This window comes from Microtus oregoni, unplaced genomic scaffold (assembly GCF_018167655.1).
Source record: "Microtus oregoni isolate MIOR12 unplaced genomic scaffold, Mior012 000033F_ref0000390, whole genome shotgun sequence".
In the NCBI taxonomy this organism is placed as follows: domain Eukaryota; kingdom Metazoa; phylum Chordata; class Mammalia; order Rodentia; family Cricetidae; genus Microtus; species Microtus oregoni.
Genome location: NW_024543092.1, coordinates 22,673,656 through 22,742,223, shown reverse-complemented (window position 1 = coordinate 22,742,223; position 68,568 = coordinate 22,673,656). Strand labels below are relative to the sequence as shown.

Sequence of the window (68,568 nt, the reverse complement as noted above, 5' to 3'; positions counted from 1 at the left end):
TATGAAGCAAAATTTGATTCTTAAAATGGAAACCCCTAAGAACAACAAGAACAACAACAACAAAAAAAAAAAAACAAGGTTTCTACTTCTGGGCTGCTTGGAACTAAGATGTGGGTGGGTTGCCATGTTTCGTAGTAGGATATTTCACTAGGAAAACCAAAACTAAAACCAAACAAAACATACAAGAAATCTTAGGCTGTTTTCGGTTTCCATCTTGTTAATGATTACACAGTATTGCTATTGTGAATCCAAATAAGCAATGGCATAATGGTAGGGATAGCTGATGTTTAAAAGAATGGAAAGAACCAAACTGGGCAAGTGAGACGGCTCAGCTGGAAAGGCACCCTCTGCCGAGCCCAACACACTCGAGTTTGAGCTCTAGAACCCCCGTGGTGGAAGGAGAGAACTGGCTTCCGGAGCTGTCCTCTGACCTTCACATGCAGTCCGTGCTACATGTGAACCCACACATACATGCACCCACACACACTTGCACACACACATACATGCACCCACACACATGCACACACACATACATGCACACACATACATGCACACATGCATGCACACACATGCACACACATACATGCACACATACACGCACACACGCATGCACACACATACACGCACACACACATACATGCACCTGCATACACGCACACACATACATGCACCCACATACATGTACACACATACACGCACACACATACATGCACCCACATACATGCACATGCACACATGCACACACACATACATGCACCCACATACATGCACACACATACATGTATACACACATATGTGAACACACATGCATGCACACATAAAAAGAAATAAATAAATGTGAAAGATGATTTAATTAAAAATAACAATAAGGTAAGCTAATAGAGGAATTTTAAATTAATTAAAAACCCCAGTGATAATGAGCAACTCAGGGCCATAGGCAGCCTGAGGACAAGATCATCTAAGTACAATCGTCCCTTAAAAAAAGGCAGGACCTCTTAGAGAAGCCTGATCTTTGGGGGCAGCGGAGGAAACAGCACAGGAATGCCACAGGCTGTCACCTGAGAGCGAAGAGGCTCAACACACTGCGGGTTAAGACAGAACCTGGGAAGCTAATCTCATGCGGTGCTTATAGGCAGAATGGACTGCTTTGTTTGGTTTAGCACAAAGAATAACTGTGCAGGGCGGTGGTGGTGGTGCACGCCTTTAATTCCAACACTCGGGAGGCAGAGGCAGGTGGATCGCTGTGAGTTCCAGACCAGCCTGATCTACAGAGTGAGTTTCAGGATATTCAGGGCTACACAGAGTAACGCTGTCACAACAAAACAACAATAACAACAAAAGAATAACCGTGATAGATAGAAAGATCCATATGTGTTAAAGTATATGAACATACAATAGAAAGGCAGGAAGGAAGGAGGGAAGGAAGGAGGGGGAGGAAAGAAGAAAAAGAAAGAAAGGAAAGAGGAAAATTCTCATTGATCGCTGTGGGGCATCCACAGGAATAGCTCTGAATTCCAAAACTGTGAGCTGAGTGAGGATGTCTCCTTCTCTGTGTCAGCCACACCTCAGGTTAGTCAAGTAACCCAAAGGCCCCATCAGCATTCCACCAAAAGAAGCTACCAGGCACATAGGCCCCGTGGGATACAGCAAGACACTAGCACACCTCCATGGAGCCTTGAAGTCTGGCGTCGCTCTGCCTTTTCTGCTGTTGTTTGGGGCTGTAGTTTCACAATTCACGACACTTTCACTTTGTCATTTGCAACATGAACCTTTTAGCCTCCCGTTCCACAGCCATGACCATGCGCGTGGTTACTCCAAGCTCATTCTGTCAAGGGACGCTGGTACTTTGGAATTCAGTGTGTAGCATCCACAGCCAGGCTCAAGGAGGCCTTCCTGCCACTAGGCTAGTCTTATCTAACCCTGCGTAGGAGACAGAGATGGGAGACGGTCCTGTAGGTTTCTGTGTTAAAGAAAACTCGCCGTTACACTCACAGTGACATCTGAAATCACACTTAGGATGAGAGCCTCTCTCATCTTGGTTCTTCTTTTTTTTTTTAATGGGCTTTTCTGCTTCCCTTTAATGTCTTGCAAGCATTTGGCCACAGATTAATGAGGGGATTCTGTTTTGTCTAAATGGCACCCTGCACCATCTTCAAAATATAACTAGTCATTAAAGTAATTTTCCCTGGTCCCTGGGGCAGACTCTGTTTGAGAAAGCTGGTTAAACCACAGAAAAGTCTCCCTGGACCAGATCAAGGTGGCGACACACAGCTGGTCTCTACTAATTTAAAGTCAACATGATCCCATCATAACTGACTTTCATCAGTGCTTGGCAGAGGCGGAGGCCACTTGATGTATTGTTAATATTAACCTTCTTATGTTTGTCAAGACAGACTTCAAAAAGATGTGTAGGGGGTGGAGAGAGTGTGAAAGTGGTTGCCGGGGAAGAGAGAGATGGCTACGCCACATCACCACCCACAGACTACAGTCTAAAACCACTCCAAGATGCAGTCAGCCACGCATACAGGCTCTGACACTGGAAACCACTGGATCGTTGGTTGTCTCTACTGTAACATCAACCTCTACCTAAACCTCTGCTGGTAACACAGTCATCCCTCGCTTCTCCTGTCTGCTTGCCGGAACACCTTGTGTGGTTCCTATTCTCCAGACTCGGTCTCTCCAAACACCTGCAGTGCCAGGCTGACACAGGACAGAGCTGTCTCATGAGCATGCCTGTCACCACTGTCATGTGACTTGGGGAAGTGTGTGACATATATGGGCTTGCTCGTTTATTGCTTCATTCTTCCTCCAGCCACTCAATCCAAGACATTCTGTCCACAGATATACAACCATAAATGCTAAGGGAAAGAAATAGAGCAGCTGCTGGCTGGCTGGGCCCCCTCACTGAGGCAGAAATTGGTGACACTTGGTGTGTGTCAAAGTAGACACAGCTAAGCAGTGTGTGCCAGGACCAGCCCTGAGTCCCAAGGCACAGATGGTATTTCTTCACAGCCTTCACAGCATAGTAGGTCCAGCAAGCACGGTTTTGGTTTTGTTTTTAGAGACAGAGTTTCTCTTTAGCTTTGGATCCTGTCCTGGAACTCACTCTGTAGACCAGGCTGGCCTTGAACTCACAGAGATCGGCCTGCCACTCTCCCAAGTGCATGGATTAAAGGCATGCACCACCACTGCCTGGTGCCCGCAAGCATTTTAAAGCAGTGTTCTAACACTTATAAGTAGCCAAAGGTTCATGGCCTTTACCATCACCTGGAACATCTAACACCTAGCAACAGCTAACTTAGTGTCTGTGACAGCGGTTCTTAAACTACTTGGTTTCAGGCTCCTTTTGTAGTCTTTTAAGTTTTTGTTAATTGATTTTATTGAGCTATACATTTTTCTCTGATCCTCTCCCTTTCTCTCCCCTCCCCTACAACCCTCTCCCATGGTCCCCATGTTCCCAATTTACTCAGGGGATCTTGTCTTTTGCTACTTTCCATGTAGATTAGATCCATGTATGTCTCTCTTAGGGTCCTCATTGTTGTCTAGATTCTCTGGGATTGTGAATTGTAGGCTGATTTTCTTCGCTTTATGTCTAAAAACAACTTATGAGTGAATATAGATGATATTTGTTTTTCTGGGTCTGGGTTACCTCACTCAATATGATGTTTTCTAGATCCATCTATTTGCCTGCAAATTTCAAGATGTCATTTTTTTTCTGCTGTGTAGTACTCCATTGTGTAAATGTACCACATTTTCCTTATCCATTCTTCAGTTGAAGGGCACTTAGGTTGTTTCCAGGTTCTGGCTATGACAAATAATGTGCTCATAGTTGAGCACATGTCCTTGTGATATGATTGAACATCCTTTGGGTGTATACCCTTGTTGGAGGAGGCCGCTTGTTGGTTCCCAGCTGCTCAAACCCTGAAATAATCACACAGAAACTGTATTATTTAAATCACTGCTTGCCCCATTAGCTCTAGCTTCTTATTGGCTAGCTTTTACCTATCTCCATTAATCTGTGCATCACCACAAGGTTGTGGCCTACCAGGAAAGTTTCAGCATGTCTATCTTCGGCAGTGGCTCCATGGCGTCCCGACTCCTCCTCCTTTCTCCCAGGATTCATTTTAGTTTTCCCCACCTAGGGCTGTTCCCCCATAACTCTGCTATAGGCCCAAAGCAGTTCCTTTATTTATCAATGGTAATCACAGCATACAGAGGGAAATCCTACATCAATACCAAAAGTGGTATTGCTGCATCTTGAGAAAGGTTGTTTCCTAATTTTCTGAGAAATCGCCATACTGATATCCAAAGGGGATGTATTAATTTGCACTCCCACCAGCAATGCAGGAGTGTTCCCTTTACCCGACAACCTCTCCAGCATAAGTTTTCATCAGTGTTTTTTATCTTGGCCATTCTTACAGGTGCAAGATAAAATCTCAGAGTTGTTTTGATTTACATTTCTCTGATGGCTAAGGATGTTGAGCATTTCCTTAAGTGTCTTTCATCCATTTTAAATTCCTCTGCTGAGAGTTCTCTGTTCAGATCTGTACTCCATTTTTTGGGGGGGTTATTTGTTCTTTTGATGACCAATTTCTTGAGTTCTTTGTATATTTTGGAGATCATCCCTCTGTCTGATGTTGGGTTGGTGAAGATCTTTTCCCATTCTGTAGGCTGCCATTTTGTCTTGTTGACCATGTCCTTTGCTTTACAGAAGCTTTTCAGTTTCAGGAGGTCCCATTTATTAATTGTTTCTCTCAGTGTCTGTGATACTGGGGTTATATTTAGGAAGAGATCTCCTGTGCCAATGTGTTCAAGTATACTTCCCACTTTCTCTTCTATGAGGTTCAGTGTGGCTGGCTTTATGTTGAGGTCTTTGATCCATCTGGACTTGAGTTTTATGCATGGTGATAGATATGGATCTATTTTCATTCTTCTTCATGTCAATATCCAGTTATGCCAGTACCATTTGTTGAATACGATTTCTTTTTTCCATTTTATATTTTTTACTTCTTTGTCAAAAATCAGGTCATTGTAGGTATGTGGATTAATATCTGGGTCTTTTATTCAGTTCCATTGGTCCTCCTGTCTGTTCTTATGCCAATACCAGGCTCTTTTCAGTACAGTAGCTCTGAAGTAAAGTTTGAATCAGGGATTGTGATGCCTCCAGAAGTTCTTTTATTTTACAAGATTGTTTTGGCTCTCCTGGGTTTTTTGCTTTTCCATATGAAGTTGAGTACTGTTCTTTCGAGGTCTGTGAAGAATTTTGCTGGAATTTTGATGGGCATTTCATTGAATCTGTGAATTGCTTTTGCTAAGATTGCCATTTTTACTATGTTAATCCTACCTACCCAAGAGCATGGGAGATCTTTCCACTTTCTGATCTCTTCAATTTCTTTTTTCAAAGATTTAAAGTTCTTGTCATACAGGTCTTCCACTTGTTTGGGTAGAGTTACTCTGAGATATTTTATGCTATTTGTGGCTATGTCTTTTAAGTTTTTTGAGGACCCCCAAAAAATTGTGTTCCCAGTCTTTGTATTTAAGGGTGCCTATGTTAATGGTGCCCAGGGTTTGGAGCACATGTTCCCAGGTTCCTAATGTCTTATTCAAGCCCAAAGTAAAGTTTCAAGCAAATTCAAGATTGCAAAGTCACAAGAACATGCCATTCAAAGCAAAAAGTTCAGAAAAGAAATACCCATCACAGTTATGTGAAATAAATAAAAAAGTATTAATTAAATAAAATTTTAAGACTTGAAAGAAGGAAAGACATAGGCTGTCAAGAGAGACAACAAGCAGCTGGAGCAGTTGTCTCAGCAGTTAAGAGCACAGGCTGTCTTTCCTAGAGAACCTGCTCACAGCTGTCTGTATCTCCAGTCCCAGGGAATCTGGCACCCTAACACAGACATACATGCAGGCAAGACACCAATGCACGTACCAATAAGTAAATCATTTTGAAAGAGTGACAACAGGCCACATGAGTGGGGGTATGATGGACTCTGATTATTTTGAGGGCCTGTGTTTTATAGGGTTCAAGAGAGGGACTTTCGGTTGCTAAGAAGCATACGGTTCTCTAATTTGACTGACAGACTTGCATGACTTAAGCCTTAGCTTCCTGTGCATTTCCACAAGCATCTGATTTTAATTATATACGTGTCTAATCACACATATGCGTAAGATGATAAGGACCGAATTCTCTCTAGAAATTCACTTAGAGACCAGATTGCTTTATAGCACATACACCCAAACCAGTTCAGACTAGATCAGTTCCCCACCCTGCCTACCTTTGTACTCGACATAACTGGAGAATGGTTGTATAAAATTGATGGCCATGAAGAGGAGGGGAAATGTTCTCTGTTGTTTGGAGTGGAGTAGGTACAGCTTGCCTCCGGTGGGGGTCAGGGGCTGCTAATCGTTGCTAGATGTATTATTAGGAAAAGGGCATTGCATAGCCCAGGCCAATTAGAAACCCAGGTTGCTAAGCTATTCCGTATTTGTCCACATCTACATTATTACAAATTAAAACTGAGGACATTTTTAAAACACTAATTAAAAATAGCTGCAATAAACCATTAAATTGCTTGAGGGAGTCAGCTCACTCTGTCCACCATGTAAGTCCTGGGGCTGAAACTCAGGTTGTCTGCCTCGGTGGCCAGTGCCTTTACCCACCAACCCTCTGACATCTTTTCAGACACTGTGTTAGTTGCTTCTCATTGCTGTTGCTCCGAACAACAGACCTGAAGAAAGATGTTTATTTGAGCTCACAATTCTAGAGAGTTCCAAGCCTGTTGGAGTGGGGAAGGCTTGGGGGAGCAGTTTAATTCATTCTGGCAGCAGGACAGTATGGGGGTGGCTACCCACACCATGGCAGGCAGGGAAACAGAACGTAGCTGGAGGTAGCAGCTGATGGTGACTTTCATAGTTTCTGCATTAAGCAACATAACAACAACAAAATCGAGCATCAAAGCACTTGTCAGCCGTTGATATAAATAGCAGGCAGGTGGGTCACAGGAAAGCGGGAAGTCTCTACCATAGACCTCATGTTGTCTGAGGACACACTAAGCCTTTGGGATTTGCCTGCTAGTTGCAAGGATGGAGCTGAGGCAAAACATAGGGGTGGGCAATTGACTGGATATTAGTGGACTAAAGGTGGCCCAAGATAACTTATCTCTGCACCAGCAAACTCCAAAAACTGATGTGGGATTCCCCTCTGTATGCTGTGGATATGTTTTATTACCATTGATTAATAAAGAAGCTACTTTGGGCCTATGTCAGGGCAGAATAAAGCCAGGCAGGAAATCTGGAGAGAGAGAGAGAGAGACAGAGAGAGAGAGAGAGAGAGAGACAGAGAGACAGAGACAGAGAGACAGAGACAGAGAGAGAGACAGAGAGACAGAGAGAGACAGAGAGAGAGAGAGAGAGAGAGAGAGAGAGAGAGAGAGAGGGAGTAGGTGGAGTCAGAGAGATGTCATGTAGCTGCCAAAGGAGAAAGACACCAGAGAACTTTACCAGTACACCATGGGCCTCGTGGCAAAACATAGATTTATAGAAATGGGTTAATTTGAGATATAAGAGTTAGCTAGAAATATGCATTAGCTAATTGGCCAAGCAGTGTTATAATTAATATAGCTTCTGTATAATTATTTCAGGTCTGGGAAGCTGGGAAATGAACAAGCAGTCTCCATCTACAAAAATCACAGAAGTTTTGCCTGACAGTCAGTCTTGTAAAATTTCCCCTAAGAAGTACCCCTGCCCATTCTCACCTCACCATAGAATCTTTAACACATAGGTGGCTCAGCTTTCATTTTTCTGGGACCTTCAGTTCACAGCACATAACTTTCTTTATCCATAAATATATGAAAGTTTTAAGAGTGGTCATATATTTTAATTTTTTTCTAAATGTTTTTATTTTATTACCTTATGTATATGAGTGCTTTGCCTGCATATATGTTTGCATACCATGTACATGCTGAAAAAGAGCATTGGATCTCCTGGGACTAGAGGTACGAATGGTTGTGAGCCACCATGTGGGTGCTGGGGATTGAACTTGAGTCCTCTGCAAGAGCAACAAGGGTTCTCAGCCGCCAAGTCAACTCCCCAGCCCAACTCTTTTTATCCACAAATATGAAAGTTACAGGAGTGGTTAGATTTAACCACTGGGGGCTGGAGAGGGTAGCTCAGTGGTTAAGAACACTGGCTGCTCTTGCAGAGGATCCAGGTTTGGTTCCCAGTACCCAGATAGTGGTTCTCAACCATCTGTAACACCAGGTCCAAGGATCTGACGCCCTCTTCTGGCCACTGCCAGCACTGCCATTGATTGGTAGTACACATACATACTGGAAGGCAAGCCATCAGACACATAAAAATAGATAAATCTTAAGACACATAAAATCCATTTCAGGGTAATTGGTTGACCTTTGTGTCTTACAAACACCTTTATTTCCATTCTGGGGAGCCTTCTTAAGGGTTTCAGGATAATTTCCTATTCAAGATCAAGGTTTCTTCTGTTTTCTCCAAAGAATCCTGCTCATGAGATCATGAGATTTGGCTCTTGATTGATCAGTGATTCTCAACCTTCCAACAGCTGTGACCCTTTACTACAGTTCCTCAGGTTGTGGTGACCCACCCCAACCATAAAATGACTTTTTGTTGCTACTTTATAACTGTAATTTTGCTACTGTTATGGATCATAATAGAAACACCTGTGCTTTCCAATGGTCTCAGCTAACCCCTATAAAAGAGTTGTTCAAGCCCAGGGGTCAAGACCCAGCAGTTGAGAACCACTGTTCTAAATTTTAAGAGTAATTGTATTTGTTATCACTGTATCCTTTCTTTCTCCAACTTAAATTTATTCAACTTTGTAACCCATCAATCTACGGAAACAGTAGCCATTTATGTTCTATGTATAGCACAGACATTTGACTGAGGAACATAGCTCAGTGTTGCCCATATGTGTAGTTTTTAGATCTTATTTATTATTATTGGTGTGGGGAGTAGGGGGATGCAAGAGGTCATCAAAGGTCAACTCTGCTGTCTGATGTGGGAGTGTCATATATCAATCTGTTGATTTCATTGGTTAAGTAATAAACAAACTGCTTGGGTTCATAGCTTAGAACATAGGTGGGTGGAGTAAACAGAACAGAATGCTGGGAGGAAGAGGAAGTGAGCTAAGACTCGACAGCTCTGCTGTCTGGAGCAGAGACACAATGCTGCCTGCTCCCGGGCAGACACACGCGATGAAGCTCCGACCCAGGATGGACATAGGCTAGAATCTTCCCGGAAAGCGCACCTAGGGGTGCAACACAGATGATTAGAAATGGGCTAAATTAATATGTGAGAATTAGCCTAGAAGAGGCTAGAGAGAAATGGGCCAAGCAGTGATTAAATGAATACAGTTTATGTGTTGTTATTTTGGGCATAAGCTAGCCAGGCAGCCGGGGTGCTGGGGACGCAGCCCCACTGCCCCTATTTACTACAGCTGTCAGGTCTCCTCTTGCTCCTTTATGTCACTAACCTGCACATCAAGCCCTGACAAGCCCTCTCACCAGTTCCTACTTTAACATCTGCCAGAGGTTTACATTCAGGAAATCCTGTCCTTCTCAAGCTGTGGAACATTTTCTCCCAGTCCCAAGCATGTCCCCGAGCATGCCCCCTCCCCTTCTCCATTAACTCCTGTCCCATCTCACAGAGCACCAATGCTCTGACTCCCAACAAATGAGTTTTGCCCATTCTTGAAAAAAATCACAGAAATGAAACCAAAAGTGTGCCTATTTTTCTGTCTGGCATCTCTTGCTCAGCACTGTGTTTGTGAAATTCAACTGTGTCTTACATGTCTGTTGTTGATTCCTTTTTTATCAATGACTACTATTCCATTGTAAAAATATCATCGTGGTTTATTTCTTCTCTGCATTTGGGTAGTTTCCATTATTGGCTATAATAAATAAAATCACTATACACATTCATGTATAATTCTTTTTCTTTCCAGTAAGTATTCAGGAGCATGATGAGAACACAGAAAAAGCATTGCCCAATGTGGCTGAATCTACAATGCGAATCCAGATGTTCCCCAGCTGTGGCTTCTGCGTGGACTGGCCTAGCTCTGTCACCTCTGTGTTTCAACATGCTGCCTAGAAGGCACTTCCTTAGATGTGCTTACAATGTAAACAAGTGGAATTTAAGTGTTTTTAAGCCCCTAACACATATGGATTTTTGTAGACAGAAGTTTCTGTCCTGCCTGGTCCCGTAGCCACTTAGTCCCAAATAAACACACAGAGGCTTATAGTAAACTGTTTGGCCTATTGTTCAGGCTTATTACTAACTACCTCTTACAACTTAAATTAACCCATAATTCTTATCTGTTTAGCCATGTAGCTTGGTACCTTTTCTCAATAAGGCATTCTCATCTTGCTTCCCCTGTTTCTGGATAATGACTGTGTCTCTGCCTTTCCTCTTCCCAGAATTCTCCTAGTCTGGTCGCCCCACCTGTACTTCCTGCCTGGGACTGGCCAGTCAGTGTCTTATGAAACCAATATGAGTGCCAGACCTTTACAATGTACAGGAGCATTCTCCCACAGCAGAATTTTGCCATGGCTGAGGAGACTAGGGGGAGACAGGCTCCAGACAGCTGTATGTACTCCTAACTACTGAGTCATCTCTCTAGTCCCTTTGTCTGCTTCTTTTATACTTAACTACTTTTTCAGTTAATGGTGCATTGTCGAGAGAGATTTTGCTTTAAGAATACTGAAGGCCAGAGCCTGCCCCCTTCCCAAAGTTCATCATTGCCAACTTGACTCCAGCCACAGAGAAGCCACCGTAAAGACCGATGCAGTGGTCTTCCCTCAAGCCCTCCCTGTCCTGCAACCCTGGCAGCTCAAGTTCATTTCCTCCACTGCGCAGGTTCACTTCTTGGGTTTTGGTTTCCCTTCCCTGTAGCTTTGTTTGGAAGCCACAGTAGTGTGGTGTGTCTAAAGTCAAAGAGAGTTGCTTTTTGTGCCTTGCCGGGTTTTGTTCTTATTTTCATTTTTTAAGCCCCCTTTAACTGGAGGAGTAGACGCTTGACAGCTTTCCCAGACAACCTTTACAGATATGTACCTGTACAGTCCTCCCACTCCTCCACAGCAGTTACCTGGAGGGGAAAAAACTATCCTGACTTGTATGACAGTTGTTTATCTCTTTGTAGTTTTCTTATACAAATTGACATTCTCAAACATTGTAATTTCACTGTTTTTTTTTAAAGTCTTTTAAGCCTGTTTTAGATTGTAGCTCTCCATACCTCTTCTCCTTACCTTGAGACTTCCCAAAGTTTTCTGTAGCCAAGGCTTCCTTCCTCACATTTCCCCAGTGGAGACTGGAATGTTATTCCTCTGCATCTCGTATGCATTTGTAGCTAGCCAGAGACTTAAGGTGTAGGTTTGGTTTCTGTGATTCCGTTACATTGTAGGTTAGTCTCTCCATCCTCAACATGAACATGTGTCATGTGTATTTATGTACACGTGTGTTGTCATGATTTTTAGTGTTTAATGACCACTCCCTGAGTGGTTAAAATAGTAATATTTTAATTTTGTGGGTTCCTTAAAGAGACTATTTTATTATTGTGTGTGTGTGTGTGTGTGCACATGGCTGCAGGTGCCCATGGAGGTCGTTTCCTCTGGAACGAAGTCACAAGAGGTTGTGTCCCACTCATCATGGGTGCTGGGGACCAAACTTGGGTCTTGTGCAAGAAGAGCATGTGCTCTTACCCACATCTCTCCAGCTCCATCCAACACCTCCTTTTGAGAACGAGTCCTATTGCATAGCTCAAGATAGTCTAGTCTACAACTCACCATGTAACCCAGGCTGGCCTCAAATCCATAATCCTCCTGCCTCAGCCTCATGAGAAACTAAGATTATAGGTGTGTGTAGCCACATGGCTTGTCACTATCTGTCAAAATATTTTTTCTAGGAATTGAAATTTCTCCTGGTTTTCTATTTGAAGACTCAGTATTATAATTTGAGTGAGGAAGGCGTAAGTTTCTAGATTCTCTCCTCACTTTGTTTCTATCTTTGTCTGTCTCTCTCTCCCCTCCACCCTGCTGTCCCCATGTCTGTCTGCTGTCTGTCTCTCTCTCCCCACCACCCTGCTGTCCCCATGTCTGTCTGTCTCTCTCTCCCCTCCCCACCACCCTGCTGTCCCCCATGTCTGTCTGTCTCTCCCCTCCCCACCACCCTGCTCTCCCCCCATGTCAGTCTTCTGTCTGTCTGTCTGTCTCTGTCTCCCCTCCCCACCACCCTGCTGTCCCCATGTCTGTCTGCTGTCTGTCTGTCTCTATCTCCTCTCCCCACCACCCTGCTGTCCCCATGTCTGTCTGCTGTCTGTCTGTCTGTCTCTCCCCTCCACACCATCCTGCTGTCCCCATGTCTGTCTGCTATCTGTCTGTCTCTATCTCCCCTCCCCACCACCCTGTTGTTCCATGTCTGTCTGCTGTCTGTCTGTCTCTTTGTACAGGGACTAAACTTAGAATTTGTGCAATGCTAGGAAAACACTCTTAGCTGTGACCCCAGATCTTTTTACTTATTTTGAGGCAGGGCCTTACTAACTTTCCCAGACATTCCCAGACAGGCTTTGAACCCCTCTGTCTCCCACACTGGTCTTGATCTTCCAATCCTCCTACCTAACCGTTCTAAGCAGCTGGGACCGGACTGTGACACTGGGTCCAAAATCAGTTCTCTTTATTCTCATTTTTTTTAATTAAGAGCTAATTCATTTTTTTTTAATTTTTAAGAATTCTAACATTTTGGTTGTGTGTGTGTGTGCATGTAACATGTTCATGTTGGGAGGGTGTGGGGTATGGAGGCCAGAGGTCAATGTTGGGTGCTTTTCTCCACCTTATTTTTTAAGATTTATTTATTTATTGGTTTATGTTTCTGAGTGTTTTGACTGCATGTATATCTGTGTATTACCCATGTATCTGATTCCTCCAAAGGTCAGAAGAGGGCATCAGATCACCTGGGACTGAAGTTATAGATGGTTGTGCTGGGAGTCAAACCTGGGTCCTCTTAACAGAGTTTTCTTAACCACTGAGTCATCTCCCCAGCTCCCACCTTTTGAGACAGAGTTTCTTACTGAACCTGGAGCTAAGCAGTTGCCTAAACTGTCTGACCAAGCAACTATCTATGGTGTCTCAGATCTGGCTCCCCATCTCGCCCCGGTGCTGGGAGTACTGACACCTACCACCCCTATACTCAGGATTGTAAGGCAAACACTTAATTTACAGGAGCCATCTCCCCAGGCCCCACCCCTCCCCACACACAATTTTTGGAATGAATTTACATAGATTTTTAAAAAACTACCACTGACAGGTGACTGGGGGCCTATGTCAGATTTCCAGTGCATGCTTAGCGTGAGACTTCAAAGGCCTCAGTTCCAGCCCCAGTTTGAGAAAAAAAAAACTTTAAAAATTTAAAAATGAATAACATCAAGACCCACTTAATAAGTTCATCTTAGTACTACGTCTTAGAACCCGGCCAGATCCTAAGCAATAATTAATACACTCAAGCGATGGGTTAAAATGGTGGCCACAACACTCAGAAGGCGATGGGTTAACATGGTGGCCACAACACTCAGAAGTAGTTTCTAAAGCTGCGAGTCTTCATCCACTGCAACGCTAAGAACGTGCCTTCCCAGGCCTGAACGTGCCAGGCATTGCTCTGTTACCATGGTGACAACTTTTGAACCAATCAATTTAGCATAGACATGCACTTAGCAACAAGGTAATTACGTTTATAAAAAGAGCTAGGCAGTGTGAAGTGAGATGCAGAAGTAAATAACGAAACACTCAAAAGCCTTTTCTTATTGTTCACATTTAAGCTGGTAGGGGCTGGAGCTATATAGTTGGGTGGCAGAGGGCTTACCTAATAGGTGGGAGGCCCTAGTTCTATGCACAGCACAGGGGGAAAAAATCTAACTTAAGGGCGGATGTGGACTTAACTGGTAACACTGGCTGCACACCTCTGCATAGGAGGGTCGTTTTCCCTCTACCCATGTCAGTGTCTGGGCAAGAGGTTAGGAGAAAAACAAGCAGAAACACACCCCCATGCGCCACGTGGTGCCCAGAGGCACTAGGGGGAGGGTGACAGGGAGAAGTCAGTGATGGCACCTTTGACAAAAGCTCTGGTTCTAGGGCAGGACACATGGGCAGGTGCACACCCAAGATCTGTGGCGGGAGGGTCTGGCAAGTACCTCCCAGGCTGCATTGGGTCTGGTAGGTAACTGGCTTTCCCTTGCTGGGTACGGGGAGAAGTAGATAAGGAGATGCCTTTGTAAAAGCACATCCTGCTGGAAGGCAGACAGGCAGAAGGCAGGGCGCGTATTAAAAATACATACCTGCTTCTACTAAATTGCCTCCAGCTCAGAATAGTTCTGATGCCAAAGTGGGTCTTGCAGGGGGGGGTGGCACTTGAGGGGATCAGAAGGTGTGGCACACTCCAGTTACCACATCTTTGAACAGGTAATAATAATAAAAAAAAGAAAAAGAAAAAGAAAAAAAGCCCTCTTCTTGCTCTGCTGCACACTGCCCCCTGGTGGTTATGGGTATGAAACTGTCTTGGGATGGCCCACTTTCATTCCACATTTCCTTTATTCAGCTTTTATTTCCCCTAACTTATTATTATTATTTTATTTAATCAAATTACTACTGTGGCTTAAAGGTTCCCAATAAGTTCATGTGTTAAGAAGTGAACCTCAGGATCCCTCAGTAAGAGGCTAGGCTGAGGGACTAAGAGGAGGGGCCCTGTGCTGCATTAGTGGCTTTAGGAGAACAAAGGTCTGGGCTAGCACACTTGCTGTCAGTGCCTCACCAGAGGTCAGAGCCTGGACAAACGCGAGCTAAATAAATCCCGTTCTTTATGAATTACTCAGATGAAGCCACAGAAGACAAAGTCGGATAACTACATCCCATAACACTGGAAGAAAGGAAGATATCACGGCAAGAGCAGGGACCCAGATAAGCTTGCAGTTAATCTTGGCTGTGCACGAGGGGCAAACCACTCATCTTTCCTGGGTTTTAGGTCTTCTCTGGGCACGAAGCTAGCAAGAAAACAAAAAGCAAGCAACTTACTCACAGCATCCAAGGTATTTCCAAAGAGAGTGAGATGGGGCTGTGTGCTCAAACCGAATAATTCTAAATAGTCTAGTGTATCTGTTTCAGACATTGAATGATGGAGGAAGGTCATTGGCTAATAAAGGAACTGCCCTGGCCCATTTTATTGGTTAGAGGATAGGTGGGAGGAGTAAACAGAACAGAACGCTGGGAGGAAGAGGAAGTGAGCTCAGAGACTACACAGCTCTCTCGGGAGCAGACGCCTGAGAGAGACACCATGCCCCGCTCCCGGGATGAAGCTCCAACCCAGGATGAACTAGGCTGGAATCTCCCCGGTAAGCGCACCTTGGGGTGCTACATACAGATGATTAGAGGTGGGCTAAATTAATATGTGAGAATTAGCCTAGAAGAGAATGGGCCAGGCAGTGTTTGGAGGAATACAGTGTCCATGTAATTATTTCGGGGCATAAGCTAGCCGCCGAGCAGGCAGCCGGGGTGCTGGGGACGCAGCCCCGCTGCCCTTACTACTTCATATGGCGCCCACGTGGACAACTGCTTCCACATAAAGCCTGAGACAGCTTGGGAAGTAATTATAGAACAAAATGAAAGCATTGTGCCTGGTTTCTTGATAGCAGCAATTTCTCGGTTCTACTCTGCTTGCTAGAGGCAAGCAAGCGCCTCATCTAAGAGAGGCTTCCTGACTCAGCTTTAGCTGCAAAACCCTGCAGCTCATTAAGAGGTCCTGCCACGAAACACTTAAATGGTGTTGACGAAAAGCTGAACGCATGCTTTTCGATTTTCAGCCGTAGCAGGAAAAAAGCTGCGCCGTTTAAAAATGCCGGCTTTCTGGGCCATCCTGCCAGGGCAAACTCTGACTGTTTGAGGCAGGAGGGCCGGCTACCAAGAGAGGACTTGAGTGTTGTCTGTTGTAGCTCACTTGCTGGCAGGGACCTTGAAATGCCATACAGTTGTTGCAGTAAACATGGCTACAGCCTGTATATTTGCCATGAGGCTGGAAAGCTAAGAAATGGACTGGATCTAGCTAGCAAAGCCACGCCTTTAATCCTACTGATATTGCTTGGTAAATTAAAGACTCGTGTGGTCAGAAAAAGAGAGATATACAGTAAAGAGAGATTCAAAGACAAAAAAAATTTCTAAATGGTTTAAAGTGTGTTAAAAATATATACAGACTAAAAGTTGAAGTTCTTAAAGTAAAAAACAAAAAAAGGAAGAGAGTTGTTGTGTGTGGTAGCACACGCCTTTAATCCCAGTGCCTAGAAGGCAGAGACAAACAGTTCTCTGTGAGTTCAAGGTGTCTTAGCATACACCTTTAATCCCAATGCCTGGGAGGCAGAGACAGGCGGATCTCTGAGAGTTCAAAGACAGACTGGTCTACAGAGTTACTTCAGGTCAAAGATACAGAGAACCTGTCTCAAAAAGCAAAGAGTTAAAAGTAAAAATAAACAAAATAGAGGTTAAAACAAAGCTGCACAAAGATGGAAAATACACAGAGAATTTTGATACTGTATGCTATTATGCTCTCTTTGAATTGTTTGAATGCTGAGGAAAGAGCAAAAGCTACTAAAAGATATTTATTTATAAATGCTGCTGAGCTAATCCAACATAGATATTTTGATGTCTTGAATTTGAAATTTGGACCTAAGGACATGATGCTTTGGAAAGGAGTTTCTTATTTTGTTTTCACAGAGGATGAGACGCTGTTCATTTCTTCTATTACGATTTGGTATGATGGACCACGCCCTCCTGAAGGGTTGGTGTGAACGCCTTCAAAAAATTGCTTCGCTCAACTGCCAACTGAGATGAAGCTAACACACAGGTTATACCGTGAAAGACCTAATTAACGACGCCCCCATTCAGCAGGAAGCAGTTTGGAGAGAAAAAAACTACGCCCATGTTCCCAAATATGGTTTATAAACATTCTTTTACATTTAAAGGGGGATATGATATGGGTATGAATAATTTGTATTAGTATAGATTTTGCTTTATTGATGATAGAGATTTAAGGTCAATTTTGTTATATGTATAAGTGTTTCTGATTTTGATTAAGGTATTGTGATTGTGTAGTTCATTTAAATGTGTACTGTATAATTAAGAAATATAGGTTGTTAATGGATAATCATCGATAATAGTCAAGTTTGTAGTCATGTTAGTTAAGATTTTCTAGATGTACATAGATATATTTTAGATAGACATTCTTCATGTCTTTCAAAGATTACAGAATAGGACATTTAATGTTTTAATAACTGAGGACTTTTCATGACAATGAGACACTCTGCTCCTGGCAGCACCAATCTACTTCAAGAGGAAGATGGGCATCGAAGAGGCTCGTTATGGAGTTTTGATAGCCATTTGGGCAAGAAACTGCTCTTGCTTGGACTATTACATAAACTGGACACAGAGAACCCGCAGAGAGAGGACTACTGAACTTGCCTAAGGTGAGATGATCTTTCGGGGTTCCTGATTCATTTTGAAAGAGTCTGCGAGACATTCTGCAGGACACAACAGATAGTGACTGAACTGACTTTGAATTTTCCTGCTTTATGGAAATGTCTGCTGGATACCATGGGCCTGAAGGCTGAAGATGGATGCCCCAACGGTACAAAAGAACTTTGGGTGACTGTCCAGGCAGCGAGATGTCTTTGTCATTTCTAGAGTTTGAAGTTTCTTAGTTCTTTACTTAGGTAATATATCTTTCTGGAGTCTTTGATGGAGTTAAGAATAGTTAGTTATAGTTATAGTTTTCCTTAGTTATGATAAAGATTATTGTAACTTTTACTTGATAACTGTTTTGTTATATGTAATTTTGCTATGTTAAAGCCTTTTTTTTTTTTGTTTAAACCGAAAAAGGGGAAATGATGGAGGAAGGTCATTGGCTAATAAAGGAACTGCCCTGGCCCATTTTATTGGTTAGAGGATAGGTGGGAGGAGTAAACAGAACAGAACGCTGGGAGGAAGAGGAAGTGAGCTCAGAGACTACACAGCTCTCTCGGGAGCAGATGCCTGAGAGAGACACCATGCCCCGCTCCCGGGATGAAGCTCCGACCCAGGATGGACTAGGCTGGAATCTCCCTGGTAAGCACACCTTGGGGTGCTACATACAGATGATTAGAGGTGGGCTAAATTAATATGTGAGAATTAGCCTAGAAGAGAATGGGCCAGGCAGTGTTTGGAGGAATACAGTGTCCATGTAATTATTTCGGGGCATAAGCTAGCCGGGCAGGCGGCCGGGGTGTTGGGGACGCAGTCCCGCCGCTGCCCTTACTACTTCAATTGAATGCTACTTACCAAAAACTGTGGAGGCCCAAATATGTGAGCCTATTTCCACCTTATCTGAAGGTCAGAGAGTTTCAGCTTGTTCAAAGCTGTTGACAAGAAACTTGGCTACACACCCTGACCCAGGGTGTAGTTACTTGGTCTTATTGACATTAGGATGGCCCATATCAGTAGATCTGCTCCACCCTGACCAATGGTCAGGATATTCAAGTGTACTTCTGCTCCTTCTTTTGAAGTAGGAGGTTTGACCTTGGGAGTGGCTGCCGTCAGAATACTTGGTCTAGGGTGGGTTCACTGCCTAAACAACAGAATGCTAATGACTTGATATCTAAGTATTGAAGCAAATAACTGTCCTAGCTGTCCTTTGCAGTGTGTTAAAGCAGTCTTGTATCTCCTCCCACCCTCCCCGCTGTATTGGAATATAAAAGTGTATGAAAAATTAAATGTGGGCGGATTCAGAATTCACTGGAACTCCCTCCTGGTACTATGCCATGTTTTGTTAATAATAATTGTTTCTGTTAATAATTGTTTGTTTTTGTTAAGATTAATATGTTTCTGAAATAATAATTTCATTCATGTCTTGTTCTCTTTACTATTTTTCTAATCTCTGTGCCCCTACCCTGGTAAGTGTTATTTTTGTTGAAGCTGGTCTCTGACCAATGACAAAATGCACATCCATATGCATACACAGAGATGCTGGACTCTATTCCCATCTGCAAATGAGAAACTGAGTGTTGTGGGGTTCCGTTAGCTGTGGATACCATTAGTTAATTTAAAAAAACTGTATTAGGCCTGAGCAAGGCAGAACTTAGGTAGGTGAGGAAAACTAAACTGAATGCTGGGAGAAAGAAGGCGGAGTCAGGAGAAGCCATGGAGCCCCACCAGAGACGGACACAGGAACTTTACCTGGTAAGCTATGGCCTTGTGGTGATACACAGATTAATGGGGATGGGTTAAGATATGAAATACATGATGAGTTAGCCAGAAATACACTTACGCTATTGGCCAAACAGTATTACAAATAATATGGTTTCTGTGTGATTATTTCAAGGCTGAGCATCTGGGAACAAACAAGCAGCCTCTTACTACAAATAGGTGGCCCAATGTGTGCTCACTAAATTCACATAAAACCTGAGAAGGCTTGGAAAGGAATTCTAAACACTGAAAAACAAAGTTTAGATACTTTTGGGGGGATGGACTCTGCTTGCTGGTGGCATACTGTAGCTCCTTTAAGAGAGGTCGTCTTGATTCAATGGTAGCAGGGGAAAAAAGCCACACAGTTTTGAAATAGTGGCTTTCTGGGCTATTCTGCTAGTGCAAACTCTGTCTCTTTCAGCACTTGAATAGGTTTTGTGAGCAACATGCTACAAGTTACTTGGTGGCAGCATGGGCCCACCTGGTTACCAGAGTTGAAGTGGTGAGGACGACTCCCACCCAGAAGTCTCAGAGGCAGTGAACAGACTTCCACCATGTTGGACTGGGCAGAGAAAAAAAGGCAAAACAGCCTTAGAAGTACTTCGCATTTTAAGAAGTGCTCCTGAACAGAAAACAATTTCAGATACACAATAAGACAGATTTAGACATAAAAGACATCTAAACAAGACACAGTGTGTACATAGGCTTGGGACAGAGAAGAAAAAGAGTACAGAGAGTTATAGAGTAAGAAAAATAAGCCACACATAGATGGAAAATACACAGAGAGTCTGTTATGTATGTTATTGTGTTTTCTTTAAAGTTTTTGACTGTGAAGGAGCTAAGTAATAATGTATAAACTTTAAAGGTATCTTATCTTCAAAATTTGGGTCTAAGGATATGTTGCTTTGGAAAAGAGGTTTTTCTTTTGTTTCCACAGAGGATGAGAAACTGTGAAATTCTTCCAGACTAATGTGGTTTGGTGGACCAATGTAGTAATAGGAGCGGCGGGGCTGTGTCCCCAGCACCCCGGTTGCCTGGCTAGCTTATGCCTGAAATAACAACACACAAACTGTATTCATTTAATCACTGCTTAGCCCATTTCTATCTAGCCTCTTCTAGGCTAATTCTCACATATTAATTTAGCCCATTTCTAATCATCTGTGTAGCGCCCCTAGGTGCACTTACCGGGAAGATTCTAGCCTATGTCCATCCTGGGTCGGAGCTTCATCGTGTGCGTCTGCCTGGGAGCTGGGAGCATGGTGTCTCTCTGAGGTGTCTGCTCCCGAGAGGAGAGCTGTCAAGTCTGAGCTCACTTCTTCTTCCTCCCAGCGTTCTGTTCTGTTTACTCCTCCCACCTATCTTCTAACCAATGAGGGCCAAGCAGTTTCTTTTTATTTAACCAATGACCTTCCTCCATCAGACCAAGACTCCCTGAAAGGTCGCCACAAACAACCCCCAAAATACTTTGCCCAACAAAAAGAAGGAAGCAGTTTGGAAAGAACTATGCCCATATACCCAAATATTGTTTATACATGTTTGTTTACATTTAAAGGGGGATATGCTATAGAGAATTGCATTGGTATGGATCTTGGTCTACTGATACAAATTTAAGGTCAATTTTATTATATGTGTATGTCTGCTCTTGATTAAGGTATTGTGTGTAGCTCATTTTAAAATGTAATGTATAATTAAGAAATATAAGATAATAGATAATCATCTATAATAGTTAAGTTTGTAGTTATGTTAGTTAAATTTTCTTGATGTACAGAGATGTATTTCAGATGAATAGGTGTTCTTCAAACCTTCCAAAGACTACAGAATATGCCATTTAAAATGTTTTAAGAACTTAGGACTTTTCATTACATGAGACACATCTGCTCCTGGCAGCATCAAGTTACTTCAAGGGGGAAATGGACATCAAAGCGGCTCCTTATGGAGTTGGTTAGCCATTTGGCAAAGAAACTGCTCTTGCCTGGAATGCTTGATGTTATGCTGCATGAACTGGACATGCAGGACCCACAGAGAAATGCTTAACTTGCCTAAAGGTGAGACAGTTCTTCAGGGTTCCTGCTTCATGAAAGAGTTTGTCAGACATTCTGCAGTACAGAAAAAAAGCAACTGATGGACACTTTGCCATTACAAGGCAGAAGAGATCTTCAGATTTTCTGCTTCTTGGAAAAGTCTGCTGGATATTATGGGCCTGTAGGCTGAAGATGGATGCCCTAATGGTACAGAAAAACTTTGAGTGACTGTCCAGGCAGCAAGATGTCTCAGTTAATTCTAGAGTTTTGGAAGTTGCTTACAATGCACTTCCTGTTTACTTAGGTGACTATATATATATATATATATATATATATATATATATCCTTCTGGAGTCTTTGATGGAGTTGAAAGATATATAGTTATAGTTTTCCTTAGTTATGATAAAAGATAAAATAGGTATAAATATTGTAACTGTAATTCTTGCTTGATAACTGTTTTATGTAATTTTACTATGTTAAAGTTAAAACCTTCCTTTTTATTTAAACAGAACATGGAAGGTAATGTGGGATTCCACTCTGTATGCTGTGAATACCATTGGTTGATAAAGAAACTGTCTTGGGCCTGAGCAAAGCAGAACTTAGGTAGGTGGGGAAAACTAAACTGGATGCTGGGAGAAAGAAGGCAGAGTCAGAGAGAAGCCATGTAGCCCCGCCAGAGACAGATGCAGGAACTGAAACTTTACCCAGTAAGCCACAGCCTCGTGGCGATACACAGATTAATGGAGATGGGTTAATTTAAGATATTAGTTAGCTAGAAATATGCTTAAGCTATTAGCCAAACGGTATTGCAAATGATACGGTTTCTGTGATTATTTTGGGGCTGAGCAGCCGGGAACAAACAAGCAGCTTCTTACTACAACCAAGGCACTAACAGGCCAAGTAACTCGCTGTAGTCAATACAACTCAACAGCGTATTGAAACCCATGAGACATAACCCCAGAGCCCATGCTAAGTTTTAACCACTATCTACAACCTCATGGCAAATCTTTGTGCAGATAACAAACTAAGCAATTTCAGTACACTCTGGAGAATATTCTAACAGGGGAAGAGTGAGTTCACCTCTCTCCCCAGCAGGTTACATCACACGCACAATCTGTAAACCTTCGGGGAGCCTCACAGGCCACAGAGAACATTCTCTACCTACCTGATCCTCCCAGACCTTTCTGATGAAAAAGGGCTAGTCTTCCTGTATCCAGACTGAAAGATGGCCTCCTCGATTTCAAAGAACACATGCTAGTCCAAGAGAACTCAAGTGGAAGCGGGGAAGATGCTTTTCCCTGCTTGATCCTGTTTGGTCTTGTAGGAACCAAGTTATACATGGCTTTTTCAATATGTGGAGTTGTTTTCAAGACAAGTCTCATGTACTCACGTTGTCCTCAGATCTGTAGTAGGAGCTGCGGGCCTCTTCCCACAGCCCGGCTCCTGGCCGCCTGGCTAGCTTATGCCCCAAAATAACAACACACAAATTGTATTCTTTTAAACACTGCTTGGCCCATTAACTCTAGCCTCTTCTCAGCTAACTCTCGCACCTGGAACAGCCCATTTCTAATAATGTGTGTAGCACCCCAAGGTGTGCTTACCGGGAAGATTCTAGCCTACGTCCATCCTGGGTCGGAGCTTCATCGTGTCTGCCCCAGAGAGCAGAGCTATCGAGTCTGTGCTCACTTCCTCTTACTCCCAGCATTCTCTTCTGTTTACTCCACCCACCTATGTTCTAACCTATAAAATGGGCCAAGGCAGTTTCTTTATTAGCCAATGACCTTCCTCCATCACAGATCTGTATGTAACCATGGGTAAGCTTGAACTCCTGGTTCTCCTAATTGCCATCAGACTACAGGCATGAAGCCCAGCCTTACACAGGCTAGTTTTAAGGCCATGGGCACCCAGTCTGTGAGGTAGTTTAAATTTTGGTAGCCTAAGTACAGCATAGTGCTTTCTCTAATTGGGTGGCACTTGGTCACTTTAAGATTTGTTTTCTTGGGGCTGGAGAGATGGCTCAGAGGTTAAGAGCATTGCCCACTCTTGCAAAGGTCCTGAGTTAAATTCCCAGCAACCACATGGTGGCTCACAACCATCTGTAATGGGGTCTGGTGTCCTCTTCTGGCATACACACAGACAGAACATTATATACATAATAAGTAAATAAATATTTTTTTAAGAAAGATTTGTTTTCTTACATTTGAGGGGAGAGTTTATTTTTATTTTATGTGTATGGGCATTTCACCTCTATCTAAGTATGTGCACCACATACGTGCAGTGCCTGTGGTGCCGGAAGAGGGCGCTGGACCTCTGAACTCATAGTCAGTTGCCCTGTGGGTTCTGGGAATCAAACACAGATCCCCTGGAAAAGCAGACAGTACTCTTAGCACCAAGCCTTCTTTCTGGTCCTTATTTTAATTTTTATAAAAGATTAATTTTTGTCTTTGTCTGTGTGTCTGTCTCTCAATCTCTCTCTCTCTCTCTCTCTGTGTGTGTGTGTGTGTGTGTGTGTGTGTGTGTGTGTGTGTGTCTGTGTCTGTGGATGTGATCATCTGTGCTGGCAAGGTAGGCCAGGGGTATCAGATCCTCTGAAACTGGAGTTACAGGCATTTATGAATTGCCCAATATGGGTGCTGGGAGCCAATCTTAGGTTCTCTGCAAAAGCAGTTCGTGCTCTTAACTGCTGAGCCCTCTCTCCAGCCTCTGATTTTTTAAGGGACTTATTCTTGCCAATAAAAGGGTCTTTCCTGCTTCTGGGCTTTATATCTGGGCATGGGGGAAGGTGCTCCAGGCTCAGAGTCAAACACCTTCCCAAGGTGTTGAGCCTGTTGGCTCAGGGACAGTTTTCCCAGGTCTCCAGCTCCCAACTCACCCTACAGACTCAAGCTATTGTGTAGGTCCGTGTGTATTCACACATTCATATATATTCCCCTATACAGAGTAACCTGACTCGGCTTGTCCTTCTGTCTGGAGCGCCCGTTCCTCCTCACTCACCAGCAAGCCTTCTGGCACATCTGTTTTGCACCAGCTCCTTGGGGAAGACATCTGGCCCTGGCAGCTCCGCCTGCTGTAACAAAATACCGCAGACACCTGTGCACTCAACAATGCTGCCTGATCTTAGTCCTCTGGAGGAAGTTCAGCACGATCTGCCAGTGCCTTCAGTTCCTGGTGAGCACCCTTCTGTGGATTATAGTGTTGTGAGAGTTTGGGACACTGGCCCAGTGATTATGACCTCACCCAACCCTTACTAGTCCGTGCAGGTGCCATCTTCAAATGTAATCACACGGGAGGTTCCAGTTTCCGAGTCTGAAGCACCTGCAGCCACCCTCCTGGCTCTGTAGCTGCACTTTCTCCTGTCCTCCCCATGGTGTCTCACTGCTTCAGACTGCTGTAAGGTTGTAATCTGAGTTCCTGCACTGATAGATGCTTGGCTGTGGGAAATAGGCTTTGACCACTTCCAAGCTACTTAATTTAGGGTCTAGAACTCAGTAGACACTCAAAAGTACTGATTAAACGCATTGCAAACCTTCCTGATATCCAAATCTCGATATCAGCTGATGCCGCAACCCTTTCTTCTCCACACTAACATGTCATATCTGCGTCAGACCAGCTCCTCCGAGTCCCTTCTCTGCCGGCCACACCAATTCTGCTTTCACTGCTCATGGGCCAAGCTAAGCACAGACTGCTATTTTCCCTTGTCTGGAGCACTCTCCCCTTCATTCTTCCCTAGCTTGAAGTTGGCACACTCCAAGGACTTTCTTAGTTTGTCCAGATCTATTAACCCCACTTTTTCATGTGTCCTGATTGTAATCCGACCGCTAGATGGAAATATTCTTTGTAAAAGGATCCGTATTGGCTCAGGACCTCAAGACTAAGCCTCAACACAAAGGAGATTTATTTACCCCAGAGGGACAGAGGACAGGGATAAGGGATAAGATGACAGGGAAAGGGGGAAAGGAACAAGGGAAAGGGAGCAGGGTATTTGCTCTGGAGGAACAAAGGAGACAGAGGAGAGAGAGATGTGGTCCATAGGAAAATGATAGTTTAAAAGGTAAAAGGGGAAACTCAGTGTTAGGATGAGGTGTTTAATTTTAATTGGCATTGTTAAAAGGGGGCTTTGATTGCTGGACTTCAATACTTTGATAGGGGCACCTTTGGTGGCCAAACAAGGGAAAAGACCTTAGTGGCTAGCTTTAGGAATGTAATCTCCTGTTCTTAAACAAGGCAGAGAGAATGGGAAAGAAAGGCAAAGCCTGACAGAGCTCTCTTACCATGTCCTTTGTGTTAGCTGTGACCCTTCTAACTTCTGTTCTCCTTAAGGCCAGTTTTAAAAACTAACCTCTCAATGACTCCTTTCTCGGAAGATGCAGGAAAACAAAACAACTTCATAAACTGGAAAGCTACATTGATGGAGTTTAACTTTATACTTATGTGAATCTGCATTCCTGTACGGCTGGGAATGAATCCAAATTATTACCAACCGGTACCGGAATCTCTCACGTACACCACAGCATGGAGTTTCCATTCCCGGCCTATTGCTGTTTCAAAACAACTCACAAGAGCAAAAAGTACCAGAGACAGCCCTCCCTGCCGCCCAGCAAAACGGACTCTGTGTATACACGTACACAGAGACAAAAACAGAACACACACGCGCGCGCTGCTCGTTCTTGGGCGCAACCACCACCCGGGAGGTTGGGCGTCCCGGGCAGGCCCCGCCCCAGAGTTTACCCCGCCCACCAGGAGTATTAGCCCCGCCCCGAGGCTTGTTTCGCTCCTCCGACCCAGAGCTCTTGCCTCTCTATCGCCCTCTAAGTTGGAGGTTTGGGCCGGTAGGTTCAGTCCCGGTGGACTCTTCCTCTCGCCGGAACCGGGAAATTAGATGCAATTTAATGACGTTCCTAATACAGTTCTGTTAAGAAGCCGCAGAGAACGTCGGTAAATCCGGCCCCGCCCCGCCCCCGTGGTCCCGCCCACAAACGGCTCCTGCACTCGGATGCCCCGCCTTCAATAGGCCCCGCCCTCGCGTCGTGAAACGCAGAGACCCCGCCTCCTACATCACGATGCCCGGAGGCCCCACCCACTTAGGTCTCCTCCCGGCGTGAGGGGCGGGGTCGCGACTGCGCGCTCGCTCGCCGGCAAGGGCGCGCGCGGCCGCCGTTGGCCGTTAGCACGGCTTGGGTGGTTGTCTTGGAGAACCAAGATGGCGGCGACGACGGCCGCGGTGGTGGCGGAGGAGGACACGGAGCTGCGGGACCTGCTGGTGCAGACGCTGGAGAACAGCGGCGTCCTGAACCGCATCAAGGTGCGGCGGGAGGGAGGCCGGGCTTCAGCCTGGCGGGGGCGGGGCAGGCTGGCCGACGGGGCCGCGCGGCTTGTCCGGGCGCGGGAGGCTGCTGGCGCGGGGCGGCTGGCGCGGGGCGCGCAGGCCGTGGGGCCTGGGCCCTAGACCGTGGGTCGGGGGCGTGGAGCGCCGAGCGGCCCGTGACCTCCCCGCGCCGGTTCGGTGGCGGGCGCCCTCGCTCCTGGCCTTGTCATTTAGACGGTGGGGAAACTGACGTGAATAATTCTGTGTACGCGTGTGTTGTGTGTGTTTCTCTTCAAGGCTGAACTCAGAGCGGCTGTGTTTTTAGCACTGGAAGAACAAGAAAAAGTAGAGGTAAGAGGTTTCCCCCAGACCAGACCTTGATGGGACCGTACTTCCTAACGCCTAATTGCTAATAGATTCAAAGCTATTTTGAAATAGTTTTAATGACTGACTGGGGATAGAACGGCTAAGGATTTTACTTCTTTACCTCTGCTCCGTTTCTTTATCATTTTGCATGTTAGAGGGACCTTAAAGTGCCGCGGTAATTCTGACAGGCCATAGCTAGATGCTCTGCTTGAAACCGTTTCAATGAGCTGCCAGTTAAAAATCTGACCATTCAATTACTTAAAAGCATCTCCGAACTTATCCTCAAAAAAAAAAAAATTAGTAAAACCTGTGTGTTTAAACGGGAGCATGACTTTTCTGTTTACCCCAAGTTTCAGCAACCGTCCTGAATCTCTTTAACTTCCTCAGCCTCTTGCTTGTCTGTCTCTACATCATCTTTCCTGTTGATTCTTAACGGGGTATAATTGTTCCTGTAAACTCACACTTTAAAATGTCAGATTTGATAAACATTTACAGGATGTGAACTGAATAGCCAAGAAAGAGAATGGAGCTACAATCCCTTAAACGTTATGTCTTTATCAGCTGCCTTCCTCAACCTCATAACCATGTTCAAAGCCACACTAATGGGACCATGTATAACGACTTATGTACGTTTTTGTCTGGGATCTTTTATTCAGCATAATGCAGTAGTGTATTTATTACTCCATTTAATACTGATTCAGGAATTGTAGGTCATTCCATTAGTCACTGAGTGGATACTCATAATTTGTGTAGCCTTCTACCCTTTGACACCATCTTTGGGTTCTATTTTTTGCTTGTAGATGCGGCTGCTGTGAACGGTCATGTCCAGGTCTTTGCTGGGGTCTGGGTTATCTTGAGAAATACCCAAGAATAGAGTGACTAGCCACATGCTGAGGAGAATGTTAACCTAAAAAAACAACCCTCTAAACTGTTTTCCAAAGTATTGGTGCCCTTTTTTCTCCATCAGCAAGATGTGAGGCTCCTTAAGGAAGCCCATCATGTCTACATTAGCCTCGCTCTGAACAGTCACCACAGGCTCACTTAATTTGTAAGAAATGTTTTTTACTACATTTGTCAGATCTGTAATAAAAAAAAAAAAACTAAGTTGGCCTATGACCACAAAGTCATCTCATTTACTACTGATTAATTTGGATTTACAAATGTATATGTTGCAAGTGGTAGATATATAAGATGATACATTTTAAATTTATCATATTGAAATATAGAGTTAAAGTTATACCACAGAAATATTTGTAGACAAACTATTTCAAAAGCAGTTATGTTGAAGGCTGGTGGTATAGTCAAGGGTAGAGTACTTGCCTGTCTTGTACCAGGTCTTGAATCTAATCTCCAGCAATATGAAAAATGGTTTAAAAGCTTGGAAATAACTGTCTGCATGTACGGTTTGGTTTTATCAACTCGAAAAGTTATTAAATAGCATAAAGCAAGTATTACCATAAGTACAGTTGTAAAATGGATCTCCTAAATCATGATTTCTGTGAATGGCAATATAAAGAATATAAAAATTCTTTATATTGTTGCCAAAATAACTAAGTACAGCTGTTGGCACTCAGCCTGGCCTCCACTCCACTCTTGAGGGTGGACTTTCCACTTCTCGTTTGCTTACTAGCTAATAGGAAACTTTTGCTATGGGGAAAAGAGAGCTTCAATGTATGCTTTTTAGTTATTTTAGGGTAAACATAGAACACTTAAAATATTTCTTTTATTTTTTAACAGAACAAAACTCCTTTGGTCAATGAGAGCTTGAAAAAGTTTTTAAATACAAAAGACGGTAAGATGTTATTGTTATGTGTGTTTACCTGCCTCTGAGTTTTAAAATTCTGCTGATATTTGGAAGAAAAATAGTCTCCCTCTGTGACCCATGCTGGCCTCTAACCATCAGTGACCTTCCTGTCCGAAGCTGACTTTTCATAGGAATATACCACCATGTATATATACCACTTAGTATATAGAAAGTGAAACACTGAAATCTACCTTTCAAATATTACATTGCCTTAAAGTTACAGATTGATGATCCTAAATGGGAGAAAAACAAAACAAAACAAAACAAAACTGGGAAGATCAGGATTTTTATACTTCAGTGAATTATTCCGAAAAGAAATGTGTGATTGTAGAGAACTTAGAAACTTCATCCTTCCTGTGGAATGCTTCAGGTCACAGAGAAGATGGAGTCCTTCAGACTTTGTTCACGAGTCTTTCTCTTGGTCTTCACAGGTCGTTTAGTGGCTAGTCTCGTGGCAGAATTTCTTCAGTTTTTTAACCTTGACTTCACCTTGGCTGTTTTCCATCCTGAAACTAGCACAGTAAGAAAAGTGATTTTACATCTATTCTGTGAAATCTCTGCGGAGGGAATACTAAGTTGAAAGTCAGTGAGTCTCACACTTCATGGTTGCTTACATTTAGGTTATTTTTTTGTTTATTTGTTTGTTAGATTGTTTTATTGTTTTTCTAGAAGCCATCTGAGTTGCTTTGTGTAACTTGAAGCTGATAAGTAAGAAAGGAATGCTCCTGTAGGTTGATTCTAAGATGTCATCCAACAGCTGTCAGGAGAGGCCTTAAACACGGCTGCTCTACAAAACGGCCAGACTTCATTTGCTGCACAGCCTCTTTGAATTTAGAGATGTCTTTAAGTTCCTAAAATGCTCCCTTTCCCACCTGACTGCTTCCGCTATATTTTCTGCACCCGAATCTTACTTCTTTTCTAGCTTCAAGGTCTTGAAGGTCGGGAGAACTTAGCCCGAGATTTAGGAATCATTGAAGCAGAAGGTACCGTGGGTGGACCCTTATTATTAGAAGTGATTAGACGCTGCCAACAGAAAGAGAAAGGACTTACCAGTGGGGAAGTAAGTACCTTACTGCCCTTTCCCTAAGTCATGAAGATTAGTCCATGCATGATAAATTGATGTTTGCATGAAAAGAAGCTGTTCTTTAAAACAAAACATAATGGGCTGAGATGGTATATACATAGTTTAATGAACATTATAATATGCAGATACAATTGTGTGCCTGTTTTGGCTGTTGGTCCTCAAAATGTTACGTTCAGGGGCCAGACTAGAAACAAATCATCACTCCTCACTGACCAGCTGTTGGTCTTGGCCATGTTACATTGCCTCTCGGTGGCCTCGTTTATAAAATGAGGCAATGGGATAGTAAAGATGGCATTCAACATGGAAAGCATTGCCCTGAGAGTTGTTCATTTATTGTTAATTCCTGTGGAAGACTGGTCTGCCATTGGTCAGGTTACTCATGTCACCAGCCCTGGGTAGGTGTTCATGGGTAATTGGATTGTTTTTGGCTGACATAAAATGAAACAGAGATGCTAATCCAAGCAGGGAAGGAAAAATGGACCTTTGAGGATCCCAGCCATTGTTAGTTGAGAAAGAAGGGGATGGGCCTCCAGAAGTGATGAAAAGATGGACTGGGCACCCACCCTGCAGATCGGGTGGCTAAGGGAAATACTTTGCAGGTAATTTGAATCTGGGTGCTAAATGTATATTCTAATTAGAAGAAAGTTCGTCAAGGTGTTTGTGAAGAAATGTCAACATAGTGTTCTTAAATGCTAAAATAATATTGCGGTATCATTGGCATAATCACGTTATATTTTCAGTTCAAACTGATTTTTTTTTTTTAGGGTGCATTGGATCTGTCCGATGGACATCCTCCTTCAAAGTCACCTGAAGGAAAAACAAGTGCCAACTCCACCCCAAGTAAGGTGAGTCTATGCTGGACAGAGAAGCAGGCAGGCACTGTGGCAGACACCCAGGGCTCTGCTCATTCTTCTTACCTATTACCTATAAATTTTCTTTTGTAACAAGTCATTTAAAGTTTCTTAAAGGTAATTCCCTCTTTTGATTAAGTACTTTTTAAAAGTTACTTCTTTTGTGTCATTGGTAATATTTTGCTCTTTGTATATTAGAGAACATTGATTCTTGGAATATTTTTATATTGCATTAGTAAGAAGACTTTCCCTACTTTGCATAAACTCTGAGCTGGAGAGCATGAGGTTCCAGAATATAAAAGGCTGTAGTTGAGTTTTGCAGGCTTTTAGATGACCAGATTTGGAATCATGGTAGTACTTAAATATTAAAGAACTATTTTTGGCAAGATTTATAGGAAAGTGTACTATGGTTGTGTGTATGTGTGTGTGTGCACGCGCGTGTATCGTGCACGCATGGTATTAAACATAAGACCTGATTTCAGGAACGCTACATGAAGAAGAAAAACATTGAGTTGAACATTTGAATATGTTTAGTAGTAGAAGATTGAATGAAAAAGTGATGGTGTCCCATGGCTGGTTAGAGGACATCCTGATTGGTTCTAGTTTGGCCATGTGAAATAATGGGGTTGGGTCCTATCTTAGTCTATCCAAACTGCTGTCGTAAAACACTCCTGACTGCTTATGAACAGCAGGACTGAGTTCTCACAGAGGGAGGCAGGGGCAGCTGTGGTGTCCGGTGTGGGCCCAGTTCCTGGTACCTTCTGGATCCTTGTGTAGTGGGAAGGGAGGAGAGCGCAGAAAAGTCCTTAAGACCATGCACAGTGCTCCTTCTTTTGACTTAATTACTCTCCAAGGGCCCCACTTAGTACAGTCATTACCCTAGGGACTGGGATTTCAACATAATCAGGATTTTTGGGAGGGTGGGTCGGCTAGTGCTGCAGTTCATCAGAGTTCAGCATTGCACTCTGTGACTCTTCCATCGGGATAGAACGACGGCATCGAGTCCATCCAAACACAAGACTTCATGTGGTTTCAGGGTGGAACATGAATTTATAGATAAAACGTGTATCTTAAATCAGGTGACCTTTGGAGCATGTGACTATACTGCTGAGTACTTTGTTGCTAAGTGTCTAGGCAGAGGACACTGCTATTTGTGACTTGTTCTTTGATGATTTGTTCCTTTTTAAGCTTTGAAAGCCAAAGAAATTTGATGTTTCTAGCGAGCAGGGTTATTTTGCTAGTGTGGCTCTCTGAGATGGCCAGGCCTTTTCAGATGAGGAGCATTTAAAACATTTTTCTTCTCTTGATGCTAATGGAAGGCTGTAGCCCTGATGACAGAGCAGGCCATGAGTACATTTGACAGATTCCGTCAGATGATGAGGGAAAAGCCTGTGGGAAAATGTATTCCATGAAAATGTCTGACGTTAAAAAAAAACACATAGGGTCTGCAGGGATGACTCAGTGGTTAAGAGCACTGGCTGCTCTTCAGAGGACCCAGGTTCAATTCTCAGCACCCACATGGCAGCTCACAGCTGTCTATAATATAACTCCAGTTCCCTGGGATCTGACAACCTCACACCAATGCACATAAAATAAAATTATTAAAAAAGAAAACAAACCAGTATTATTAATATACTTATCAATACTTGAGGCATTGAGCTGCTTGGAAAATTCACTTCCTCATAGATTATTTTTAGCAGTGGTACTGACATTCCATGTAAGGTATATCCTCAAGAGAAACCATAATAAAATCTGTTACTGCACGCTCTATTCTAGCATTGTGATGATGACACTGAGTGTTTCAGTCTTAAGAAATGTTGCTGTGAATTCTTAGAGAAGAACAATCTCATAGGCTAGTGTGTAATGGCCTGTGTCTCCTGGGCTTGGGGTATTACATGTCTGCCACCTTTCATTTCAGTGTAGTCCCGTGTCACGAGCTGGGGTTGGAGTAGCCCCTTGTGAAATACCTGAGATCCTTGCTAGCTGGTGGGGCCTGGGATCTGTTTACAGTACATCTCGCTTTGTCACTCTGTCAGTCCCATTGTATACCTAAGTTCTCCCAGCTCTGCTTGTTGAGTCCTCATCCACTTTGTGAGCCAGCAGGGTGAAAGTGTAAGTGTGAGGGACACTAGCAAGCTGTAGCTAAGGATTAGACCCAGCATTTAGGAACCAGCTTTGTGTGCTCCTGAGGAAGGTCAAGTCAAGCTAGACAAGCCCTCGGCAAGCTGCTTGGGATTCCAGGCCAGTGTGCAAGGGAATTGAGTGCAGTGTGGAAGGAGACAAGCTGCACACACGGAAGGAAGCTGACCTATTGGAAACATGCCTTCAAAAGCAGCCGGCTTTGGAGAGGAATGTGTTAGCTTGTCCATTTACAGATACTGTCTAATAGGAATCTTTATTAGTTTGCTAATGAGTTAGTTTATTTTTAAAGATTTATATTTTATGGTAAAATGTCATTTTATTCTCATGCTCAGATACCAAGGTATAAAGGACAAGGTAAGAAGAAGACAAGCGGGCAGAAGTCTGGTGACAAGGTAACATGCATGAGAGCAGAAAGAAAAGCAGCCTGTGCGTAGACGGGCCTCCTGCTAGCCTGGGTTCTAAGCTTTCTTTTTAAACATTACTGTCATGTTAACAGATGTGAGACCAGACCTAGTCGCACAGGCCTGTCTGAGCTCCTTGAGAGGGTGAAGGAGGTCTGCACTTGAAGGCCAGCCCAGGCAATTCAGTGTGATCGTGTCTAAATCATCAGTGAATAGGCTGGGGACATAGTCGAGTGGTGGAGCACTGGACTAGCATGCACTGAGGCCGGGTTCAGTCCTCAGTAATGAAAACAAGAAACAAGGTGCAAAAGTGTGTGGGAAAGCACACTGCATAAAACCAAAACAATCTCAGTTTCAGCTAGGTGAAAAGCGTGTATTGGAATGAGGCACAGTGATTTAATTTTTGTTCTCAGAGGTCCATCCATCCTGTGAGGAGTCTGATGCACAGACATTGTCCTAAGTTAAAACTTCTAAAAGAAAGCCCTTTTTATAAGATTTTCTCTGTTAACTGGCTTTTTAGTTGTAGTGATTCCAAAGGCAAAACTCTTTCTATTAATTGTTCTTCATGCATTGTTCAATGAAAAGATGTTCCATTGTCCAGTAAGTACTTTTGGAACGTTTGCATAGTGAAAGTGACTGTTTGAACTCACAGTCTAACTGGAGAGGCGGGATACCTTGAGACTGCTAAGGATATTAACTTTGGTTTGTGTTTTTAAGATTCATTGAATTGGCTTTTTTGAATATTTAAGTTTGATGCATGTTTTACAGTACTGAGTTTTTATAACCTTAGTAGTTCTTAGGTCTTTAACTTAAAACATTTTGAGTAAATTAGTGTATAAAACCAGTGCATACTGAGAGACGTGGTTTCCCTCTGTGTCGTGTGACATAGCCTTGGTGGGGCCAGACTTTAGCCTTCAAGTGCTTTCTAACTTGAGGGGGACTGAGAGTCTAGTGGGCTTGTTTCGTTATTGTGCTTCTTGAGTCCAGAATGTCTCTTCAGTCACTTGGAAATCCCTTTTCCCTTTTCTTCTCTGACCTTATTTCTGAACTGCTTTTGTAATCGGTGTGGATCTCAGCATTGCCTTTTCCAGCCTTAGATAGGTAATCCTTTCACTCCCTTCCTCTGCCTTTTGCTTTGCCCTCTGCATGCAGTAAGTTTTCAATTTCCAGAACATTCTTAATAGCTTAATCAGGATACCTAGTTGCATGTAGTGGTTGGGGTTATGCCCACCAAAATGCCAGTGGCGGGTGAGTGCCATTTCCCAAGTCATATGCAACTGCAGAAACCTCATCCATGCTTTAATAGGCACAAAGTGTGCATGCAAGTGTGTGATTCAGGAGTCGAGCTAAAGCAAGAAAGCCTAGGGAACTGTTTCCCATTGAGCTCTGGAACTGTGAGGCAGGCTGTGGGCAGCTGTTCATTTAGAGGCTCAAAGCCCTTGTTAATACTGGGAGTACACTTCTGAATTATCCGTAAGTAATCGCAGTGTGACCATGTACTTCTGTAATCTCAGCCCTCTGGAGACAGAAGCATGGCCATTAGGGCTACAGTACTGAGTCCTGTCTCAAGAAATAAAGAGCAGATATTTAAATATATGTGTGCTTGTGTACATGCATGTGTAAGTATAGCTGATGCGTGTAAGGTCGTCAAGTAATAACTTCGGTAAAAAGGTTTTGTTTTTGTTTTCAACAATAGACTGGATAGATTCAGAATACAGAGAGTAAAAATTAAATGAGGAATTCTTTAATGAATTAGATTTTTTTACATGTAAGAATATTATGTGTGTTTGTGTAGTTGAACATGTACCACAGTACACATGAAGTCAGAGAACAACTTGATTGGGCCCTTCTTCCATCATATGGGTCCTGGGAGCAGGCTAGGGGCAGGTGCTTGATTGCTGAGACAGCTTACTGGCCAAAAAAGACCGAGCCTTAAAGCCATCTACTCACAGTTTCAAAGCAGTGCCTGTGATTATATCTTTGTATTACCATTTTGTTTGACAAACAGTATGTCAGTTGTCTGAGAAATTAATATTAGGAAACCTACTCCTAAGACTGGTTGGACAACATAAACTGGACCCAGTGTAGGCTGTTGCGGGAGAAGGAAACTCATTTAAATGGGAAGGGAGGAGAGGGGTTGAATATGTTCAAAATACATTATATGAAATTCTCAAAAGAATTAATAAAAATGGTTCTTAATATAATAAATGTAAAAAACTAGAACAGCTAGGTGTAGTGATGTGTGCCTGTTTCTTAGCACTTGAAAGTAAAGGTTGGAGTGTTGATAGTTCAGAGTCAGTCTAGGCTTATGTGGTGAGTTCCAGGTCAGCCTGAACTATAGAGTGAGACCCTGTCTCAGAGACTCAGCAGGAAGTAATCATAGCAGACTTGGCAGAAGCTCTGCTTGCTGGGTCTTTACCATTTGACTGGAAAAGCAAACCAAGATGGTTTTGTTTACTCTCTGACAACACTGGGGTGGGGTAGAACTTTAAGGCCTCAGGTTTTCTGTGCAGCCCCTTTCCTGCTGAAGCACCTCCAGTTCTAGGATGCAGCGCTTTGTATCGTGCACTGATGTTGTATGGGAAGCTGTCCTCACTAGTTTCCCGGGTAATGCAGATGGAGGCACTTTTGCTTTCAAATCTTTTTTTTTTTTTTTTGCTTTTTCAAGACAGGGTTTCTCTGTGGCTTTGGAGCCTGTCCTGGAACTAGCTCTGTAGACCAGGCTGGTCTCGAACTCACAGAGATCCGCCTGCCTCTGCCTCCCGAGTGCTGGGATTAAAGGCGTGCGCCACCATCGCCCGACTTGCTTTCAAATCTTAATAATATATTTCAGAAGTAGTTTGTTCCTTTTCAGAATTCTTGAATAAATTCAACTTTATGTTGACTTTGAACATTGGTCACAATCACATTGTGTATGTCTTTCAGGCTAGGTTTGTTTGTGTCTGGCTACCCCCTCAGGATTTTCTATACTGAGTGTGACTCTTTCTCCTCATTCATTCCCCAACATGATGCTGAGTGAATGGTAGATAGATTGTTGGAAACTGGCACTGAACTTGACCTCTTCACACTGGTCCTCCTATGAGTCTGAGCTGCTAGGGACGAGAGGGCTGAGGGAACAAGGTTGAGACACCTTTGCAGGGGCCAGCCTTTCTGTCTTGTAGCTCCAGAAGGCCATGGTTCTGCTGATGTAAGACTTAGATAGCTCCTGGTGGGAAGAATGTTTCTCTAGGAAGACTGGAGTGTTGTTGACTGTTTTACTCTTTTGACTTTTTGGGGGACCCTCCACCCACCTTCCAAAGAAGTCATACATGGAGTCTTATTGCTTGTTATAAATGCCTGTCCTTAGCTTGGCTTATTTCTAACCGACTTTTCTTAAATTATCCCATCGATCTTTTGCCTCTGGGCCTTTTCCTTTTCTTACTTCTGTAACCTGACTGTCACTCTTACTCTGTGACCGGCTGGCTGGCCCCTTCTTTTGCATTCCTTGATCTCTCTTGTGCCTTCTCCTTCTATTTATTCTCTCTGCCTCCCAACCCCGCCTAGCCTATCCTTTCTCCTCCCTCAGTATTGGCTGTTCAGCTCTTTATTAGACCATCAGGTGTTTTAGACAGTCAAACTAACACTGCTTCACAGAGTTGGACAAATGCAACAGAAAAGACTGCAGCACATCTTTGTATCATTAAATCTTCCACAGCATAAACAAATGTAAGACATCTTAAAATAATATTCTGTAACACTGGAGGTATTTAAAGATTTAAAGATTTCGCTGTGGGCTTCTAGAGTTCTACAGTCTTTGGGGAACAAATTAAACCTTATAAGTACAGTGCCCATTTTAATAGTAATAATTTTTTTTCAATACTTTGTTAGTAAATATTAGAAGTCCTAAAAGTAAACTTCCTAAGTCAGTCATGAATCCAAAGCTGCCTTTGGCAAAGTGGAGGAGGTGGCAGAGGGTGAGAGAGGCCAGGTGTGGAAAGGGAATATTGCAGATAAATATTTGAGGTGTTTGCAAAGCTGGGACAGTTTGTCTCCTTAGCAACAGTGCACATTAAGCTTTCATTTTGGAAACATAAATTACATTATCCTTTTCCCCTCAGTACTGAGAATTGAGGCCTTTGTGCTGGCCAAGTCCTCTTACCTTAGAGCCACACCTAAGCCCTTTTTTAGGTTCCTAAATATATTGTAACAAGGGCTGGAAAGATGGCTCAGTGGTTAAGAGCACTGCTGCTCTTCCAAAGGTCCTGAGTTCAATTCCCAGCAACCACATGGTAGCCCACAACCATCTGTAATGAGATCTGGTGCCCTCTTCTGGTCTGCAGGCATACACACAGACAGAATACTGTATACTTAATAAATATATGAAAAAAAAGACATTGTAGCAATAATTCTATTTTTGGCTACTAGACAGTATTTTCCATTGTGAAACCTTTCTCTGAATTTAATTTTCTATTACTTTTTAAAATTAATTTTTTAAATGATTGAATTTTTGATTATGTGTTTTACTGGAAAAATTAATCATACTAAATTTTGAAAAACTTTTATCATAATTTACCATACAGCTCCATCGAAGGGAATGGCTGATGCAGTGCTGTTCAGTAAGTCTTTGCATTTTTATAAAATGACGAAGGCTAAGTGTCGTATGATAGACGTCTGTGACTTTCCTCAGCTTCTGTACCAGAGTATATGCTGGGAGCTTGAAACATGGCACCTGTTCCCCAGTCTTCATGCAGGGCAGAAGGAAAGGCATCTCTCTTGGCTTCTGTTGGTGTTAGGCAAGCCTGGGAGATGGTCTTTCCCATATCCCTCTGGCAGTCTGCTCTGTGTCTGTCGACGCCCTCCTGGGTGGTGTAGGAGTTGATTTTGAGCACCATTGCAGAGCCGGTTGATTTGAAAGTTTTTAGCTTCATAGATACAACTGTATGTTTAGAATAAAATAAATATTCTGTCATTTTAAAAATACATTATGTCATACCATAATGTCCTCCATGAAACGTATAGAGCTGGACCTTGCATCACTAGTAAGAATGCCACTGCAGCCAGCCGGACAGCACTCATGGACAAGCACTAGTCCCCAAGCTCTTCAGGGTCCTGTGTCTGTGTACACTTGAGCTCCAGGAGGACAGCGTGGCCTGCGGTCACTGACCTGCCTGAGATGTTGCTTTGTGTTTGTCTCACTCTGCCCTGGCCCTGTTAAGCTTTCTCAGCAAGTTCTGAAGGCAGGGGTCACCACCTCAACCTCAGTGAATGTGTTTAAATATCGTAAGTCTCAAGTTATTTATTTGTAATGCCTCTGAAAAATCAGTTATTAAAACATGTTTAAATCAGAAATGGAAACTGACCTGAATCTGATGTAAGTATATGTAAACATACTACACTTCTGTATTTCACAACACCAGGACAGCTTGAAGAAAGTAGTGAGGAAGTTCTTAAAGTACCTCCTTGGAAGTTTCCTGTACTGTTCAAACAGTTCCCCCAGCAGTTAGCTTTATCACTGCTAATAGCCCACAAACTATATAGCTACATCATGTCTTGCCTCTGGCAACTAACCAAAGCCTTAAGTCTACAAACATCCGTGTGCATGTGGGAAAATAGAACAACCCCTATGTAGTTCTTTTGTGTTAGTCTACTCCACTTCTGCATAGCCCAGCTTCTTACCTTGCTGCTAATCTGCTCTGTCCCAGCCTGTTTGTAATTTACGGTATACATACTGACTAATTTAATTCTTGACGAAATTCATGTCTGAAAGCATTCCCTAAGATCACACAGTTAATGACCCAGGACAGGCACTTTCCAGATTCCTTATTTTAGGTGACTGCTTTTTCTGGAGCAGCACAGGGGTCTTTATGATATTACACTCTATAGTATATAAGGTCAGCCCTTTGGAATTGTCCTTTCAATCCACACCAAATGCAGTTTCATATAACTCGACCTAATGGTATTACCCGAGTATTAAGAACTAACCTTGGCTGGATGTGGTGGCAAACTCCTGTAATCCCAGCCATTGGGAGGCAAGAGGCAAGGAAATCTGCTCAAGGTCATCCTCAGCTGTACAGCAACTTCAAAGCCACCTGTGTTGTGTGAGTCCTTGTCTCAAAAAGGGAGAGCTAATCTGATCCTCATTTTACTATTTAGCTGACCTGGGGTCTTAACAAGTTAAATAAATTGCCTTTGCGTTCCTTTTTAGAATCCGTACAGATAGCACATCTTATATGCGTGGTCTAAAGATTGAGTGAGGCACAACACTTGAAGCATTTGCGTATTCTCCACAATTGTTAGCCACTGCTGTTACACTGGCATTATTTTTGTTATTGAAATAGATAAAACCAGGCAATAGTGGTACACACCTTTAATCCCAGCACTCAGGGAGGCAGAGGCAGGTGGATCTCTGTGAGTTCGAGGTCAGCCTGGTCTACAGAGTGAGTTCAGGACAGCCAGAGCTACACAGAGAAACCCTGTCTCCAAAAAAGGGGGGAAAAAAAGACCAGACCAGGTATAGGCTAAAACTGTACTGTGGTGGTCAAAGTAAACCAGTCACCGAGATAGCTCCTGCTAGCCTTGGCTCTGTGTCAGTGGAACCGGAATGGAAGTGTGTTTGTTTTCAGCCTTGGTTGAAGATACATAGAAGATTTATGTGCCTGCTTGTGGATATTACAGGAAGTACAGGTTAATAAGTAGCCCAGCAAACCTGAATTAAGGTCACTGTTACAGTCAGCATCTGCTTGTTGGAAACGTGAGCATTCGAAGGCTGCGCATTTCCCCTTGAGGCTGTCATTGGTGCTGGGTAGAAAACTGCTGTCTCTTGACGAATAGTGCAGTTTAGGTGATTTTTATGACATAGTCATAACTTTAGTGCTCTCTCCTGGTTTGAAGTTGAAATGTGTTAAGATATTTTATGCAGGGCTGGAGAGATGGCTCAGTGGTTAAGAGCATTGCCTGCTCTTCCAAAGGTCCTGAGTTCAATTCCCGGCAACCACATGGTGGCTCACAACCATCTGTAAAGAGGTCTGGCACCCTCTTCTGGCCTTCAGGCATACACAGACAGAATATTGTATACATAATAAATAAATATTTTTAAAAAAAGAATTTAAAAGATATTTTATGCAGCAGTGACATAGGATGGAAAGAGGACGCTGTTTATAAATGGGAGCATTGCTGAACACCCGGGTAGGCACAGTAAAGTGTTTTCAGTTAGAAGAAACAGTGTGAACGTCTGCTTTAACATTTTGTCATTGGAAAGTTGCCCATGTCAGGAAGCCCGGGGATAAAGTGGGAAAGCATAGGACTACACTGCCGTTCCTGCTGCTAAAGGGCAGACACAGGCGTGCACACACTCAGATACACACCCACACATAGACACAGGCGTGCACACTCAGATACACACCCACACATAGACACATGTGCGCACAATCAGATACACACCCACACATAGACACAGGCGTGCACACTCAGATACACACCCACACATAGACACATGTGCGCACACTCAGATACACACCCACACATAGACACAGGCGTGCACACTCAGATACACACCCACACATAGACACATGTGCGCACACTCAGATACACACCCACACATAGACACATGTGCGCACACTCAGATGCACACCCACACATAGACACAGGCGTGCACACACTCAGATACACACCCACACATAGACACATGTGCGCACACTCAGATACACACCCACACATAGACACATGTGCACACACTCAGATACACACCCACACATAGACACATGTGCGCACACTCAGATACACACCCACACATAGACACATGTGCACACACTCAGATACACACCCACACATAGACACATGTGCGCACACTCAGAAACACACCCACACATAGACATATGTGCACACACTCAGATACACACCCACACATAGACACATGTGCACACACTCAGATACACACCCACACATAGACACATGTGCGCACACTCAGATACACACCCACACATAGACACATGTGCGCACACTCAGATACACACCCACACATAGACACAGGTGTGACACACACTCAGATACACACCCACACATAGACACATGTGCGCACACTCAGATACACACCCACACATAGACACAGGTATGCACACACTCAGATACACACCCACACATAGACACAGGCGTGCACACACTCAGATACACACCCACACATAGACACATGTGCGCACACTCAGATACACACCCACACATAGACACATGTGCGCACACTCAGATACACACCCACACATAGACACATGTGCACACACTCAGATACACACCCACACATAGACACATGTGCACACACTCAGATACACACCCACACATAGACACAGGCGTGACACACTCAGATACACACCCACACATAGACACATGTGCGCACACTCAGATACACACCCACACATAGACACAGGCGTGACACACTCAGATACACACCCACACATAGACACAGGCGTGACACACTCAGATACACACCCACACATAGACACAGGCGTGCACACACTCAGATACACACCCACACATAGACACATGTGCGCACACAGATACACACCCACACATAGACACAGGCGTGCACACACTCAGATACACACCCACACATAGACACATGTGCGCACACTCAGATACACACCCACACATAGACACATGTGCGCACACTCAGATACACACCCACACATAGACACAGGCGTGCACACACTCAGATACACACCCACACATAGACACATGTGCGCACACTCAGATACACACCCACACATAGACACATGTGCACACACTCAGATACACACCCACACATAGACACATGTGCACACACTCAGATACACACCCACACATAGACACATGTGCACACACTCAGATACACACCCACACATAGACACAGGCGTGACACACTCAGATACACACCCACACATAGACACAGGCGTGCACACACTCAGATACACACCCACACATAGACACATGTGCGCACACTCAGATACACACCCACACATAGACACAGGTGTGACACACACTCAGATACACACCCACACATAGACACATGTGCACACACTCAGATACACACCCACACATAGACACATGTGCACACACTCAGATACACACCCACACATAGACACAGGCGTGACACACTCAGATACACACCCACACATAGACACAGGCGTGCACACACTCAGATACACACCCACACATAGACACATGTGCGCACACTCAGATACACACCCACACATAGACACATGTGCACACACTCAGATACACACCCACACATAGACACAGGCGTGCACACACTCAGATACACACCCACACATAGACACATGTGCACACACTCAGATACACACCCACACATAGACACAGGCGTGACACACTCAGATACACACCCACACATAGACACAGGCGTGCACACACTCAGATACACACCCACACATAGACACATGTGCGCACACTCAGATACACACCCACACATAGACACAGGTGTGACACACACTCAGATACACACCCACACATAGACACATGTGCGCACACTCAGATACACACCCACACATAGACACAGGTATGCACACACTCAGATACACACCCACACATAGACACATGTGCGCACACTCAGATACACACCCACACATAGACACAGGCGTGACACACTCAGATACACACCCACACATAGACACAGGCGTGACACACTCAGATACACACCCACACATAGACACAGGCGTGCACACACTCAGATACACACCCACACATAGACACATGTGCGCACTCAGATACACACCCACACATAGACACAGGCGTGCACACACTCAGATACACACCCACACATAGACACATGTGCGCACACTCAGATACACACCGACACATAGACACATGTGCACACACTCAGATACACACCCACACATAGACACAGGCGTGCACACACTCAGATACACACCCACACATAGACACATGTGCGCACACTCAGATACACACCCACACATAGACACATGTGCACACACTCAGATACACACCCACACATAGACACATGTGCACACACTCAGATACACACCCACACATAGACACATGTGCACACACTCAGATACACACCCACACAGACACAGGCGTGACACACTCAGATACACACCCACACATAGACACAGGCGTGCACACACTCAGATACACACTCACACATAGACACATGTGCACACACTCAGATACACACCCACACATAGACACAGGCGTGACACACTCAGATACACACCCACACATAGACACATGTGCACACACTCAGATACACAGCCACACATAGACACATGTGCGCACACTCAGATACACACCCACACATAGACACATGTGCGCACACTCAGATACACACCCACACATAGACACATGTGCGCACACTCAGATACACACCCACACATAGACACAGGCGTGCACACACTCAGATACACACCCACACATAGACACAGGCGTGCGCACACTCAGATACACACCCACACATAGACACAGGCGTGCGCACACTCAGATACACACCCACACATAGACACAGGCGTGCACACACTCAGATACACACCCACACATAGACACATGTGCGCACACACCGCTGCGGTGGCTGTTGTTTATCATATCTTAGAAGTTTATCACCACGGAGACCTGTCCCTCCCTCTTTCTTAGAAGACCAGCAGTGAGACCAGTGTCTCCTTGTCAGAGCCAAAGAGCAGGAGCAGCCTGCACTCGCTGGCCCCCGAGACGAGAATTGCATCCTTCCTGAGCAGCAGCACTCAAGACACCAAAGACAGAAGTGCTCTTTGTCCAGATGAAGACGATGCAGAAGGAGATTCTTTCTTTGATGATCCCATTCCCAAGCCAGAAAAAACATACGGTTGGTGAGTAAACTTCTTCGGATCATCTGACTTATGGTTTAAAAACAAAATTTCTATATTTTGAAACTAATGATCTGATAACTATATAATTATTGAATCCAGAAATCTGATTTTGTGTCAGTGAAACTTAGTATGTTATATAATGCCAGGATTATTGAAGGCATCAGGTATGAACCATTTTCACCAGATGAGCCTATTATCAGGTGTCCGCCATGTGATAGGAGCTGCTTCAGGGTTTCAGTTTGTGCATGTGTGCTTGCTAGTGTGCGTGCATGTTAGTGTAAGGAAACACCCAGAGTTAGAATAATGTAACAGAGCATTCCTGGAGTGATGCCTTGTGGTGGACTCCAGGGAGTTGTCAGCAGAATGGAGAGGGTGGCCAGTGTAGGCCCTGATGGCAGTGCCTAGGAAGTTAGGAGCGAGCTGACTGGAATGCATGAAGTTGATGAGAAGCCCCTCACAGTCAGAGGACTCTGCAGCTTCTGAGCAGTGTGTGTGCTGGACCACAGATGTCTGTATTCTGTATTGTCCCATAGGTAGGCTTTATGGCTGATCTGTGAAATCTTCATTTCCAGCCACTACATGAATATATAAGTGCTTTACATTGCTTGTTTATGTTTACAGACTAAGACTACAGTGAAAAGGTCTGAAATTGTCATTTAACTGTCGATTGCTTCCTGTTAGGAGAAGTGAACCTAGGAAGCAAGTGGGGAGTCTGGCCTCACTTTCTGACATACCCCCCCTAAGGAGCGGTCTGAGCTCCCTGGCAGGTGCCCCTTCATTAACAGATGCCGCGGAGAGTGAGTATTTGATACTCCAGGTTTGTTGTTGTTGTTTGTTTTGTTGTTTCCAGATAAGCATGGTGTGCATTGCTGTGATAATATACCATGACCAAAAGTCAGTTGAGGAAAAATGGGATTATTTCAGCTTACACTTGTAGTTCTTCACAAAGGGGACTCGGCAGGAACTGAGACAGGCCAAGCCGTGGAGGAACACTGCTTACTGGCTTACTCCCCAGGGCTTGCTTTTTGATATAACCTAGTCCCACCTGTCCAGGTGTGGCACTGCTCACAGGGAACTGGGCCCTGCTACATCAACCATTAATCAAGAAAATGTCCCACAGCCTTACCCTACAGGCTAGTTGACTGTTTAGTCTTCCTAGATGACGAGCTTATGTCAGAGTGACAAAAAAAATCTGGCCATTACATGTGATAGGATTAGTGTCGGTTGATTGTAGAAAATCCTAATTTTAATAAGATATACAGTATTTTAATAAGATACACAATATTTTAATAAGATATATACAATAGTGTGCTGTTCTCTTCATTTCTTAATGTAGTCAGTGTTCTCCACCATTTTGTATTCTCCTTTGCTATACTATCGAAATATCTTTAGGAAACTGACCTTTTAAATGGTTTAGACTATGAATAGTATACATATATAATTTTAAGATTTTATACTGAGCCGGGCGGTGGGGGCGCACGCCTTTAATCCCAGCACTCGGGAGGCAGAGGCAGGGTGGATCTCTGTGAGTTCGAGGCCAGCCTGGTCTACAAGAGCTAGTTCCAGGACAGGAACCAAAAGCTACGGAGAAACCCTGTCTCAAAAAATCCAAAAAAAAAAAAGATTTTATACTGAAGTGATATACATCAAAATTTGGTTTGACTTTTCTGTGGCTGCAGTATGCCTGTGCCTCTGTTTTATCAACATACTGGTCACTGGGGAAGGTAACACGTCCCCAGCATGCTGCTGGACTGGGATGGCTCGTAGGTGAGGCATCTCCAGAAGAGTTTTGATTGGAACATTGTCAGCCTAGGATGGGTGTTAGGTGCTGTGCCGTTCCGAGACAGGACATTTGTAACTTGTAGGTCGTGTCTCATGGACCCATAGAATAACTTAGTGTTTAAAGAAGTTCTATGATAGAGCCATTGTCATAATCACTCTATCATCGGAGCTTGTGTTAGACTCTTTGTATGCACAAAGAAGAGAGATTGCAAGCCAGGCGGAGGGTAGCAAGCTACTTAAACTGTGCTGTCCTGTCCCTTCCCAACCGAGCCTATCCCCACCCAGGGATGTAGAAGGAGCAGCGGGCCACTTCCCGCCACCTGGGAGGGCTCCCAGCCACCGGCTAGCTTTACCCAAAATAATTACATGGAAACTGTATTCTTTTAAACACTGCCTGGCCCATTAGCTCTAGCCTCTTACTGGCTAACTCTCATATCTTGATTAACCCATTTCTATTAATGAGTGTAGCACCACGAGGTGGTGGCTTACGGGGAAGGATCTTAACCTGTGTCCATCTTGGAGAGGAGGGCTATTGCGTCTGCCTGAATCTGCTTCTTTCTCCCAGCATTCTGTTCTGTCTACTCTGCCTACCTAACTTTCTGTCCTATCAAAGGGCCAAGGCAGTTTTCTTTATTAATTAACCAATGAAAGCAACGGATAGATAGAAAACCCACCTACATCACTGGGACAATATTTCTGAGGATTTAAGGAGCAAATGTGGACATCACCCTATCATAGCCAGCTGGTGTTTAGCCAGCAGTACGTGTTCAGAACATCAGCAGAACTTCCTGAAGTAGATCCACTGGGAGTTCATAGCCCTGGGCTTGTGTACGTTTTTATTTTGGTGGTTATGTTTTAATAAGGAATGATATAATCTGGTTTCTCTCTATAACACAGGAATCCTTTGCTTTTTACCAAAAAAAAAAAAAAATACTCCAGGAATGATAGCACATGATTCTGTCCTCTATTGATCATAGTTCTATTCTAGGGTTTTCTGTACTCTTAGGGATATAGATGTCTCATCTGAGAGAAAGTTGGCATGGCTTAGAGAATGTCGCTCTGAGTTCCATTCACGCAAGTCCTTTTTCCTGCCTGCAGGTAAAAGAGGAAGCACGGTCCTGAAGGATCTGAAATTGGTCAGTGAGAAAATTGGATCACTTGGACTAGGTAACTAGGTTTCAGTTTTTGTGCGATTGTTGAAATCATCTTCCAGATTAACGTCTACACGGCGAGCCTTCCTGCCGTCATTCAGCGTCACTGCCAGCATCCAGAGTTCAGCCCTGTGCTGGGAAATGGCCATAGCAACAACCTGGACCACCCTTTGCCTTGTAGCATTCAGACTGTAGTAGGAACATGCCCTAGCCTGGATTTTTATAAAAGACCTCCAGAAGAGGCTGTGGCCAGACCTGGTGATCAAGTCAGCTGTATAACAAAGACGGTTTCAGAGAGAGTGGGTGAAGTTGGTGGCGGTGACAGAGCTGATCTCTGTGCTGGGAGTGAAGCACCCAGAGCACAGGGGGTCAGTCTGATGCAAGGCTCAGACTTGTGAGAGAACCTGTGGGTGTTGTGTTATTTGGAGCAGATAGTCAGTGTGCATAGAGCTGGGTTCTGAACTCACTGCAGACAGTGTAACGGGGGCCCGGAGAACCTTCCTCTCTCACGGTACAGCTGGGCTCTCGGCCATCTCTATCTTCTGTGTGGATGTGATGTGCTCTGTTCTAAGGGCGGTGCTGCTCAGGCAGGCTGGGGAAAGAGAGCTGTGTCCTCTGTGCACTTTGTGAATGTGCAGGACTGTCCTCCCAAAGTTTCTAACCAAACACCCTGGATATAGCACAGGACCCAGGTGAAGACTGAATAGGTTTACATTAAGATCCTCACTATGGCCCTGACTTGGAGTAAACTGTGCTTTTCTTCTCTGTTGAGTGAGTCCAGTACCATCTACCTCGCTTTGAAGACTAAATAGGATTTAAGCATGTGTACATACATCAATAGGTACAGTGCCTAGCTCAGGGGTGCATCAAATTCTAGATCCTTTTTGTGTTACTTTCTTCCCCATTTGCCGAAGAATATATGTCCTCTGAGCTGCCTGGATTCTTGTCCCACACAGTGCCCTGAAGTCCTGGTAACTGCTGAGTTGCTAGTAGTCTGGCCCTTCCTCTGTGCCTCCCGGTTGCTGGCTGGTGGCTGGCTAGGTGGGTCCATGCTCCTTCCTTCCCTGCTTCTGCTGCAATCACACCTGCAGGGAGTTCTTTACCCTTGCTTGTTGCTCCCTCCCTTGACCACAATGCCTCAGGTTCTGCTCTGTCCCTTCATTCTGACATCTTGTTTCTCTTTGTGGTGGTTCACCTAGTGCAAGCCTTTGGGCTTTCCCTTTTCACTGCTCTTTTCTCTGATGAAAATGTGGTTCCCTCCTCTGCTGCTAAGGTAGAACTGCAGAGACCTCTCCTCTGGTGAAGGCAGTCCTGACTGACGTTCCCCCGCTGCTGGCATTTAGGCGTACCTCAAGTTGAACTTGGGGTGGTGTACAGCACTTCACCAGACTCACTAGAAGGGAGTAGTCTTGTTTAGTGGGCTACGGCAGTCATTTGAGCCTTGTTCTTGTTGACAGCATGCATGACAAGATTGCAGGTGCTCAGAGGAATATGGGCTCATGCAGTTAGGATGATGTCAGTGATGTGCCCCTCCCACCCTGTTCTGACCCAGAGAAGAGGATGAAGAGCAGCAGCTGTTGGAGTCTGCATGTGTCACTCAGGCCGTCAGCCACTGTGTCATCCGTGGACATTCTGCAAATACCATTCCAGTGGAAACTCAATTTAGAGCACAGTCTGCTTTAGTTTAAATGGCATAATTAAGAGTATGCAGATGAGCTGGTCAGGTGGCATGACCTTTGATCTTAGTATTAGGGAAGCAGAGGCCAGCCTACATGGTGAGGCTGTGTTAGGTGGATAGCCCTTCTAGAGTTTAAAACCCAGCATGATGACCACTGTTAGTTGTATTGCACACTTGAAATTCTCTAAGACAGTAGATCTTAAATGCACAAAGTTTAGTTAAAGCAAAAATGCTTGACCGCATGACCTGGTGCATTAATAAGCTTGACAGTGCTAGTGATTTTACACTGTACATGTTAAGACATGCTGTACATTACATAAATATACATGGTTGTAGTAATGGGAGAAGCAAAAGTTTGCAAGTGGAATGTTATAAACAGGCACTTTGCCTGCTTAAAGCAAGAGTGGTAAACTGGGCTGGAGAGATGACTCAGTGGTTAAGAGCACTGACTGCTCTTTCAGAGAACCCAAGTTCGGTTCCCAACAACCACAATGCAGCTCACAACTGTCTGTAACTCCTGTTCCAGGGGATATGACATCTTTACACCAATACACATAAAGCCCATGTCTGTGAAGAAGGGTATCAGCCCACTCTGTTGTGCCCTGCCCGCCTCCCGCTCCATGGTGGTTGTCCTCTGCTGCTGTCTCAAACACCTTCATTTTGTCAGGCTTTCTCTACAAACATATTCTCCTGGAATTTGAGCCTCTACTGCCTTCACAGAGTTTCCGTCCACTGTGGTACCTTTTTTTTTGTTCTGAAACCTAATGCCTCTCTCTCACTGTTGACTGCTGTCTGTGGAAGAAGCGTCACTCCAAAGTTTGACAACTGTATAATCAAATGCTATAAGAGAGTTTTCTGCCCCCCTCGATCTTGAATCCCCTCAAGTTTGCTCCTCTGTTTTGGAGAACCCAGAACAGTGATGGGCAGCAGCCTTGAGCAGTTCACTCTCCAGCCAGAGTTTTTCCTGCCCCAGGCAGCCTCCCCTTTGTCCCTATGAACGTTCCTACAGCCATTCCTTCCCGCTCTTCCTCAACTGCTCTAAAAGTCATGGGATGAAAATAACAGCTAATTTGCAGTTAGTTGTCATTGAGAGATATAGGTTAGGTCGTAAATTTGCTCCCTTCAGAGCCCTGTGTGTGAGGAAGCTTGAGGCACTTGTGAGTTAGTAACAGCTCCTCCTCGTGTGGCCACTTTGCATTTGGAGCCTCTTGTGTATCATACTGTGAAATCAGAATTTGTGGTTCGGGCTTGTTTGTGCTTGGGCATGACCACGAGAGGGCACCCAGGGCTCTTCCGGGTGATGGGCCCACATGCTCCATCGCCTCTTCACACCTTCTGATGGTTTTTAAAATTGTGAGCAGACTATTGCGTTGAAAGTCATAGCAGTTGGAAACAAGGTGACAAGAGAAATTGATGGTGCCATGCTGTTGTGTGTCCCTTTTTCTGTTTTTGTGGTGATGAGGATAGAGCCCAGGTCCATGAGTATGCTGAGCAAGTGTTCTGCCATGGAGCCGCACACCCATCAGGTCACAAGGCAGCCTCATAGAGTAAGCCCCTGCCTGAACCTAGAACACAAATAAGGTTTTCACTTTCCAGCATGTGGTAGAATCCTTAGACAGCATTTATTATTTCCCTTCATTTAATGTGGTAAAAGTATTACTAAAGAGATGACTGCAATGTATTTTTTTCTGCTGAAGAAATTGGCTTGGTGGCCAATAGTTTGTGCTGCTCTTGCAGAGGAACCACGTTCATGTCACAGTGCCCACATGATGGCTCAGTACCATCTGTAGCTCTTCTTCTGGGACCAGGCAGACACATGGTACACATACAAATACATGCAGGCAAAATATTCCTGAATATAAAAATAAATAAATCTAAATTTTTTAAACACTATTTTGGTACTTAATGTTTTCATGAATCAGTATCATTCGGTAATGTTTTGGCAGGAAACGCTTATTTAAAAAAAATAAGTATTTTTCTGTAAGTGTGTAATAATGTATTTCTTTTCTTAAACAAATTACCAGGAACTGGAGAAGATGAAGACTATGTTGATGATTTTCATAGGTAAGAAAAACCTTGAGATGAATACATGAATCTTCTAAATACTTTCTGAATATGAGTGTGGCACAATTACATTAGGGTTTACTTTGTACTTGATTGAAAGAACCGACAGATAGCTTGTAACATGAGGGCGCTGCTTGTTGGGGTTTCTGTCCTCCCACCAGGTCCCATAGCCATTTAGCCCCAAAGAAAAAAGACCCCAAAGAGGTCTCCATAAGTTATAAACTGATTGGCCCATTAGCTCAAACTTCTTATTAACTCTTGTAACTTATATGAACCCATGATTTTTATCTATATTAAAATGGCACAGTACTTTTTTCAGTGGGGCAGGTCACATCCTGTTTCTTCGGTGTCTGGACAGGACTGGGGAGGAATGGGCTTCCTCCTTCCCAGAATTCTTCTGCTCTAATTGACCTACCTCTACTTCCTGTCTGGTTGTCCCCTCCCCCCCCATACTTCCTGCCTGGCCAATCAGCGTTTATTTAAAACATAATTGACAGAATACAGAATTTTCCCACACCAATAGCTAGTCCAAAATTATGTTTTGGAGTGACAACTTGTTACATTAGAACACAGACAAATGTGTGTGCTGTAGTGGGAGAGCCGTAAAGAGTAAGATAAAGAAGTGGTGTCAGGGTTGACCTGTTATTTGAAACCAAGTCAGGAGCTTATCCTGATTTTTCTTGTGTCTTTTGTCTTTGTGGTGGGCATTGTCTGTGTTTGACTTTAAAAAAAACTGTCTTCATCACTGTGACATGAACATTTTGTTAGCGGTAACTTGTATGAATTGCCTAGTGATATGAAAGTAATATTTGGGGGCTGGAGAGATGGCTCAGCGGTTAAGAGCATTGCCTGTTCTTCCAAAGGTCCTGAGTTCAATTCCCAGCAACCACATGGTGGCTCTCAAACATCTGTAAAGAGGTCTGGCGCCCTCTTCTGGCCTGCAGGCATACACACAGACAGAACATTATATACATAATAAATAAATAAATAAATAAATAAATAAATAAATATTAAAGAAAAAGAAATTTAAAAAGAAAGTAATATTTGCTATAGATATGATGAGAAAATTTAAATTATATGCTTGAGAATTTTAACAGTTTTCTGATTAGAAATTTCTGACTGTATTACAATAATAAATTATACTGTGTTTGGAGGTAAGAATATTGTGTGATGAGTGACATTTGAGAGATCCTTGCCTTGTGAGTTTTCTTAGATGACAGTGAAATCAATGTTTAATGTTGTTATATGTTACTTGTAGGATTAAAGTCTTTGAAAATTTGAGCAATTATTCTTCAGAATTCTTTTTCATCTTTCCCCTCTTATAATTAGTGCTAGCCACCGCTCAGAAAAAAGTGAATTAAGTATTGGTGAAGAAATTGAAGAAGACCTTTCCATGGGCATAGACGACGTTAACAGCAGTGATAAAGTAAGGTGCTAGCACATCTTTGGGTATGCTGTTTATTTGTCGATTTGCTAAGGGGCTTAGTAAATTTATATGATAGTAAAAAAATGGTTGAAAATTGCAAACAGTTTGTGACAGTTGCCTATTGTAAGTCTGAAGAAAACCTTCAAGGGTGTGGGAGGCTCACAGCTGTCCTTTGTTTAGTATTTGTACTCTGACAGGCCTGGGGTAAGGGTGGCCACAAGGGATCAGGACTAGAGCCAAAACTGTCTCACTTAGAGTTAAAGTGAGCTTGTATCTATGGGACATTTGACCACCTTCGGCTAGTTGAGGCCAGGTTGAGACAGAACTGCGGGAGGCAGCATAGCAAAGGACTTTGGTTTGAGGTTTAAAGCCAGGATTCCATCTGGATTCCACACTGGAGCTTTTCACGCAATAGAGAAGAGATGAGCTGCGGCATCTCTGTTATTCACAGCCTAGCTGGGTGTGCTGCCTTCTAGATGAGGTGGAAGTAGGCTGGGTTCAGATTGTCACATGAGGAGGGATCCCTCAAGAGAGGTTGTATTTTAAAATGAGTAAGCAAAATTTGGGTTGTGTCATTTTTAATATATTAAGTGTCTTTGTTTTCTGGTTTGGATTCCTTGAAATAGGATCCTGGTTTAAATCCTAGGCTGGCCTTGAACTCAGTATGTAGCTCAGGAAGGCCTCAAACTTGAAACAAGTCTCCTGCCTCTACCTTTCAGATGCTAGGTGTCATAGGTAAGCATGAGCCTTTATCTCAGTTTCCTTTTGTGGGTGTTTTTGTTGGGTTTTGTTTTGTTTCGCTTTTTGACATAGGGTCTCTAGTGGTCAAAGAACTCACTCTATAGACCAGGCTGGCCTCAAACTCACAGAGATCCTCCTGCCTCCAATTCCCGAGTGCTGGGATTAAAGCTGTGTGCCACCATGCTCAGCTTCATCTTGGTTTCTTTTAAGGTGGAAGTATTACTACTTAGTGACAGTAGGTGAGAAGCCATCTCTAATACCACCCAGTGTACACAAGATGTTTGCCCCTCTTACCTTTCCACCGCTTGTCATCCATAAGAACCAAACACTGAGCTCTTGCTGAAGACCACTGAGGATTGATTGTTCAGATCTGTGATGGAATTCATGGTGAAGGTCAGCTGCTAACTCAGCCTCTTGGTAATGTCACAGATTTCAAAAGAGATAAAGGTTCCCTCATCAGTGAGCAGCTGAAGCAAGTGGGTGCGCTGACTGAAGGGGAGGGAGAGAGGGAAATGAGAACTCTGAAGAACAACTGCCAGTTTTCAAATTGTGACAATATTGAACATTTTCACTGCTTTGATTTCACACAGTGCATGAGATCCTAGCCAGAGCAATCAGGCCAGTGAACGAGTAAGCTTCCAAATAGGAAGGAAGAAATCAAATTGATGTTGTTTTCAGCCAACTTGATGAAAATATGTATAAAATGAAGGAATCCACCTTAAAGCTATTAGAACCGACATCAGCAGCATAGCTGCACACCAATGCAGTGTGAAAGAAAAACACAACCCTGTGTTCTGTGGTCTTCCCTTGTTCTAAATCAAAACTAAAAGCCCCTCAGTTAACTGATATCCACTGTAGATTATGAAAGATCACTGTCATCCATAGTGTTTCCTTACTCTTTTCTCTAGTCTAAAACTAGCATTAATATGGCATTCAATTGTTTTGCATATAAAATGCAATACCTTAATGAGTTCATTATTTAATAATGATGAGAGTCAAAAATAACAGATCCAAAGTAGCATTCTTAATCTATTTCTTAGTGTGTGGGCTTTTCTGAGTTTCGTTTTTAAAATTGTAATGACTTGGGCTGGGCGGTGCTGGCGCATACCTTTAATCCCAGCACAAGGGAGGAAAGCAGAGGCAGGCGGATCTCTGTGATTCCGAGGCCAGCCTGGTCTACAGAGCGAGTTCCAGGACAGCTATGGCTGCACAGAGAAACCCTGTCTCAAAAAATAAAACAAATATGTAGGAGGGAGGCCGCTTGTTCGTCCTGGCCACTCAGAACCGACATAATCACCCAGAAACTGTGTTAATTAAAACACTGCTTGGCCCATTAGCTCTAGCTTCTAATTGGCTAATTCTTACATTTTAATTTAACCCATTTCTATTAATCTGTATATTACCACGTGGCTGTGGCATACCGGCTAAAGTTCCCGCATATGTCTCCAGCGGAGCTCCATGGCGTCTCCCTGACTCCATCCTTCTTTCTCCCACCATTCCATTAGTTTTCCCCGCCTAACTCTGTTCCCCTATAGCTCTGCTTTAGGCCCAAAGCAGTTCCTTTATTCATTAATGGTAATCACAGCATACAGAGGGAAATCCCACATCAAAAACAAACAAACAAAAAATCAAATAAAGGGAATAAAACTAACTAAAAAAAGTATGACTTTAAGGTTCCAGTAGCTGTTTTTGTACCGATGGTTGTATACCAAGACTACTGTTCGAACAAGGGCGATTTACTTAAAATAATTTTATTTCTAGTATTTCCTTATATGCAAAGGGGAAAAAATAAGAAGTAATGGGCCAAATGAACAGCTCTAAGAGAGTAAGTGCCACAAAGTCCTCACTCGGTGTCCCTGTTCTCCTGGTAGCCATCTCTCGTCCAGGGGTGGCCCTCCTAAGCAGGTTACAGAAGATAAAGAAATGATAGCAGTATACACTGACAGATGGATTCAGACTTTGTTGTACACTGATTCTTCTCTTTCTTTTGGACAACAAAGCTTGATGACCTCACACAAGACCTGACTGTTTCCCAGCTCAGCGACGTGGCCGATTATCTGGAAGATGTTGCATAGACAGGAAAGGAAGTATTGTGATCAGCAGAAGAGGAAGGACTTTGGGCTCCGTGGTCCCGTCAGTCACCCTTGCTGGAACGCACGCTCCTGCTGGTGCCTTGCATTTCAAAAAGACTGCAGATATTTTTAAAAGTTAACTTTTCAGTTTAGTAAACAAAATACTTCCTATATGAGCCTGTGTCTAGGAGACTAATATGCTTGATTTGGTTTAGCTTTATATCTCCAAGGAAATGGTATTTGGGCTCATTCTAGCAAGGGAACCCCTGAAGTATCAGTGTTAAAGAGCGTAAAGAGGGATCAGTATAGCCGTAGTTCTGTCACTGTGTCTCAGGCTGCTGCCGAGACCTTTGAACCTTAGTGCTAGCCATCCTGACCTGATAAATCTGTGGTGCTGAAACGTACCAATACAAGGTAAATTGATGTGTGAACTTTATTTTGTATTTCCTTCCATTTGGAAGGTTTGTTAGACCATTAAGGTTATATTAAAGTTCTCTGTGCTATTAGTTTTGCTTGTTTTAAACTAGGAGTGGCTTGGACTCTTAATTGGCAGACTTGTCGCTAACAGTTAACATTTAAGGTCGCATTTCATCCTGCTGTCTCAAGCAGCTGTAGACACAGATTACTTCAGTACAGTCTTATTATTTCTATGCCCTGAAACATCCAATACCAAAATGCATCTGAAACCATTAAGCAGTGCTTTTATTTCAGATCTGTAAGTTGATTATATTTAAATCCAAATTGGAATGAAATAGTAGTAATGGCCTAAGACCATGTATATTCAGTTTGACAGACTTTGTACACTGTACATAATTGTACTGTAGTCCTTAAAAATTTTGAGTCAATAATAGAATTTCTGGCAGATTTAATTTGTGCTGTTGTGTGTAGTGCTGCAGGGATATAGGCCACTGGCATTTGTAGTGCTAAAATATTTTAAATGTACATACACCATCATACTGATAAGTAAAATTTAGGAATTGTGAAACTTTGATACATTTCATTTTAATTAAGACTGTTAAAAGTTACCTTTATTGCCGGGCGGTGGTGGTGCATGCCTTTAATCCCAGCACTTGGGAGGCAGAAGCAGGCGGATCTCTGGGAGTTCGAGGCCAGCCTGGTCTACAAGAGCTAGTTCCAAGACAGGCACCAAAGCTACAGAGAAACCAAAAAAAAAATAAATAAATAAAATAAAATAAAAGTAAATTGTTAAAAAAAAAAGTTACCTTTATTAATAAAAAGAGAAATTTGAAATCATCCATCCATGTTGAGTGAGTGAGCAGAAGCTGTGGTTTGTACCAATGCCACTTTCCATTCCATGATTTCTAAGTAGAGCAGTGACATTTCTCAGCTGTAGTGCAGAGGAAGTGAGAGCGTAGTAAAGCTTCAGGCTCTGACAGTAGAGTCTGGCTCTTTAAAGCTAAGTGAAACTGAACTATAAACATCAAGAGGAAGTAGGACAGAAAGTGGGCCGGGTGGCCTGGAAGCCCCTGTGTATTTCTGTCCGCTGTCTGCCCTGACATGGTGCTGTCTGTTCTTCACGCTTTACCCTTAGAAACAGTGCTGTTTGACTGCTGTTAGAAACTGTCTCACCCTGTGCTGTCTCTTTAATGCCTTGTAGAAGCTCTAGAGCTGGTGGGCCTCGAGTCCGGATCAAACGTGTGATTTTACTATTTGGTAGGCACTGCAAGTAAGGGAGCTGACCCACCAGCATGGCAGGATGTGGCTTTCTCTATTTGAGGAACACTTTCCAACAGTCAAGTGTGAAATCTGTCACTTTCTATTACCCAGTGGCTGACCTTTTGGTGATTCTGGAGAGGGTGGAGAGAAAAAGCCGAACGGCAGCTTTGTTGGCAGTACTACAGAAAGGTATTGAGTCACTCTGATAATGTGAGGTTCAGCAAGGAGGAAGTTGTTTCCAGGTATTCCTTGCTTAGGTATTGTTAACCTGATAAACTTTAATGTGTAAAATGACAGGTTCTGCATATAATAATGTTTCTTTGGTTTAAAGTGAATTAAAATGTTGACCAGTGGTAACCTGTATTTTACAGTGTTGTTTTGTTCTTTAACGCTAACAGGACTTTGGTTTGTAACAGTGCTGTGCTGTTTGGTTTACATGAGCAGCTCTCTTGCCCCTCGTGTTGCAGCAGCACTGATTCACGGTGCAGATGTTACTCTCCCTCTCTCCTCAGTCAGTCCATCTCAAGCCTTTGCTCGCCTTACTGGAGCTCTGCACCCCACAGCTGCTCAAGCTGCTGGGATTCACCTCTGCGTGTCTGAAATGGCTTCCCAGAGCCACACAGGCTGATTTTCAAAGAAACCTGACCACTAGACAAGGCCCTCTCTACACTGATATTTATCCTTGTGTTTTCTTTGCCTCTCGTTATCATGGGAGACAAATAATGTCATTCACTTGGGCTAGGATACCAACAAAAGACCAAAACATTCAGGTCTCGTTTAGTGAACTAGTGAGTTTATTGGAGCTGTATTACAGGAGCCCACACCAGCACACAAGACTGCATCCAGCATCCCTAGGGCTTCCAAGTCAGCTTGGAGCAGCTCTACTGAAGACTCTCTTCCTCCTGGCAACTATGTTTTCCTGTCTAACCTTGGGGAGGGGAGTTGCACCAGCCTTGTAGCTTTCTAAGCTTCTCCCCCCCCCCAGAAGGGAGTGTTTGGTTGGGAGGTAGCCACACAGCACTCACACTCTGGAAAGAACCGTGTCCTTGAGTGTTGTCTGAAAGCTCCAAAAGAGAGGAGCTTCTCTAAAAACCAGTTTACCTGAAATTGCCTTCACATGGAGATGCCTTTTACAGCCCTGGCGCCCCTGCTGGCCCAAGAAGCAGAGCATCTCCAGGGCCTCTGGACCTGCTGTAGATAGGGAAGAGTCAGGAGAGCCAAGCGGCTGTCCTGGAGAGATGCCCAGCCCCAGCTCTGGGCACTAGACTAGAAAGTGGTCCCCTTGGCTCTCTGTCTGTGTGCACTAATAGGCCATGCTGCTCGGCCCCTGCTCTGTTCTAGGGATGTATTAGTGGGAAGACAAAGTGCAGAGGATATTTTAGCCTAAGCAGGTGAACTCAAACCTATCCAGCTACTTAGGTTTGAGATGACATTTTTTTTCTGCCTAAGTCACATTGCTGTGAAAGAATGATTGAATTTAAAAAATATATATTTATTTATTTATTATGCATGCAATATTCTGTCTGTGTGTATGCCTGCAGGCCAGAAGAGGGCACCAGACCTCATTACAGATTGTTGTGAGCTACCATGTGGTTGCTGGGAATTGAACTTGGGAACTTTGGAAGAGCAGGCAATGCTCTTAACCACTGAGCCATCTCTCCAGCCCATGATTGAATTTTTTTAAATATTTTTTTAATATTTATTTATTATGTGTACAATATTCTGTCTGTGTGTATGTCTGCAGGCCAGAAGAGGGCACCAGACCTCATTACAGATGGTTGTGAGCCACCATGTGGTTGCCGGGAATTGAACTCAGGACCTTTGGAAGAGCAGGCAATGCTCTTAACCACTGAGCCATCTCTCCAGCCCCCAGAATGATTGAATTTAAAAATTTTTTTCCTGCTGGGCGGGGGTGGCACACGCCTTTAATCCCAGCACTCGGAGGCAGGTGGATCTCTGTGAGTTTGAGGCCAGCCTGGTCTACAAGAGCTAGTTCCAGGACAGGCACCAAAGCTACAGAGAAACCTTGTATCAAAAAAAAAAATTTTTTTTTCCCTGGCAGTCTTGGTGGCGCACTCCTGTAACCCCAGCACTCGGGAGGCAGAGGCAGGAGGATCTCAGTGAGTTTGAGGCCAGCCTGGCCTACAAAGAGAAACCCTGTCTCAAAAAATAATTTTTTTCCTTTATTTGTTTTATGCATATGGGTATTTTGCCTGTGTATATGTCTGTGTACCAAATGTGTATAGTACCCACAGAAGCCAGAAGGTGACATTGAATCCCTTGGGTCTAGAGTTATAGATGGGGATCCGCCACCATATAGATGCTGGGTCTTGAACCCAGGTCCTCAGGACGAGCTCTTAACTGCTGAGCCTGTGGGGTTTTTGTTTCTTTTCTTTTACATGGGTTCCTGCCGTGTTGCCTGGGGAAGGCTCCAAGAGTCCTGCCCTTAGGTTTTAGGGGCTGTATATGTTTATCACTGTGACTGGCTCTCATGTGAATTTGGATTTTAAATCATTGGACTAGGATTGAGGGCGGAAGGTGGATCGACAAGACATGTAACCTTGTGAACTTAAAGGTGAATTCAAAGAATTCTATTTACAAAAAGGCCAAGATGACAAGAATAGTTGAGAAGCTTGGCCAGAGCCCCCCCCCCCCCACACACACACACACAGAGGTAGTGACATGGAAAACTGTCACAGAGTGGAGATCAGACTGTCCCTGGGTTAGATCCTGCAAAGGAGGCAGTGATTCCCAGCAAGATGGTTTGTAGGTATAGCTTACACCTTAGAAAGTCTTGCTACCAGAACAACGTGGGTGTCTGGGCCTGCGGCGAGGTTGAGCAGTCTCAAGTCAGGCATCACACTGTAGTCCTGCCGTGCAGATCTCCTTCCACAGGCAACACCTCGGAGGCTCCCAGACATAGGTTGTGTAGTCCATGCCTGCCTGCCTTCGTGGCAGCTGTGTGGATTGAGGTTTGTTCCTGTAGACTTGCCCCTTTTAAGAAACAGGAAGCAGGAAGAGTCTCATCAGATGTCTGAGTCCATGCTGGCATGAAGGGAGTGGATAAGGAGACCCAAGATAATCTTAGTTTCTGCCATCTCAATTGGGAGCTTGGTTTCACTTAGTAGAATTAATTTCTCAGTGATTCAATGAAGCATCCGTGTTGCACATGTTTTATGAGCTGGAAGGACTCTGGACATGTTAACCATTACTGTTGCTGTGCTAGACTCTGTGGAGCAGGGGTATGAGTGGGAAGGACCTTTCTTGGCACAGACATAGTCAGCAATGATGGAGGCAAGCTTTACTAAGGAGAAGTTAAAAATGAGAGAAACTCTCCAGAGAGCGGTTTCTAAGAGAAAAACAACCATTAACTTCCTTGTCTGGGGGATGTGACCATGGCAAAAACTGGACAAAAGCTGAGGTGACTACTTGTGAGACTGGTTACTCCCTGGGCCTCTATGGAGGCCCCAGCCAGTGGAGGCCCCATGCTCTCTATCTTCGTGCCTTGGTAAGTGCTGACCTCAGTGTCTGCAGCTGGGCCCTTCCACTTTGCCCTCCCCCACCTTGCCGGTGTCTGCTGGCTTCTGGTTACGGCTGTGTTCCCACCGTCCACCTGGAGCTTCTCCGTCCCCGCTCCAGGACGCAGCCGCCGTCTCCCTTGGTTACCCCACATCTAGCTCCTTGTCTGTGGCGTTCTCTCCTAGATGAAAGTCCTACTGCTTGCTCTATTGCTTAGTTGCTTCAGAAATAAGGACATATGGAAGGACAGTAATGCCTCAGGTCTTTGGGCAGGGGGACAGCCTGCCTGCTGTCATTGGTCCAGACTCTGTCCTCATCTCCTGATTAGCTTGGTTATCTCATATCTGGCTACAAGCAACCACATCCATCTTCCTCAGTGCTCTAGGTGTTGCCATTTTAACCCTCAATCTTCCTCTGACCCCAGCATCTGGTCTCACTGAAGCATGTGTGTTGGGGAGCAGCCTTGACAAAAATCCCTCTCGCCAGGGTAGAGGCGCGGGGATTTAGAAATACAGTAAAGAGTATGAAGACACGGATGAAAATAGTAAAACAGAGAAACATAGAATAGTATTGGGAGGGCGTTCCAGTGAGTAGTGAAATTCGCCCGCGTTTAATTTCCAGTTGCTTAAAATACCCCTGACCACAAAAGGTAGAAGAAAAAAAAAACTGCCTTAACATGATGCAAGGAAATGAACAGGCCAGTAGTTAAACATTCTGTTGTTAGAACAAAACGAGTCCTGCTCACACCCTAGACCAAAACATTCTGTAGGCAAACCACTCCCAGGGGGGAAATCAGTGCTATCTCCATAAAGGAACTGGACCCTTAGTTGGATCCTTAGACTTTGTTTGAGGTAAAAACACACCTACTTCTCTATTCTTGAAATACAAGGGCTGGCTATTAGCCACACCTGTTGACAATAACCTTGAGAGCAGAACTCTGAGCTAAATATAGGTGGGACCTTTGAGGTAGAAACATGGTAACTTTAAAGGACTAGAGGTAAGTTCCAACTCACTGACCTTGGGTCAACATGGAAATAGGCTCACATTTTTGGCTTACACACAGACACACACACACGAGCCGCGTCCCAGGCCCTTTTCCTTTCCCACCTACAGCTCCTGCTCACTATGCAGTTTCTAAAACCAAACAGCAGCTCTCTGGAGGTGAGGATCGCCAGCAAGTATTTACCTTCTCTCCCTTCCCTTCTCCCCTCCATGGTGGCCTGGGGCTTTGGTCTTTCTGACCTGGGATCTGAGCTCTAATAGTACAGTTTCCTGCCTCTCCCTCTAGCTGCACTGGTTCCTGGACCTCGCATAACCTTGAGTTGCTGTGGCCTTGCCTGGGCTGACTGTGTTGCTGTATTTTACCTGCCCTCCCCATTCATGTTCACCTTGGCATTGACAGTCTTCCTTCATTTCAAGGCTCAGGTTAGAAGCAATTTTCTGCCACTGAGCAAGCTGAATTCTAATGGCCCTCAGGCATGGTCTGTAATGCAGAGCCACGGCACCCAAGAGTTCACCCTCTCTGGACCCGACCACCTCTGTGTTCAGGTATGAAGGCAGTCCCCAGCCTTCACTGGAAACTGCAGCACGCAGTCTAATAAAATCCCAAAGACAGATATTGGGGTTCAAACTGAAAGATAAGAGAAGCAAAACAACCAACCACTAGAGAGCTCTTACCTCTACAAAATCTTCAGACTGAAAAGAGCGAGTTCCTGTCTCATCCCACCTTATATTCCTCTCCAGTGCTGGGATTAAAGGCGGCGTGCTCCACCACCGCCCAGCCCCTATTGCTAACTATTGTGGCTGCTGGGGTTAAAGGAGTGTGCCAACACTGCCTGATCTGTACAACTTGCTGCTGTGGCTAGCTTTGCACTCTGATCCTCAAGCAAGCTTTGTTAGATCGTGAACAAAATATCACTCTAGGAAGCTTTCTGTGAGCCTTGAAGACCTCGCACCACTGATGCTCTACCCCTGGAACTCAGCTTCCTGGTTAACTCTCTGCAGTGGAGTGAGAGTGACTGAGAAAATGTACAGACAGTGCTCCCACCACACTGCATGGAGCTTGGCTAAGATGACGGTAGGTTGTGCATGGAGACAGATCAGGAAGAACGTCCACCAGAAAGATGCTCTTGGATTATGTGATCTGTGATTGACAAGGCTCCTTGGATCCTGTGGAATAAGCAGAGGGTCACTACAAGGGAAAAATGTCCCTAGTAAGGAGCATGGGGGTCAGCAGAGACACAAAAAGTTGAGTGACAGACAGAGTCCTTGTGCGTGGCCCACTGACAGCGTTATTGGGCGAGTCATTCAATCCCAGCACTCCCAGTTTCCCATCTGCCAGAAGCTGTTTTTAAAACAGGATTCACAATGTAAACCAAGCTGTCCTCAAACTTATGGCCCACAAGTAATTGCTGGTACTACAGGCTTTTCCCACCCTGCCTGGCTAAAACTTTGTTTTAAATCTATTTTGTCCAGGTGGTGGTGGCACATGCCTTTAATCCCAGCGCTGGGGAGGCAGAGGCAGAAGGATCTCTGTGAGTTCAAGGTCAGTCTGGTCTACAGGAACTAGTACCCAGGACAGGCTCCAAAGCTACACAGAGAAACCCTGTCTGGAAAAATCAAAAAGGAAAAAAAACAGCATCTCGTCTGGTGACAGTGCTGCCATTCTTGTTCCGGTACCTGCTGGTACGAGGTGTCCTTTCCTTTTAACCTAGTTCCATCTTTGAATTTACCTTGCTGAGCACCAGGTGGCCCTCTTCCCAGAATATGAGTCACGTCACGTGCTGTCCCACTTACTGTGGTCTCTCACCAGTGGCCCGAGTTTGTCCAGTTAGATTTAAAGCATTCAGGGAAGAAAGCTTTCATAGCTGTCTGTGAGCATTTAAGGAACCATGCACCCTTCACCATGACAGTCTACAGGATGCTGATTCTGAGGCTAGCATGGCACGTTCTGCACAGCTCTGCAGCAGCAGGAGAGAGGGGGCTGCCGGAGTCCTCCACCTCTCAGCTCGAGGAATAGTGTTTCCTTTGTTCTGTTATCCATCTGTGGAGGAGAGTCTGATACATAATAAAGATGGGTAACACCACTGCCTTCGTGGTGGTCTTTGTATGCACATACATGTTCCCGTGTGAGTGCTGGTGTATGCATGCCAGGGCGTGAGTGTAGAAGTCAGAGGATCCTCAGATCTTGATCTTCACCTTCCACGGTGCTTGAGACAGTCGCTTGTTCCCTGCTGTGTGTACTGGGGTAGATGACGACCCTCACGTTCCTGTGTGTCCTGTCTCTGCTTCAGACCTCACTATAGGAAGTCTGAGATTACAAATGGGCACTGGGGATCTGAACTCGGGTCCTCACACTTGCATGGCAAACACTTTGTCCACTGAGCCATCCCGGCAGCCCCAACACATTACTTCTTAAAGCTGAGACATTCTTTAGAAAGTCAGTCATGCAAATATGCTAAGATGTTGTGGAATGTTTGTTTAACTAGGCAAAGATGTTTTATCCTGCATTTGTTTAACTGTGTAAAGATGTGTTATATTTGTTCACGCTGCATTTGTTAACTATATAAAGATGTGTTGCCTTTGCGTTAATTAAATAAAACTAACCTGGGCTCAGAGAGGCGGGGCTAGCAGCTAGTTGACAGGAAGTAGGAGGGAGGAGTGTAGCCTGGGTCTTTCTTTAGTTGGGGCCCTGTGGAAGGAGAGGGGCTTCCAGTAAACCAGCAAAGAGAAAGCCAGTGGCTACTCTAACTCGTTGAGTGAGTTCGCAGATTTCCACCTGACCTTGAGTTTTAGTAGAATAATAGAGATTTAGTTAAAGCTGCCTTTAGCAGCAGCAGCAGAACCACTGTCTGGGGAACAGAGCCTGTGCAGCTGGGCCGCTAGTAGTTTAAACTCTGTGTGTGTGTGTGTGTGTGTGCGCGCGCGCGCGCGTGCAGAGGTACACCAGGGCACATCTGCCATGGTGAGCATGTGGAAGGTCCTTGCCTCCCACCATGGGTCCTGGGAATCAGGTGGTCAGGCTTGTACAGCAAGCACTTTATCTTCTGAGCCATTTCTCCAGCCCTATTTTTTTTAAATAAACGTTTTCATACAGTATATTCTGGTCACTCTTTTCCACCCTCATCTCCACCCATATCCACCAGCAACCCATCCAACACCACACCTTTCTCTTTAGAAAACAGGCAAAAAAAAAAAAATCATGAGGAACACAGAGACCATGCAGAAGCTGTTCCGTTTCATGAGGTCCCATGTATTCACTGTTCCACTGTCGTTGTCCTGTTTAGAAAGTCCTGTGCCAGTGAGTTCGAGACTATACCCCAACCCCTTCTCTATCACACTCAATGTAGGTGTCTCCAGCACCATCTGAAGCCTTAAATAGTAATCAAAACAGATGTTAAAGTGAGGCTTGGGTCAAATAACTAATCGTGTGTGTGTGTGTCCTGAGCGAAACGACAAATACAAATGGTGCTCACTCAGGGAAATGAGGACGGACCACTACCTGCAGCCATACAGTGCCCAGCTCCTGCCTCACAGTCTGCTGCTGGGCAGGTGAGACCCCCAGCTCTCCCTCCTAGCTCTTGGGGCACTGGAAGACTGTGGAACCAGAATGTGGCACTTTCCTCCCCACGACACGACTTCTCCCTGAATGACTCTCTTTGGAGATGGAGTTGGTGCTGTGGGGTCAGCCCTCGGGCCTCAGTGGGGACCCTGGGCAGCAGACTGCAGGTCAGGCAAGGCCTGGTGAAGGACGATGAGAGTCCACAAAGAAGCCAGGGACCTTACGATTCACCAAGGGAACTCGCTGGAGCATCCATCCCTGGTGCTCAGGATGCAGTGAGCATCAGGCTGGCCTTGGAGGTTTGGGAGAACTGTGCTCAAAGTCAGTGAAAGTAGGAACTAAATGTCTTAAAAACTCACCTCCGAAGAGTCTTCAGAAACATGGTTTTGTTTGTTCCGTTGGTGTCTAAGCAAGATCACATAAAATGCCCCACCGTGAGGACAAAGGAACTAGGTCATCCACCCTGTGCGCTCTCAGATCAAGCTTCTGGGCTCTGGGGGTGGCTTATCAAAAGGACTTTTTATTTCTCAGAAAAAGAAAAACAAAAATCACCATGGGCTCACAAAAATACTTGGCAGCGAGCCCTAAGAGACACTAGCTTCTTTACATTTTCTGTTGAATGTGAATTGGGGGCTCCGAAAGATTGGAGGAATTTACTTTTCTAGGCTACCGCTATAGTTTAGCGTGGAAACGCTTGGGAAGATCCTGGGTTCAAGCCCTGGTCCAGAAAAATAAGTAAATAGGCAAATGAAAGCAAAGACCTGCAGATGGAAATTGTATGTAATTGAGCAGTTTTGTATGACAAATAAGTACTCCCTGGCTTGCTGCTCTGCATATGAATGAAGAGAGTCGGGGCGGGGTGTGGATATGAATCTGAGGAGAGACTGCTGAGACAGGAGCTGGCAGGAGAGGAGGCTAGGAGGGGGACAAGTGTAGATTTTGGATTCTCAACACTCACATAAAAACTCAGTGTATCTGTGAACATCTGCACTGCAGTCCCAGGGAGCCAGAGAACATCTGTATATCAGTCCCAGGGAGGCAGAAAACATCTGTACACCAGTCCCAGGGAGCAGAGAACATCTGTACACCAGTCCCAGGGAGCAGAGAACATCTGTACACCAGTCCCAGGGAGGCAGAGAGAACGTCTGTACTCCAGTCCCAGGGAGGCAGAGAACATCTGTACTCCAGCCCCAGGGAGGCAGAGAGAACATCTGTACTCCAGGCCCAGGGAGGCAGAGACAGGGCCCTTTGAGCTTTCCAATCAGTCCTGTCGACCCCAAAAATGACAGGTTCCAGATTTAATGAGAGTTTTTGTTTCAGAAAGTCAACTGAAACCTGGGTGAGGTGGGCTCAGCAGGTGACCCTGGGTTGACCTCAGTTCAGACCCCAGGCCCCCGTGGAAGAGAACCAAAGACTGTCCTGTGCGTGGTAGCATTCATACGCCCTCTCCCTCCCATACACACCCCACTGTACATCGGATAATAAATAGAAAACACTCGCACATGCATACGTGGGCACACACACGCACAGAAAGAAATATAGGCCAGGTTAGATTCGTGCCCAAATAGGAAGACTTGCAGAAGATTATCTTGCTGTTCCTCCCCCAGATAAGCCGAATTTTCCACTGTGGTTTGACTTGTGTGGTTTTAGAAGTAATGTACCTGCTGAGAGTGAGTCCTGCCATACAGCAGCCCGGCACTGAGTGAGTCCTTGTTCCCCAGCCCTGACTCAACCCATCGCCTTGTCCAGCAGGATCACTTGAAAACTCAGCAGCTCAGTTTTCTCTTTAAATGGAAGATTCACCAACTTTAATGTTGATCCTGTGCTTAGGATGCATTTCAGTTGTTGGAAGAATTGTTCCTTGATGGTTTAGCTTCTTTTGTGAACTCAAGGCCATCCCCCTCAATGTCAATTACCATTTAGTATTTTCGGTGTTCTGGGACGGTCAAGCTCAGTGTCAGAGGCTACCATCTGTCAGTCACGGCTTAGTTTAGGGCCTTTGGGTTACGTCAGACAAGATCCAGAGCAGATAGCATCCGTCACAGACCAGTTCTGATACTCTGTAAATAACAACACTAAAAATGTTAGATGGGTGATACCTTTTGGTTTCCAGAAAATTCAAAACAATACTCATCATCTGTGGCCTCATTAATTTAAAGCAATCTTTGGGGATAATCTTTTCTATTCCTAATAAAAGAAAAATAAACCAGACAAAGATAGGCTTGGGGAAACACTGGAGAGATGGCTCAGTGGCTAAGAGTGCACACACCTCTTGCAGAGGACCCAAGTTCGATTCCCAGCACCCACATCACGGTGGCTCACAATCACCTGTAACTCCAGCTCCATGAGGATCCAATGCTCTGACCTCTGCAGGCACCTACAGACATGTACACATACCCATTTATAGGCATTCATAATAACAATAAAATAAATCTCTAGGGAATGGAGAGATGGGTCAGTGGTTAAGATCACTTACTGCTCTTCCAGAGGACCTGGGCTTGGTTCCCTTTCAAACAATTAGGACTCCAGTCCAAGGGAATTTGATGGTCTCTTTCAGTCTCTGACGGCACATAAACACAGTGCACACATAATAAATCTTTTTTTAAAAGGTCAGGTGCTGTGAACTTGAAGCTTAAGGAAAATTCTTCCCTATAGAAAAACCCCTGTGTGGCTGCTTCTGCCAGCAAGCCTTTCGTGCATTGTGTTTGCTGCAGTAATGCTGGAACAGAACCTGTAAGGGAACAGCAGCAGGCGCCTGGGGACCATATTCCCACAGGGCCTCCATCAGGACTTTGAATAGCCCTTGTTTAAGACCACATAAGCCTCCTTTACGGGTATGGTCCTTCTAAGATTTCCCCAGGATGTAGAAGGTTCCAGGCACATGCCCTCTGAGGAAGAGTCCCACATGTCTTGAATGCTGCAGATGACTCGGGCCACGAAGGGGACAGTGTCTAGGGATTCGCACACAGGCAAGACCCTAATGGTCCAGGAACAATGGGAATGGACAGGGTCAGCCCAGTAACCTAGCAGAGTCGATTCTAAGGGTTGAGAATCGAGAGAGGGCTCAGTGGTTAAGAGTGCTGGCCGTTCTTCCGGGGGACCTGGGTTCCACTCCCAGCATCCACGCAATTCACAACTGTCTGTAAGTCCAGTTCCATGGAATCCGACACCCGACACCAATGCACAAACAAACAAATACAATATTTTTTTAATTCCAAGGATTGGGGGAAGGCTAGAAAATGTATATTGAATGGAATGCAGTGAGGTTGGACATTTAATCTTCTGTATGTTTATGGAGAGAGCAAGTGACAGTGAGCTTGGGGCTGTGGCAATACCATTGCTGAGCTCCACCTGACTCTGGTCAGAGCCTGGTGTATTCTGTGTGTGTCACATGCTCTGAACACGCTACTTCTCGTGCTTCTGGGGAAGCCCCACTCATTCCAGTGGGCCCCTCATAGGTGTCTCAGTTTCAGGTCCCCAAGCTGGGTGCCCTTTAGTGGAGTCTGGGTGCTGCCCGAGAGCTGCTTGCTTTCATGATCTGGCCTGCTGTGGAAGGTGTTCCCTCTCCACTTTATTCTCATGACCCCAGCTAAAGTTCCCCATGGGCAAGAAGATGAATCAATACCACCCCGCACCAAAGGCTTTGTCAGGGGCCTGGTGCCCTAAACCTCCGGGGAGACATATCAAGCTCTGCCCTATCCACAGGTCTTCTGGTCCTTGTGCCCTAGGAACATGCTTACAGCTTCCAGCTACTTGAAGACATACCTGGCTTGTGTCTGCCTTCCCTTTGATCCCAGCATCTACAGGGGTTCCCTGTTTT

At 44.4% G+C, this 68,568-nt stretch overlaps 1 protein-coding gene across 4 annotated transcripts; it reads left to right on the top strand.

The window, feature by feature from the left end:
• Positions 1-26,415: 26,415 nt before the first annotated feature.
• Positions 26,416-56,109, top strand: Cep43 (centrosomal protein 43). 4 transcript variants are annotated; one of them, XM_041680349.1, is made up of 13 exons: positions 26,416-26,603; positions 26,904-26,957; positions 28,710-28,764; positions 29,208-29,296; positions 29,699-29,836; positions 30,625-30,705; positions 33,186-33,245; positions 43,866-44,077; positions 44,759-44,874; positions 46,958-47,026; positions 50,713-50,752; positions 52,082-52,201; positions 54,920-56,109. In XM_041680349.1, exons 1-12 carry the CDS (start codon positions 26,502-26,504, stop codon positions 52,188-52,190), a joined length of 1,125 nt encoding a protein of 374 aa, XP_041536283.1. In that variant the 5' UTR covers positions 26,416-26,501; the 3' UTR covers positions 52,191-52,201; positions 54,920-56,109. The 4 variants fall into 4 exon arrangements, with proteins under 4 accessions (XP_041536283.1, XP_041536280.1, XP_041536282.1 ...); XM_041680346.1 differs by having other exon boundaries at positions 26,418-26,603; positions 52,082-52,178; XM_041680348.1 differs by lacking the exon at positions 33,186-33,245 and having other exon boundaries at positions 26,419-26,603; positions 43,869-44,077; positions 52,082-52,178.
• Positions 56,110-68,568: the final 12,459 nt, after the last annotated feature.

What these genes read in the sequence shown, in the direction of transcription:
- Cep43 (XM_041680346.1), top strand. Translation starts at nt 26,502, where the DNA reads ATGGCGGCGACGACGGCCGCGGTGGTGGCGGAGGAGGACACGGAGCTG. An exon ending in AAGAACAAGAAAAAGTAGAG is followed by an intron (nt 26,958 to 28,709) that starts GTAAGAGGTTTC and finishes ATTTTTTAACAG; the next exon opens with AACAAAACTCCTTTGGTCAA. An exon ending in ATTAACAGATGCCGCGGAGA is followed by an intron (nt 44,875 to 46,957) that starts GTGAGTATTTGA and finishes TCCTGCCTGCAG; the next exon opens with GTAAAAGAGGAAGCACGGTC.